Source organism: Coffea eugenioides, chromosome 7 (genome assembly GCF_003713205.1).
Source record: "Coffea eugenioides isolate CCC68of chromosome 7, Ceug_1.0, whole genome shotgun sequence".
Taxonomy (NCBI): domain Eukaryota; kingdom Viridiplantae; phylum Streptophyta; class Magnoliopsida; order Gentianales; family Rubiaceae; genus Coffea; species Coffea eugenioides.
The window spans coordinates 904324-960635 of record NC_040041.1 but is presented as its reverse complement, the minus strand read 5'-3'; the positions used below and the strand labels follow the sequence as shown (position 1 = coordinate 960635).

Genomic DNA, 56312 nt, shown 5'->3' with positions numbered 1-56312 from the left:
TTCTTTTTTTATGTGAAATAAAATATTGTTATAAAATTTGTTTGTGATATAATAAATTTTTTTTAAATAAACCACTGTCCAAATAAACTCGCTAAAAGCATGTTTTTTTTCCTCCTCATTTGAAGAATGTAAGCTTGACCGTGTAATTTTGTTTGGACAAGAAAGGAAGGGAAAAAGAAAAGAAGAGAACATAAAAGTTCAAAATGACATTCTTCTTACCTTTCGTCATGACACACTACGTTTCATAGTTAGTCGCCATTTTACTTGTTGGCTTCGTTGTTGACGAAAATTTGTAATGTGGAGAAACTTTAAAACCTCTAATTTATTTTTATTATCCTATTTTACCCCTCACCAAACAAAAACCCTCCAAAGAGAGGGGGGAAAAACAGTAGTGTGATCCTAAATCCTTATCTGGCTTTTATATTTTCTTATAATCAGTTACGGAAATTTTCTGACAAGCTTGGTAGTGGATTAATCATGACGAAATACCAATATTAATTGAGATAGAGTATTATTTGAGATATTATTTGGAATAATTATTGTAGTACTTTTTGTGATGTGATATATATGAGATAAAAAGGTGAATTGGGAATATAAAAAGGTAGGTTGAGAAATGTATTTATGATACAAGCGAAATATTATTTGAGATATTTTTGCTATCCAAACACTCCCATTAATGTTCGTAGCGTCGAAACGTCCTTTCGACGTGTATTTCAATCTTACATGTTTACTCGTTTTTCTTCTTCCTTGGCAGTACTTCTAAACTAGTTTTCTAGCTTATTATCTTTGAGCCCTTTACTACAAAATCTCTTCCAAATTTTGATTACTTTCAGAAAGAAATGATCAGATCAGATTGAAGCGGACCTAATCATTCTTCTCTAAACTTCTTCTAACACAATCAGCAGTGCTTTGGTTGTACACATAGTACGTGAAACATACATAGAGTGTTTTTTTTTTGGGGGTCAACCAATAATATAGGTTCACTAAGAAAAAAGCAAACTCCTCGAGTCAAAATAGAATTGTTGTTTAAACTCTCTTTTAAACTCCATTTGAATTCTTAATCAGTCTTGTGAAAGCAATCGCATATATTCAACGCAACGTGCAACTTCAAGCTTTGAACTTTCTTCAGTCAACAAGAAAAACAGTGGGAAAACAAAGAATAAAAAGAAAATGGATATGTCAATACTTCCTTACCAAACTTAAGGAGCAAGATTTGTCAACGATGGATTATGGTCTTATCTCCCACCGTTGCTCCTTGTAGCTTTCAGAGTGTATACCACATCCACATGTATGCAGCATTGACTCTGCGCCCTATATGTGCCGAGAGTTTTCAGGAACGTCATCTCCTAAACCTAAAGCCTTGACGCTTTGGAAAAAAATAAGGAATGCGAAGTTGCTATAGATATTGCTGGAGTTTGAAGTCTTGACTACTGAAATAAGTCAACCAACCATTTGATCCAGAACTTGGGATTTTATCTTATATCTCAGCGTCGCCGGCCTTCATAAATACACATCATGCATCTATCAAGAACAAGTGCTGATTGAGTTCAAAGATGAACGGCCTTGGGCCTTTTTTTTTTGTTTTTGGGGTGGGGGGAGGCGGCGGCGAGAGAGAGAGACAGGAGCTGATGCACTAGGGTCCTAAATAAGGAGGGTCGGCCGGGGGCCTACACCATTGAAGAGGGGGATGAGGAAGCAAATGGTCCTATGACTAGTTGATAGTGTCTCCTCTCCCCTGGGTAAGTCTGGGGAAGGAATGGGACTTAATGTGCTTGTCATGTTGGTTGTCACCCTGGTTTTAGGCCTCTATGGTCCTTACCTATGCCCTTTCAAGGTATGGGGTGGGGGCACTTAAACAAGGCTTTCACATGCCCTAATCACCCTTCTCCTACTACAAACCACGTGGTCCCCCTTCAATCATTTTTTTCTTATCATTTTGAGGGGCTAAGAATCCAATATTCCCCCAAAATTATAGCCCTTAATCCCCTATATAAAAAAGAAAATATTAATAATCTTTCCCAATATAAGTCAGTCCAGTGAAGGAGAGTTGGATTTCACGGTTTATATCCCCTTTCCTATATTAATCTTTCCTAGAAACAGTAGACAACATTAGTTTGTAATAACCATGTCAGTCTAGAGTCGAGATAAGAATATGTGTTCATACGAAAAACAGACACAGGACCCTTCATCCAAAGGTAATGAACTTATTTCCTAATTAATCAACTATGAGAAATCTTTTGCCTATTATTATTAGCACAAAGATGTTCTTAAATGTACCCAACCTTGAAAATTACTATAAACAAAGTACCTATATATATATATACAGAATGTTTTTTTTGGGTTGTGGGGAAGAAAAATGTGGCAAATCAGAGTATGGGAACTTCTACATATACTTGTTAAGCACTGTGAGCCGGTGGGTGGTCCAGAAGCATTATATTGTTGGTTGAATTAATTTTGTCAAGAGTGGAAAATTTGATTGAAGTTTTGTTCTCTCTGATCGAAACACGATTTGAACAAGTTGCGTAGGAGGTTGGCTGCACGATTACCACTTCGCCCTCTGAGAGAAGATCATACGACGCCCAAAACCAGGAAGCATGTGTTTTTCTCGTTCTACAATACAACTTAATGCACTTGAAATTTGGGTACAAGAGATTAGCAATTGTGATATCTGGAATATTCAGAACTAGGGCTGCAAACGACTCGAGTCGAGTCGAGTTTTGGACTTATCGAACCGAGCTCGACTTAATAACAGGTGGGTTCGAGTTCAAACTCGAGCTTGATGAGCCAAGAAAATTGAGTTAGAACTCGACTCGACCAAGGAAAAGTAAGGCTCGAGCTCGACTCGACAAGACTCGTGAGCTGTAGCTTGATTTCTGGCTCACGAGCAGCTTGAATTGTCAGCTCGTAACGTAGCTCGACTGTTTGACTCGTGAGTAGCTCATTAGCTCGAGTTTCTGAAAATTAATCTAATAAAAATAACAAATAATTATTTTTTTTGATAAATAATAAAATATTAGGGATATATATATGTAATTTTACTATTAAAATAAAAAAAAATATATATATATATATACTCGAACTCACGAGCTAACGAGCTTAATATTTTGAATTCAAACTCGAGTTCGAGTTCAATTTCGCTAGCTCGAACTCGACTTGAATTCGATATTGATTGAACTCGAGTCGTTCGCGAGCGGCTCAATTCGTTTGCAGCGCTATTCAGAACTCAAAAGAGTTGGTCATTTTCTTGACAAAATCGAACGATTGCGTGGCAAACTGATCTGTAACATTTGTATAAAATTGAGGCCCGTAAAGATATCTCAGTATGGGCACCTGTGACAATTTCGTGTCAGGTGTAAAAAGATATAGACGGATGCCTCATTTTCAACCGCCTTCAAACCTTGTCTTCTACTCATGCATGTCATTTTATCAGCAGAAATTTCCACGACCGGGTGAAATTATATTGTTCGACCCGTCATTTCTTGCCCCAGAGTGAATCTTAACTTAATAGTTCAATCAATCAATCAATGGGGTCTCGCCGATTGAGAGACCAAATTTTCATCATGTTTGAGTAGGACCATAGCAACAACCTTAGATGCAAGTATTAGATTAAGCTTATTTTGTTCTTTCAATTCGCTTCAAGAAGTGAAAACTTGTATGCCATGTCTCATGGGAGATGGGGTTTGGGCAAACCATCCAAATTCTTTTCCAGTTGAGACGATAACAGAAATCATTTCGACAGCCCATGAGTGGTTTATGTGCTTCCCAGTCCTTAACCGTTTAAAACAAAATGTTGGGGGAACATAATGGAATAGGAAACAATTAACTGCCCAATGTGAAATTGTTTTACATGTATACATACTAATAAGTATTTAATAATAATTCACTCATTAAAAAAAAAAAGCATAAATTTTTCAAAGAATATGACATCTCCACCGTGCACCAGGGCCCAGGCTAGAGATAAATTTGGGCTCTCAAAGATTTATCTGCGAAAACATACGAGATCGCAGATTATACTTTCGGAACGGAATCAAATCTCGGAAGCAAAATATTAATCTCAGTTTAAACTCATCATGTCTCTTGTTTTTTTCCCTCCCAATGCTCTTTCTGCCTCCGACTACCAAATTTAGGTTCGAACTCTAAGCCCACGTTCTCGCTCGGATATATTGAGCCAACCCTCCCTAGTAATTAAACCAATCGTGTCTTAAATGAATTCATGACAAAAAGTCAAAATTTGGTACAATGGGACCCTTTTCCCAAACGAGTAAACCAATTTGCAGAGTCAAAATTGCTGGAAAAAAATCAAATGTACATATTAATGTATATCACCACCTCGTTAATTAAAAAATTTGTCTAAAAGTCCTCATATTAATTCATTTTAACATCCCGACTTTTGCACCGTCGGGATGTAGCAACGTTATCTTGAACTGCTCTGGGGTTACGACACCATGATGTGCTTGCTATTCATTTTATTCATGTGGCTCGTAATTTGACCGGTCAGCGGTTCCGTCTCAAAAATGAAAAGGTCTATGGTACGACTGGTGGCGGGGTTGGTGTGGAATGTGACTTTTTCGTCAAGCAACTTAGGGGAGTATCGAAATCCCAGTATGCATCTAAGTGTCAGACTAAAAAAAAAAAAAGAGAAGAAATCAGACAATTGCTGAAACCACGATGGGCTGTCCCTCAACTTTTTCTTCCCTGAAGAATTCTTTCGTGCATACCCCAAAAAAGACATGAAAAAGGCCTCTAAATCTGGGAGCGCCAAATCACCGCAGGTCACCCATGACCTACCATGATGCCAATATAATATATCTTTTTCTTTTTTTCGTTGTTCGAAATTTGTGGAATTATAGAGATCCCAGGTCACTTTTGATCACTTTTTTTTTTTTTACCTAAACGAGGCTGTCTTATGACTTCAATCGAACTCCGCAATGATTTTAAGTATAATTTTTTTTTCACCCAAGTCTTAAATGTGATGATGGTATAACCAGTGACCACCATCATCGCTTTAGCCTTTGAGTCGTAAATCAGTTGGCCAATACAAACGGCGCACTTAGGTTATGGGTGAGGGATTCTAGGAACAATTTCGTCGGTCGAAAGTTTCCGGTTGGTGCGGTTTTCTCGTTTCTGTTTTTTCACCCCACATTACATTCTTTTGTTACAGCCAATCAATCTACCGTGCCCTTCTGGAAACCTCGGTCAAGTTATTAGGAATTGTTGAAGTTACTACTACTTTTATACAACTCAAAACCAGGTGGCACATTTTCCACCCTTGTTCGCAAATGTGAATTTGTATCTCTTTTCTCCACACGCAATGGCACGGAGAGTGTTTCTTTTCTCGCTGGCTGCCCCCCCGGCATAGTTTAGTGGATAACGTGTGGGTTGGAGGAGGGCAGAGGTTGACTCCTAAATGAAGTGGTAACTCAGCTTTTCGTATTAGCTTCAATTTTCTCCCCTCCTCTCGATATTTGTTCAGGTGGAGTTCTTCGTTAATAATAGACCATTCATATTCATCACAAATTTTAACAACCAAATCGTGGTGATTAAATCAGGGAGTAATTCTTTTTTTTTATAAATAAAATTTTTTTTTGCATCTATTGATATACGGGTGTAGACTGGAGACTGTACAAGGAGAGTGAGTGGCCGACATGGAAGTAAGAGATGGGCCATTGCGGTCGGGGAACATGTGGACCATGTCTTGGTTAAAGGTCCAATTTTGGGTGGGCTTTGTTTCCTCATGTCATTATGTCCTGAGATTTGTGTCGGTCTGGCTTTAAGTTTCTCGGCAAATCACAAGCCTTTTCTCTACATGTATCCGTCTAAAATCTAATACTACACCATTTTATCAAATTTTCATACGAACTTTTTTAGTTTCCAACCAATTGAAATCATCTGAGTTTGGCGGAAATGGCATAATGTTTACCTCATAGAAAGCGCATCTCTCTCTCTTGCCCCCTGGTAGTAATTAAGAAGGAAAACGTCAAGAAAAGTAAATGAGTAAAACGTTAAAAAATATTTTTTTTTTTCAAAAAAAAAAATCCGAAATAGATATGCCTGCTGGAGATTGTTGTACACTCACTTCCACTGATTTTGCTACGCATCTCTGACGCGGCGCAGTTGAAGTCTTGAAAGAGGATGTAATAGTAGCCGGAAAAGCGCGTGGATTTAGCACACATTGCGTGTTCGTACTCAAAAAAAATTTCACAAATGAGCAAAATCGGTGGAGAAACTAATGACAAGAAAGAAAAAAAAAAACCCAGAAGATTTTTGAAAAGAAAGGGGGAGAAAAATGTTGGTCTATGCTGACCTTGGCAGCCAAAACTTCTATATATATGCATAGAGAATATGCCAGAGAGCAACATACCTGCCCATTGCCCAAAACCCACTCCATCGACGACTACTACTTTTCTCCTCCTTCCACATTTCCACTGAATCCCAATTCTCTTCTCTTTCGTCTCTCCTTTTTGCTGGCTACAGAATTTCCTGCTAGCTTTCGGCTGCTTCTTCTCTTTTTGCCTTTTGGCTCACACGATTTTTCGAGGCTAACTTTTCCAAACAAAACCAGAAATACAGAGTAATTAAAATGAAGCTGCTATCTAGGAAAGCCACGTGCAATTCCCACGGCCAAGATTCATCGTACTTCCTGGGATGGCAGGAGTATGAGAAGAACCCATACGATGAGGTTCGCAATCCGACAGGCATTATTCAGATGGGTCTTGCGGAGAGTCAGGTTTGTCAACAAAATATCTTTTTCCTCTTTTTCAACTCTTTTACTCCACATATGCATGTGATGGTTTTTTTTTGGGGGGTAAATTTCGACTGTCATTCTTCTTTTATCTCATACCGTCACTATTACTTTTGGCAGCTCTCATTTGATCTGCTGGAGTCATGGCTGGCTGAAAATCCAGATGCCAGTGGCTTCACGAGAAACGGGGAGTCCATTTTCAGAGAACTAGCTCTTTTCCAAGATTATCACGGCCTTCCCGCTTTCAAGAAGGTTCGTTGAAAACGATAATTTATGAAGTACCGTCACAAATTTATTTAAGTACTATGCTCAGCTGGCTCTATCTCTTATGGATGTTCAATGCAGGCGTTGGCCGAATTCATGGAAGAAATTAGAGGAAACAAAGTCACATTTGATCCCAGAAACCTAGTCCTAACTGCAGGAGCAACTTCGGCTAACGAGACCCTCGCGTTCTGCATAGCTGAACCAGGCGAAGCATTCCTCCTTCCAACTCCATACTATCCAGGGTACGCACGCATACATGCAGCGCCATGCTACCCCGTACTTTTTTTTTCTTTTTTTTGTACACGGTATATAAACACTCTTATATGATATCACGTTGCCGGACCGGGTCTAATGATGAAACCGCATGAATAATGCAGATTTGATAGAGATCTCAAGTGGAGAACCGGAGTTGAAATCGTTCCAATTCAATGCACGGGCTCAAACGGCTTTCGAATTACCGAATCTGCCCTTGAGGATGCTTATCAACTTGCTCGCAAGCAGAACCTCAGAGTCAAGGGCGTCCTGGTCACTAACCCTTCCAATCCACTGGGAACGGCTCTGAGCCGTCGGGAATTAAATCTTCTAGTTAGCTTCATTTCTGCCAAGAACATTCATCTCATTAGCGACGAAATTTATTCTGGCACAGTTTTTAGCTCGCCGAGCTTCGTTAGTGTCATGGAGGTTTTACTAGAAAGAAATCTCGCCAACACTCAAGTTTGGAACAGAGTTCATTTAGTATATAGTCTTTCCAAAGATCTGGGACTTCCCGGTTTTAGAGTTGGAGCGATTTACTCCAACGACAACACAGTCGTAGCTGCAGCCACAAAAATGTCGAGCTTCGGATTAGTTTCTTCCCAGACTCAGTATTTGCTATCCGCCATGCTCGCCGACAAGAAATTCACAAAGCATTACATTTTTGAGAATCAAGTACGCCTTCAGAAGCGGCACGCAATGCTCGTTAGAGGACTGAAGAATGCTGGAATCAGCTGCCTTGATAGCAATGCCGGATTATTCTGCTGGGTGGATATGAGGCATCTTTTGACCTCCAAAAGTTTTGACGCGGAGATGGAGCTTTGGAAGAAGATAGTATATCAAGTCGGGCTTAACATCTCCCCGGGATCCTCATGCCACTGTGCCGAACCCGGCTGGTTTCGTGTGTGCTTCGCCAACATGTTGGAAGAAACGCTAGACCTGGCAATGCAAAGGATAAAGGATTTTGTGGTATCAACGGCCACCAAATCTTCCAACACCGGTCGGAGTCATCATCTTTCCAGCAAGTATTCAGCCCGAAAGTCTCTCAGCAAATGGGTTTTTCGGTTATCGTTTCATCATGACAGTGAAAATGAACGATAGTCCTAGTGTGAACGTATCGAATGGTTGACTTTTTTTTTTTTTTTTACTATTATTCTTTTTTTTCCTCAATATTTAGATGTTGAGTTTCAAATTTTGTACTATTATTTCATGCAAAGAGAGTGCACTCGGTCCATGTGGATTAGAAGTGGTTGATTTCTGCTCTATTATTTTGTAAAATCTCATTTGTGAGGACTTCCACGATATCTTCTTGAATTGTTCAAACCATCATTAATACAATAATGTACGTGTCACATGATGATCAGATTCGGGATTACATATTTAATTGTATGTTCTTTGACGCCCTTTTTCTGCATGAGTTTTTCCTTTTTAGAAATAAGTATGCATGGCATTATCAAACTCAATATTGCAACGTCCTAAAAATTAAAACCCAAATGAATACTATTAACTATTAAGTTAACATGCTACTGTAGTACTGTGTCAACTACTTAGAATGCATGTAATGCCTACACTTGATTACATTGGAATTTGGGAATGCTTCATGGTAGCGGCGGGATTACCGGCAAGATCCTGGTAGAATGATGCCGACATTAGACTTGCATTGGCCGGTTTCTTAAACAGGGATTTGGGGCAGGGACGGTCATACTGATGACCGTCCCTGCACGGTTCATGGTCCAGATTGGACCATGAAAAAATGTGCGGCTCAGATAACAAGTGGTAACTCGATTTCCGCGTCAAGTGTGGGGCCCATCACTATCTGTTGTGAAAATACAACCTGTGAAAAAAAAGTTACACGGTGAACAAAAGAAATTACGCGCTGTTGATGAAGAGAAAATTTGTCATGGACGGTTGCACCTGCAACCGTCCCTGCCCCGAGTCCCTTAAACAGATATATAACTGACATTTCCCCCCCCCGGATTTTTTTTTGAGAAATGGAATACTGTATAAGACGACGTTTTAGCCGTATGAGCAGCTTTCTTGATACGGGTCAGAAATGGAATGAGTCACAACAATGAATTCGTTCTCCACCTAGTGTTTTGGGGTAGGGTAGCGACACCAGTCTTTTTTCTGGAATGAGATGGGAGCTTCGAAAACCCTGAGGCCTTGTTTGGACAGCAATTTTCCAAAGAAAATTTGTTACATTTTCCGTGAACATATTTTTCAATCATCTTTTTACCTAACATATATCAAATCGGTACAATAATTTTTCTACAAAAAATCTAGAAAAATGCAATCCAGACACAACCTAAGTTTTCTAACGCTTTTAATCTTGGACACAAATAAGAAAAAGGACTAAACACAAAGGAAAAGAAAAAAGTTTAAAAAGAAAATGATCATCCATATACCGTCACTAACTACATAATTGGTAGAGTTTCCTGCAAGAAATTTTCATGTTTAAATCTTTTGAAAATTTGAATGTATTATTATCATTAAGAGAGAAGAAAATTTTGAACACCTCTAAATTTTAGAGTTTCAATTGTAGCACTAGACTAAGAGTCCATTTAGATTGGAGTTTTTGGAAGTTTTTGTTTAAAAAAAAATGCTATAATGATATGACGTATGTGAAATAAAAAAAATAATTTAAACATATGTTATTTCAAAAAAATTTTCTTGAAAAGCTTGCAATCTAATGAGGACCTAAAGCACATCATGTACCCCATTTGTCCTTTAAACGATAGACTTTGGCAATTGAAAAATGAAATTATCAAATTTTCATATACTTGGCTAGGTATACGGATCATTTTTCTCCTTCCAACTGCAATAATAACGAACGGTAGTATTTGAAAATTTTACTGTTATTTATTGATATGCTAGAAAATTCTCTAAAAATTTCTAAGCCAAAAGACTATGGTGCTATTTCAATAACGCCATTGTCTTTCTAAAACAACAAAGTGACATTTTCCTCATCCTATCGTTTGTTGTTGCATTTGTCAGAAGATGGATCGGAGTAGCACTAACATATCAACTAGAGTAGTCATCCTAGGCTTTGATCATCGTACCTGCATGTGAAGCCTTGATTTCTATTATTGTTTTCCCGGAATGTTGCATGCGAAATTGGTCCATGTGAGGGTATTGGTGGCCAAGGAAAAGAGTTAAACATGACTGAGTAAAAATAAACACACTAGAATTTTGGTCCGTTTCCATGTTCTTCTTGACTACTAACATGTGGCCTACAATCTGCTAGGTTTTGCTGTAGAATTCGGAGAGCTGAGATGCTCCTTAAGATTCTGGGGCTGTACTATTATATTGACTTTAGGTTGCAGAATTGCTATTTTCGAGTATGACTAATCCCGCTCTGCATTCTTTCCCGTAGCGATGATTCCGGCTGCTCCTATCAACGTCGAGAATTTTCAGTTCCAAAGTATAAACAAACCTCGTTGTATGATTATTTTGTGGTCATTTTGCGCTTTGAGGTGGAACACAAAAGAATTTTTTCTGATTATGTATTTACTTACTTAAAATGAGGGAGACATGTATAGTAAAAATAGTTTACTAAAACCAATACTAAGTCACACATGGAATTGTATACCCAAGTTCCAACTCTAATTTCATAATAAAAAAATGTGTTACATCTCAAAACTGATTGACAATGAGCCCAAAATCTTATTAATGTAGCTACAATTTCTTGAGAAATAGATGTAGCAAATTTTTTGTCTCTCAACACCATTTTTGCCTCACCATGAGAACAAAACATCAGCTTGCTCAGCCTCTAACCCTTCATACATAAAAAACTTCTGAGGGACTAAGTATTCAATATTGTATTACTTGGAGTAATTCCGACAAATAAAATTGTAAGTAACTTGTGCATACTTCAACACGAATTATCCAAAACACTCATCAAGTAGTGAGATTGCATAAGCTTTCGGAAAACCTAGCAAGATAGCATTATTAGAATTGGCAGCTAAACCATTCACAAGTTATGCTGTCCAAGGCAATAAACTTTCTAAATAGTTTACAAACGAGCTATAAAATAGACTGTAAGCAAAGGTCGGAATTGAGACGCCTTTCTAATTTTAAGAGAATGAATATCACAAATTCCAAATTGGACTCACGAGCTTAGTCCCTTCGGACCGCAAGCAATGCATTTGTTCTTTAAAAATCAGAAATTTTTGTTAAAAGTACAATGATTTGCAGGGGAAGCATGCTTTCTTGAACATGGTATTTACATAAAGATCCGACAGTGACCCTTAAAAACTTCCTGCGTATTGTAAAACTTTCTTTCTAATCGTAAGTAACAACAGGGAAAAGCTAAAACTTGGAAAAACTTTTCAAGACAGAACCTTGAACATCTTTCACCTTCAAAGTCAATAAGCACGCAGTTGAATAGATTTGTTTGTATGTCGACATGGAAGACAATAGCAGACAGGAGTATTTTTGACTGAGGCTATTGTTTCCTGCAACCTAGACACTCGGCAACGTATCGCTACTGTTAATATTCCGAATGACAAGCTATCGACTAAACCCTACCCCAAAGTCGAGCTGGCGACAAGAAATTTGTTGTTACACATACGTATCGTGATGGTTAAAATTCTCAACCTTTACAGCAGTTACCTCTTATTGTTCAAATTAACATACTTGCATGTCATAATATTCAAGAATTCGATGGAAAAACCAAAGAAAAGAATCTTCCAAAATTCAACTGCGTACAACCTTGACCATGGGAGCAACGTTGGTTTATGAGTTGAAGGCAAGACAAGACCATTTATGTAAATGTGGGATGGAGTGTCATGTGGGTTTCACATGAAATCATCGATCAAAGCACATGGAGAGTAACAGAGAACATCTGCAGTATTCTTTTTTTTTTTTTTTGAGAGAAAGCGTGTGAGTTAAAGAGTTGAAGGTAGGGTTTATCCGCGTGCTCTCAGCTATGGAGCCAGGTGAGCCTGTGTGAGGTGGTGCCATGGCTATTCCTTCATTCGTCGCTTGTGTCCTTAGCGATATCAATAACTCGCTATTAGTATTACTCACCAACATTGACGCGAACATGAATGGCCAATTGAACGTGACCCCTTGTCTCAGGAGTACGAAACCGTGCCCCACAGCCCATACCATGGATTTTTCAATAACACGGACCCTCGTCCATCTCGAACAGATTGTTCCAGTCTCAGTTTTTGTCTCGAATCTCAATGATTGAATGGACTGATGGACCTAAATTACTATTACTTAATTGATTTTATCGGCAAAATTGTAATAAAAAAGGGGCATCACCTGCTAAATAGGGTCTTCCCTTCAAATCTCCTCTTGCATTTTCTATTACAGTGGTACTTCTATATGCATTGAGCACAAGGATATTTTGGTAAACCATGCATGGACTCTCATTGATATTAAATGATATGGTACTTTTACCTCGGCAAATTAAGATGCATTCGGAAATGTAACAGCACTTGCGTAACAAAATATCAATGGATTGATCAAGCATATATTACTCTTGCAAGTAGCTTGTGTACTCAAAAGTTTTGCGGATTTTTTACATTTGCTCTTGCATGGCCTGTAAAAGTTGAGACTAAAGAATCTTGACTTATTACTTACGCAATAACTATTAGCAAAAAGAGAAATGATCTGTATCACTTAAAATTTGTCCACTAAATAAGGGGAAAATAATCTCCCATGCGGACTGACGTGGAAAGATGATGCGGAATTTTCTCAATTTAAGCCATCCAACTCACTTAATTGATCTAACATCTTACTGTTTCTTTCTAAACCCTGGCTATTGCCCAGCCACCACCTCCAAGAAACAGGAAACTTTAAAAAAAAAGAAAAAGGGTGGTGCATCTTATATAAAGACATGAAAAGGCATCATTGACTAATGACGGCAAACATCTGAGCGCATGGATATCAGCAATGCTGTAGCATTCTTCACTCTTTCGATGGAGAAATTAAAGATTCTAGTTTATGCATGTTTTAACAAGAATATATATCCTTCTACCAAGTCCCGACCTATGTTTTCAGAACCGGACCGGGTATCGACTCGGCCGAGGTCAGGGGTCAGGAGTCAATGGGGTCGATAGGGGGTCGAACCGGATGACGTCATAAATAAAAATTATTTAAAAATTAAAATATTATATATAAAATATCTAATAATATGTTAATATTAATAAAGGTATATTCATATATATTTGATGTTTTAAATATATTTAACAAGAAAATACAAAGAAATTAGAACAATCAAGTAGCAATTTATGTTATTTAATAAATATTAACAAGTTTAGAATTAAAATTATGAATTTAATTGAAAAATAACATCAAATTTTAGGACAATATTTATAAAGTATGAAATATTTGAGGTATATTAATAAGTTTTAACAATTTAGGGGGCCAAAACATAATATTGAAAAGATTGAGTTTTTTTTAAAAAAAATGCCCATTGAACCGGAAAAATCGATTTTTTTCCGGTCAAATCCGATTTTTGACCAGCTTTGACCGGGCTTTAAATTTCCCCTTTTTTACCATGACTCGGACCGGACACTTGGCCGGTTCCCGGTTCGACCGGCCGGTCCGGTCCGAGTTTCAAAACATAGGTCCCGACGGATCAGTTCCCCTAAGAAACAGAGAAGAAGGAAATTTAAAAAGAAAAAAAGGGACACAGGAGGTAACATAATGCGTGACGAGGGAGTTAATTTCCACATTGTGAAGGCAACAAAGTCGTCCGCATCCTGTGCTTAGGAGTCAAATTGAAGGTCGGAAGCTTTCCCGTCCAGATCGGCTAAAATCAGTGACGGGGGATTTCCCTTGTCCAGGACGAAAATTTCAATGTCATGTTGTCAACCATAAATTGGGCTTTGGACGAGTGTTTATTGTCAATGAAGACGTACACATTACTCCTATATGATTGGGGTCCATTATAGTTCTCTATAGATGTAGCCTACTATTTCACATGTAGATGATCAAAATCTGGAAACACCCATGCATGTTTCTTTAAACATACAATAGAATAAAATCAGCTAGAAAGGTTACCATCAACTCTCAAGACGATTAGGAACCAAATATGAGTTGCAGTCTTTTTTTTTTTCTTTTAAGTTTAAATTTAGAGTTAATCTTATATACACTATCGTTATATACACTATTATAGTTGGATGCATGACTAATATATAAAATTTATATTTTAAATTTAAATTAAGATTAATTATTATATATCAAACGGACGGTGATAAATGTATACACTGTCGGTACATAAAATATTAATCTTAAATTTAATAGAAGCAGCTTTTGAGGAAAATGACTGACTATTGAACAGATAAATCACCAACGATAGTATGTTAAATTCCTAAAGCCCAAGTGACACTGAATGAGTCCATCAGGCAGATTTTCGGGCCTATGTCGTTTCTCAAATTTGGGCCAAGACTCCAAGTGTATTTCCACTGTTAGTAACTCAGTTTATTCATCATTGGCCCCGCTAAAATGGCCCAATCCAATGAGGATTCCAAGGAGATAGGGTAATGCACCAGTGAAATTAAAGAATAGGAAATGAGTAAAATGAGAAGTTAATCTATTGGATTAACTTTTTATACACTGACAATGTAATAATATATTACGCTATCAGTTTTAGATGTATGTTATATGTGTATGATTTGAATTTTAAATTTAAATTTATAATATGTGGTATAATCTAAATCTGTTAGTGTAAAAAAGAATTATTAAAGTAAGTAATGATCACTTATCTTTTGGGTTACTAATTAAATGAGAATAAAATGCGGATTGAGAAAGTTTTCTTTTTTTTTTTTCTTTTCCAAGGTAATAATGATGATAGATGAGAGTATAGTTGCCAGGTTCTCTCTAGCCTCGTATAAACTAGAAATGTCAAAAGAGGTGATTCAGACACATTCGGATAAGTTTGGACGGGACATAATGGATAGTTGGTACAATTGAGTTAACTCATTTATACCCATTCAATAAATGGGTCAAAATGATTCAACCCATTTATATGGTATATCCAATTACTCATTTATGATTCAGTTGAAATTCTAATTTTTTTTTTAAAAAAAATTTCGCACGTTGTTTGATAAGAAATAATGATATTTTATTATTATTCAATTAATTCAAATTTATATGCTTAACACCCACTAAAAATTGAGTTTAAATATAAATTATTTTTAAATTGATATAAATGGATGAGTCAAATAAATCCACTATCCACTAATTAAATGGATTTAATTGAGTACTCATCTAGACCCATTCAAAACTTATTGCATATCCAAATTTACTTATTAGTGAACGGATTTGAATGAATCAACATAATTTGATTATAACTGACACCTCTGGTATAATATAAACTCAGAGGTCTGGATATTCTCAAGGCAATGGATGGATGCACTTTTGGCATCACTTTTTTAGACTTATTAGTTGATGATGATCTTTTAATTGATAAATTACTCATACTGTCAATCATCTCACTGTAAAGGAGTAGTATTATTTGTCGGGAAAGACTATCAAAAGACTCTTTGGGAAAGAGTAGGGCCAAGTTTACGGAAGAAGACAGAATCTGGGGGAGATGAACACTTCGATGAGAGGAAGCGGGAGTCTAGCAAATTGAGCGCCAAACATCCAACTAAGACCCGACTACGGCTGCAGATCAAATGTAACGTTTCAAGAAGTCAAAAGGATGGCATTAATTTAACATTTACTTTAACAAAAGGGTGTTGAATTTATTGCCATTGCAGCACTATATTTACATGTTGTTTACCAGTAAATGAAGTAGACGATTAATCAAGAGATTCACACGAAGTTTTCAACGCGGAAAAATAGAAAAGTTGTCATTGGTAGGGCTGTAGGCCACCAACATAAAATTTCCACTCACTGTCTTTTCCAGGGAAACCACACATTATTGACTCCTTTCTGGAGGACCTTTCTCATTTTGCGTCTGAATGTCACAAACTCTTCCTTGTGATCTTCCAACCCTCCACCACCCCCCCCCCCCCCCAAGGCGCCGCCCCAAGAAAAAAAAATCCCAAAAATCACTTAAAAACTACTCCAGCATCTCCTGTTCAACTAATTGATATTATAAGCACATAAGAACATAAGATCTTTTTGTGTTAGCTAGCTGCATGCAAGAACTCGCAGTTGCAAAAATTAGGATAGATTTCAAGGATGCCCTAAATTATGCGCTATACCATGTTGAGGAACAGGAAAACCTACCTGTAATGTGTCAAACAATACAAATACTACTGCTAACTAAGAGAATTTTATGTATGTGTGCAAATTTCAAAAAGTTACCTGTGTGTTCGCGATACTACTAGATGTTCTAAATTATGGCACGTGAAACAATATAGTATCTGGTACAGGCACTTAGCAGATAAATTCAGCAAGACAAGACAGCTCTATGTACTGACCAAAACAAAAGAAAATAAAGGCTGTGGAAATTTGGGTATAGTTGTCTCTCTTTGAAGCTGAACCTTCTGGGGAAAGTTCCAATTTCCACCATAATCTTCGAGCTATCAGCGCTTGTTGGCTAATGGTGGTGGTGTTCGATAATTGCATCGCATTCAGCTAAAACAAATGCCTTTTCTATTTTGGCAACACGAAGTTTTCGAATTAAAATCTAAATTCGGGGATCCCATTTCCACAAGCTGCAAGGGTGAAAAAGATCAATTTGGATACGGCATGAAAGACACAGTCAAAATCCCTGTCCTCCATTAGTGAGATTTGAGGCTGTTGCGCTCTATGATAGGGGGTTTGTGGCGGGTCCTGAAATGACGATGGTAGTAGGAACAAATTCGTCATACGTAAAGTCCAACTGTTGTCATCTGTTTTCCCTAAGGGATACACGATAAATCTGATGTTTAAGCAAACAATTGTAGTTGTTCATATGGCAAATTAAATCAATGCGAGTTTGGGTAAAATCATAGAAATGTGCAGAGCTCTTTTAAGAAAAGAAAATTCATTTGAACTTAATTTCATTTTGGGAGTGTCCACATTTGATTTGGTCGCATAGGGTCAAATAAATGAAACTATGAAAAGGAAGATGAAAAAACCACAAAACCAACCACAACTGGTAATAGTAGTATTAGTAATTAGTTGAAACTTCTCCATTTTCTCCAACAAGTTTCAAACCTTGTGCCACTTACAAAATGGTCATCATAATCAAGATTTGTCAAAAATATATTCACTTGGGGAGACTTTGCTTGATATTAAAGGTGTTGAAAACTCTGGCATCTACGAAAGTGCCATAGCTGTCCTTCCTATGAACTTCTCGATCGCAAGCATAAATTATCAAGTCATGAGACCCACAAGCAAAATGGTAATTACTTTTGTTTGCAGGATAACATAGATTAATGATCTAAGGCGCAGAAAAATAAGTTCTGCACTCAGTAATTCTAAACATAAACAAAGCTTAGGTAACAGATATCAAAATACTTGTGATCAACTGATCTCATCATGAAATATTCTGCACTTGGATGTATAACATGTGGTAAGTGTTAACAGCATGTATGCGACCGCAATTTTTCCACCGTGTCATTTGTTCTAGAACCAACTCCAACGCCCAAAAACCATGCCGCCGTTTCTGTGATCTCATCATCGTCGGAAACAGTGAAATCTTGGGTTTTCCTTTTCTCAACATATATGCTTGGATGAAATGCCCAGCTTTGCCATGGAAAGCAGGCTGCACACTGCTAAGTCGCCAAGTTGTTGTCCATCTGGTGGCGTCTGAACTCCATCCCCTTGTCGTCTTGTGGTCGTAGCCAGCAATGTATTTATATATTATTAAATGCTTAATATCGACAACGTAAAATTGAGCCGATAAAATGATGTCCCTCCGCCAATTTTTATATACTACTATCCTTAAGCTCGATTGATTATAGTTTTCATGTTGATGAGATGATAGGTGAAGTGTGATGCAGGGTCAGCAGTATTGTGCTTTTCCGGGTCTCCGTAGAGAAATTAGCCAGGCAAATGTCAAATGAACGATCAGGATCAAGCTGGTACGTACTATGTGTTAAATAAGAAAGAGAGAGAGAGAGATGGTGACAGTTAGCGTGTACGTTTGTGCGTGTCCGAGAGTGTGTTGTTTGGAGGTTTTATAGATGGAGACAGTCAAGATGAATGTCTGAATTATATGCATGATGATAGAGAGAGATTCTGGACTAAGAAAGACAATAAGAAAACTTCCCAAGTCTCCTCCTCTGGCATTCAAATTCCTCTATTATTTTATGCAGAAAGCAGTTTCATCTTTTCCCCATTCCTCCTTTTTTGAATTCAGGGGCTCATTCCATCCTATGTCTCTCCTTCTCCAGCTATTATATTCACCCCCCTTTCTCTAGCCTACCCAGCACTATATAATTACTTAAAAACGTACAGCTGCAACCATCACCAATAGTGGGAAGCTTTGCAACAAAAGATCGTCAGAGCACATAATAATTTCTCTAGCGTAAAACTGAATATGGGTAGAGCTCCTTGCTGTGACAAAGCCAACGTCAAGAGAGGACCGTGGTCGCCAGAAGAAGATGCAAAACTCAAAGCCTACATCGAACAGTACGGCACTGGCGGCAACTGGATTGCCTTGCCACAGAAAATAGGTAATTGTGCTAATACTTTTTGAGTTTTGACTAATTCGTGCTCTCACTTTCCTTTTTCTTTTTAACAGAATAAAATGATTAAGAAAGAAAAAAGTAAATTGATAACACGGGCCTAATTCTAAACTGATAATGTTTTTGAGCTGAGCTAAAAAATGAGTTGGTGGCATGTTATAGGTCTAAGGAGATGTGGGAAGAGTTGTCGGCTCAGATGGTTGAATTATCTGCGGCCAAATATCAAGCATGGTGGATTTTCAGAGGAAGAGGATAGCATCATTTGCAGCCTCTATATGAATATCGGAAGCAGGTAATTTAACTTAACCAACAACCATTAAAAATATAGGGCTCGTCGTGATCTCCATATACTTTTCCTTCGCAATGTTTTTCTCATAAACTCAGAGATTGAAAGTGTCAAATTTATTGCGATCTTCAAGGTGGTCTATTATCGCGGCACAGTTGCCTGGAAGGACAGACAATGATATCAAGAACTACTGGAATACAAAGCTGAAGAAAAAGTTGCTCGGCAAGCAACGTAAGGATCAAAGGACTCGGGCAGCCAGCTCTCTCAAGCAAGAAATGAATAGGAAAAAAGAGAATTTCATGACTACAGAAGCCATACATGTGCTACACTCTCATCAGCTGCAGCAACCACTGGCCTTTCCTGCAGTTATTCCACAGCAACAAGCACATGATGTGGAGGACCAGGCGGTCATCATAGCAGGAAAGTTGTCTGCCGATGATCAACAAGCAAATGGGAACAGCTTTAACAATCACAACAGTTTATACTCTTGTGACATTTCCTTTGGTGAAGGACAGGCATGTGAAAATCCCCTCAGCATGGCTTCATGCTCACAACAGTGTTCGCCAAGCAGCTATTATCCCATTCACGGGGTAATTGCAAACAGCAACATTCCATGCTATAGCAGCTTCCCTTTTCATGAGCTTAATGGGATGGAATACATTAATAATTTCCATCAGTCGGATACTTTACAAAGTTTTTCGGGAACGGATACGGTTAATAGAAGCACAATCACCGGCACTTCACCTGAAAGTACAAGCTGGGGAGATACAAACTCTCTTGTTTATTCTCCTATCGTATCCTGCTACGAAATCTGCCAACAACCTATCCAGCAAAGCTGCACACTTGAAAAATCCAGCTACTTCAGGATGCAACAAGAAACTGTACTTCAATAATAACAAAAAAATATATTTATCTTGGCCACAGTCAAAGAGGAGGGGCTAGTGTTCCAGCATAATTCCCCTCTGAACTTGGATTCGTTAATTTTGTATTGCTTTATAACTTTGATATTGACTCAGCACGTAGAGAGACTCTTCATTGCTGCTAGAAATATGCACTTGTTTATTCTCTTCCATTTTTACCATTTATGTTCGGAATTAGACTTCCAGTTGATGGATAGATGCTGAATTAATACACTCCTCTCATACCTTTACCATTTACGTTTGGAATTACATTTGTTTGTTCTCTACATTATTAGGGCGGGTGAAAGTATATGCATCTTTCACAGAACACCTCAGAATCATCCATGAAAAGGCAGCACTGATTGTTGAAGTTAGAAAGGTGCTTACAGTTTTTTGGCTACAAGTCAATGGCTTTAGCATGTAGGGTATCCAGAACTGGCGGCAAGCTCTTAGTGCTTTCTTGATTACTGTTTTTAAATAAGAAGAGCTGTTGCAGCACTTAGCACAACACCATATGATGTTAGTGGAATTAATAAAATTAAATTGCATGGAAATGACGAATCAGGGCTGATTTGTCGGCTGTAATGGTATCACATCAAGGAAGCCTATCCATATCGAGTATTTGTTCCATATTTTCCCCTTTTGGATTTTTGCCATTTGGCATAATGGTTTTTATCGATACTAATAGCCACTTTTGAGTTTTATACGTTAATTTCAAACAAATTGTATCTTCCTATTTTGGACTACGGCTAGTGTATAGATTTCACACAGTCGAAAAGAAACTTTTTTATTTTGTGCAACAAATTCAATACTCCATTCTATCCATGCCAAGATAAGATAAACTATATATCCCCAACTCAAACATTATCCCATGGTTAGTCTTACTGGTGTGCATATGATTGTTAATTGAGTAACACATGACATAATCAGTGGTATCGAATACATATATACATATATACATATACATATATATATATATAAAGAGAGAGTAAATAATTAAGATACGTTTATCAATCCTTATATGCACTTTTTTTAATTTTGTTTAAACAGAAGAAAGGTGAAATTTAAGAAACTCAATGAACATAAGGGAATTAAAAAACTCAGAACCTCTACGTTCTGAGATTTCAATATTAACCACTAGACATTCTCGTACATACTTGAATCACTCTATACATGTACAATTAGCATAAACCTTGAGACCCTGGACCATTATACAGTACATATCTTGAAAATGAAATCATGAGCTCCAAAGACCATTTACTCAACTCCTTCGACTAAAAGTTCTTGTATGTAAGGCTTTGTCCTTGTGTCTCAAGTTTCGAGGGATATGTTCACAAATTTCGTTAGATTTAATGTAAAGTTGGAGGCAAATTAATGCCGTATAATACAACGATATAGGATGTACATAAAAGAGCCCAAAAAATAGATGATAATTGTCTCAATTTTAGTGACGAGTATTGGTGATATAAACTACATTAATTTTTCTTTTCTGCTTTCTTTTGTGCTCATCTAGTTATTTATATATTTCCCGATGAAGAATTATTAGTTGGGGAGCCAAAATGCACCTTTTCTATGCTTAATTCAGTTTGATCTGGTAAAAAGAATTCTAGAAACATGTTGTTTCAGAAAAGTGCAGGCTTGGCTATGGAATACCAGACAACCAGTAACCTCATCGGAAATTAATTAGGGTAACGAAGTAACTCAACCACTAATAATAAAGGAAAATTTTGGTTTCACGATATTTAAGAACAAGATATTTGACATTAATAGATCAAGAAAAATAAACTAGAAAGAGATGAAACAGGGGTTGTGGGACACAGTGAGGAACATACACATCGAGTGGCATCAATATGAGTAGAATATGAAGTCAAAAAAGCAGATAAAGGGGCTGTGGCACAAAGCTTAAAAAAGGTTGACCATTTCATCATGAATTGGCTATTAATTCTAGCATGATAGTCTTCTAAGTTTTGAGTTACTAATATTCTAATCCAATGCAAAGAAATAACTCAAAACAATGAAAATGGATCCATCTCTATCTTAAGAAGAAGTGTACTTGTTCTTGCTATTCAAAATGTGTTGTGTACTTTGATCATTGACGCTGATAGATACCGGAAACGAATCATTTTTGTACAGGACTCCAACGTCGGCACGACTCAAAATGTCAAAACTGGCACTGTTATTATTATTATTATTATTACTATTTATTTTAAGCATAGCACTTTCGTCAGTTTTCCCTGATCATGAAAAACCATACTCAGCAATTTTTTTTCCCTTCTTTTTGAGAAAGGGTCAGTAGTTTGTCGATCGATTTCAATGATATCTAGCTAAGCTGTGTTCTATAATTAATCACGTGATGGTGGCACTGAGGCAGCCATGGAATTAAGGCCGACCAAAATCACTCCCAATACATGTAAATAGAAACAGATAAAATTTAACCAAAATTGACGTCAAATCATTGCCAAAATCTTTGTCGACCAAATGAGCAGCTAGTTAAGGTCGGCTGCTCATAAGTCATGTGGGTCTTTGGCTAATAATAATAACAATAATAATAAAGGGTTTTGGTTGCCAGTCAAGCTGAGAAAAAACTAGCTAATTAATTAATCTTTTTTTTTTTTTGGACAAAGATGGTGGTTGGGAACGTGGCACATCCTGCCTGGTGCTGATGCTTGTGACATGCTCACTTGTTTTTTTGGACAAAGATGGTGGTTCTTTCCTCTTGCAATCACTCGCTTACGTTTTTCATTTTTTCTTTCAGTCGGTGTGCTTCTCCAGTTGACTGCAGTGGATAAATTACTTCCTGAATCATGAGAAAAAGCTGCCTGAAATCCGTTGGCAATCAAGCAGGAACATTTGCATTAAAGGTTCACCAGTTTCCTACTCTTTGACGGCCTTTAAAGTGCTTCTCTTGACAACACAAATGAAAGCAAATTGGCCCTGCGATAATAAATAGATACAGGGAAAATAAAATTCGTCTCCTGAAAAATGTAAAACCAATTTCTTGTTTGGAGTTCTGAACTCTGTCCCCATCAACGTAATTATTCCCAGCCTTTGCAGGCATTGCCGCACACATTCAACCAACCCTTTTGGGTTCAAGGGAGCTTTGATTTATAGAAATCTAGAAGGGCTGTTACCAAATACGGTAAGAAGCACATTTATACAACTAGCCACCTTAAGAGTTCCATACTCTTCGTTTATATATATATATATAATTAATGCAACAATATCTCAAATAACCCTCTGCTTTCTTACAAAAATCATGAGTCCATGGAATAACGGATAATTAGTATGTTGATGTTCACCTAATAATAATAATAATAATAAAGTGTATAAAAATAGAGACAGAGTTTTTTTTTTTTTTTTGTAATTCAAGTACAAAAGCGGAAGGGAAAAGGGGAAAAATGGATGTTTGAGTATCGAATCAGGACATTATGATTATGTAGTTAATGCTCCTCTCAACTGAGTTGGATCTTCGGAATTGGTTTCTAATCCTACATTAGTGCAACTGGGCTGGCACAAAATATAGGATATAGAACCCCGGGTGGCTCACTTCTACCGACCAGTGACTACTGAGAATGTCGAAGATGGTGTACTGTTCATGTCATTTGGTTTCGGAAAAACATGTAAAATTTGAAGATGCAAAGGAAAGACTGATGAGATTGAAGTGGAGGAGATTAGAAGACGAGAGCACTAAAATTCCCGCGTATGGAGCACAATATTAAAGAATGAAGGGAAATGGAACTATTAACATGAAATGACTAACGAGTGTCTTTAAAATAGTTTTATGTATTATTTTTTTTCTAATTCGGGAAAGTATCTAAATGTAGAAGAAAAATAAATATGAATGTGTGTATTTAGATAGCAAATTAAGTGTTGTAATGAGTAGGCTGATTGAAAAAAAACCCAAACTGAAAAAATAAGCATCAAATTTATCCCCGTGATTGAGGCATTAAGATGGTGACAACCACTCCAAACATCACTTTCTCCCATATCTTTACTCCTTTATACCAAATCAAAAAGTATAATATGCTATTGGATAAAAGATCCTTTTTTATAAATATATATATATATTTATTTGGACCAAATTCGAAGAGTCATACCCAGGTCTTTATATTACATGACCTCCTCACACGAGTTTTCCTGACGGAACTAAGACAGGAAAACAGGGAGAGGAGAATTTATATATATATATATATATATATATATATATAAATGTGTATTGGGATCTTTTTTGTCCCCCACAAACCAAATTCCTACCAAATTTAAAATAAATCTCCACAAATAACGTAATATAACTTTCCTGGAGGATGGCAAAGCAGGTTGTAATTTGGTCACTGTCAAATCAACAGTACAGTCATAGCAAGTTGGATTGGTTATTAGTACTAAACTACCCACTAATTATTGTTTAATTCTCTCAAGCTACTAGTCATTTGGCTTTCGTAGCGAGTAATTAAATGACAAACTTATTGGAATTTGTTTCCGGTTATTTGTAAAGAAAGTATGAACAACTTGGGATTATTTTCCTAATGGTTTTGTAGGTTTTTCAAATTACTACTCAAATTTGGTTACTAGTAACCAACCAAGTGACAACTAATCTAGTAAATTTTCAATGTTACCAGTAACTTTCCTCAGCTTTACTAATAATTTAGGCTATTAGTAGTCTTCCAAATCACAACTGGTAACTAAGCTTTGACTGCTAATAACCCTTTTTTTTAAACTTTTAATTGAGTACGATTTCAGCATGGCCCTTTCGGCATATTTTCTAACGCCTCCTTTTTTTTGTTTCAATGCGACGATGCCTGCTAATCCTGCTTTTTTTTTTTTTTGACAAGAGGCCTCGAGTAATCCTCTCCATTAACTTTACCGGGTCCGGGGCCTCTACAGATGCAGGGCCAACCAGCCCCCGCGTTGAATGGCCCAAGATCGCACAGGAACGAATTTTGAAATCAGTGACCCAGATCAAGACGGGCCCCTCCAGCCTGATCATGGGCCAATCACCTGGACCAGCCCCTCACCCAAGTTTGCCTCTCGAGGATTTGTAGCCTTCGCCGCAATTGACAAACAAAAATACACGGAAGCCAGCATGAGGGGCCGAAAAGCAAAGAATTTAACAATCCTTCTTGGTAACCAGTATTGTATTTTGTTAAAAGCTGATGACTAAAATGCAGTATTTTCACAGTAACTTCCTTCAGCATTATCCAACATAAAGGAACACTATCTGGATTCTATATTACACACTGAAATTCGTCTTTAAACAAAGATATGTGAAAGCTAGTTCATAAGTTTTCACAATCAAAAATGTAGACTAAGATTATCTTTACCATGAACAGTATCCTTGAGCAAAAATCACTAACCAAGGGTTACTTAAGCTCAACGATCCAATCCATTTTATCCTCCGAGATTCCCATCTGCAAACTTGTTAGAGCAGAATACAATTGTTGCGCAACACGACCAACACCATCTGCTCCGTAGGTCACCCTGCACAGTAAAGTATGGAGGTGCCTTAGGGAACACAAATATTTTGAAGTCCACTTGGGAGTAAAGTAGTGGAATAATGAAAGGACGGGAAAAATAACATCTCCTGCTCACAAAAATTATCGACAAATGGGGCGATATGTAGCACGTGCTAAATGACTAAAAACAGGATAATAGACAATGGGAATGCTACTGGTAGAAAAGAAGTGAGTGATAGCGGACAAAATGAGTAACCTCCTAAAATGCCCCTTTCCAATCATACCCTCATTTTGTCATCCTACCAGACCACTCCTATTTTAGTTCTCAGCACCATCTCCCTACTATGTCTCTCAAATCGCATACTTAAAGATATGAACACATGCATAATCATAAATAAATACTTGAGAAAATCGTCATGAAGTAACATCTTTGAAGTGAAAAACAAAGGTAAAACAATTTCTCATGGATTTATGCATTGTGGCAAGCTTAGTGGTGATGATGCTTTGCCCGTACAGAGCATATTAAAAACTGTTCAAGTGAAGATAATTGGGTTTGCAACAGGGTTTGCTTAATCCTTGATTGTGAGGGTTTGGTGCAAGGCTTGTATTGTTGGTGATGAGAAAAATGTAACTACTGTTTTTTTCCAGCTATTCATGGCACAATACAGGTGCATTATCATGAAAGAGGAACAAGAATTTGGGAGGATCACACAATCAAGAAGTGGAAAATAAGGTAGGAAGAGAGTCTAGGGTGTTGTTTTAGCTTTTCAAAGTAGAGGCTGATAGTGGTTAGAAAGAGGAAGGCAGATAACTCGCCATGAATGCAGCAATGGTTTTGCAATTGAATTTTCTGCCTTTGCCTTTCTCTGAAGATGTGGATGTTGACCATAGCAGAACGTATAATTAGTACGGTAACGCACAGACGAAGGTACATGTGAACCACAAAAACTATTAAGTAACACCGATAGTTACCTTTTACCCTGATAAGTTATGCTTCCAACAGGAGACACGACAACCGCTGTTCCTGTGCAGAATACTTCATCTGCATCAAGCAATTCATCCACACTGACTGACCGTTCCTCAACCTACATATATTAGCAAATAAGCTTTCAATAGCTTACAGCAGCTGTATTGAAAATCCACGAGTCTATCAGCAGCAAATAACTCCAGCTCAGCAAGGGACATCAATGGGAAATTATGGAAAGAAATAAACAGGAACTAGTGTTGTTTTCGATAAAAAAGAAACCGCAACAAAATGTTTTGTCATACTCGTTTCTATCAAGCTATAGTTTTAACGCTTGGGAAATGTTCTAATGTTTTTATTAGCTGTAGATCAAGCTGGAATATGAGTATAATGTCAAATCACTGACTAATCAGACTCATGAATCGGCTTGATCTGCAAATTGCAGAAAAAAGCTAGCATAATAGTCTCCACAGTGCCAGAGGTTACCTGGAAGCCTTGGCTAAGAGCAACATCAAGTATGCTCTTTCGTGTAATGCCAGGTAGGATAGTTCCTTTTATTGCAGGAGTTGTAATGACATTTCCCTATAGGAAGAGAATTTGAATAGCATCAATATGTATCACTAAAAAAGGTTCCTTGGTAAAAGGTTCAAATATTATCCTGGTCATGTAATTAAATAATTGTTACGTGTTTTTTGGAAATGTACAAAACCGGTTCTATTTGTCCCATCATGAATCAAGAAAGGCCACAAGGTAATATGCATCTGACCATGAACAGTGTACCTTCACAAGAAAAACATTGCAAGAGGAGACCTCTTCTAGATATCTCTTATGAACGCTGTCAAGGTAGAGAACATCAGAATAGCCTTTGGCTTTTGCAGCACTCTGGGCCTTTAGGACCTACAAATTGCAAGCCAGAAGATCTTAAAGGTTTTAGCAATTTCTAGGCTAATCAAACACACAACATCGTGATCCACTCTTTTAGTGAAAAGGAAGAATGTGGTTCTACAGGTAATACAGCTTGCTGCTATCAAAATTACACCTTATTGACAGAATGAATAACAAAAATACCAGAACCAGGAGAGTAGCTTACCGCAGCATAATTCCCGATAGTCTTGACACCTCCAGTACCGCCTGGAGTTGCACGATGCATGTCAGTCTCAACTATCAAGTTTATTGGTGCCAAACCTTCCTGGGAATAAATTAAACGTAAAACCATAGGGAGGTTAACAAATCCACCAATAAAAAAAGTTAACACAGACCTCAACTAGGATATTTGCAAACACAAGTAAATAGAAATAGACTGTTATAATTTGATTACCTGAAAAGCAAATTTAAATCATTCTTGAGACAAAAGACTACCATGGTAGATCAGTTAACTGGCGTAATATAGTCAAGTTGACTAACATAATATGAAAAGCTGGCTTTTGTTTCCAATCTGTCCTATTAGTTCGCCATCCAACCCACTATCCATTTAGAAACCATATTCTTGTAACTTTTTGATTACCCTACATTCATGTTACTTGTATCTACCTATTATTATTGCCTTTTTAGAAGTGAATATTATGTAGTTCTCAAAAGATATCATCAGCTTTCCAATTACAACTAATTCTGCATTGAGATGTTTAAGAAAAAATCCATCTTGACATTCACATTCTTCTTTGTTACACTATACTATAGTCATGTTTTGTCTCAGTTACTTAAAAGTGAGTCCCACAAATATTGCATTTTTTTGCCTATATTATAGGTATAGTGATCAACAAATTGTTCGATATCATTCAAGAGCTTCTGGTTACTTCTCCCTGCCAGTCTCAGCAGAAACTTCCAGGGATGTCAGCTTGAAAGCAATATAAAGTGCCAAAAATCACCATAGCAAATGCATAATAGCCAACGGACAAAAACTAATACCTTAAAATAGTTGCCTACAGGTGATACATATATTAGAAATGTATACTCTGGAGCTGGTGCCAGACCAAGAACAGCGCCACTCCCCATCAGCAATGGTCTGATGTACAAGGAACCTTTACCTGGTGGAGGAATCTGGAAAGAGGCGGAGCAACAAGCAAAGAATTAACATGAGAGACACAAGAGCTAGCCATGGAGAAAGGTTACATGCCACATTACCCATCTTTTATTAGCCAAAACAGTGACTTTTACAGCTTCCACAAACTGTTCAACAGTTGGTGAAGGCATGCACATACGTTCTGCACCCATCCGCAACCGCAAAGCATTCTCCTCAGGACGGAAAAGTAAAATTTTGCCATCATGTTTTCTATAAGCCTTTAGACCTTCAAATAAACCCTACAAACAAATTACAATAAAACATCCTCTATACGCTTCAAAGCATGTGAACAAAACAACCAGATCTTGAACAAAGAACAAAGTCTATAAACTGTCTAAAAATTTAAAAGGAAAATGAAAAACACGCTAGGCACTGTTTACGCTACAGAAAAACTATGGAATTAAACAAAAAACAGTAGTAGACATTATAAAGTTATATTAAACTCGTTCATGCAACAACGATAAAGCTCTTAAAGGATTACCTGTCCGTAGTTTAAGATACCAGCTGATGGGCTCAACTCAATGTTCCCAAAACGCTGCAATTCGCCTTTTGTAAAGTTTTCACCTTGAGAACATTTCATGACATACATATAATCAGTAGACATGAAGCCAAAGCCGAGGTTGTCCCAGTCGATGTCAGCTAATTCAGTGGTCACATTGCTGTAATTGAAAAAATTCAACTTCACTAAAATTGATTTTTCAGCACTCAAAATGAAAGTGTATGAATGAAGGTTCACTTGTAAGATGTTATCACAGACTAAACCTCAACAAAAGCAAGGAAAAATCTCCTGATCATCATTCACGCATCACATATTTTATTTTTAATTTCAATCATCCAAACACTCTCTCACTAGCTTATCAACTCGTACTTCTGGATCGCAGTGATGGTGTGCTCAAAATCAGATTTAACATCCATTCCATCTCAATAATCAAAAGCCAAACATTCTGATGAAGGAGTAGGATTCTAATGTTATCGGTCCGCAAAACTTCACATCTGCTTCTCGATGGGCTTTAATTGTAGAAATATTGAATCTTTAAAAGTAAGGAATGACATGCAGTAAGAAACAAATTGTGTCTTGCCAAAGTTTCTAGGTCCAACTTAACAGCACATCTTGAAGATTAAGCAGCACAACTAATTCTGACCAAAAAAAAAGGAACAGCGTACCTTGTGGGAGAGGCCACGCGCGAAGTAGTACCATTATTGTTACTGGTAGTACGCAATGCAAAATGTGATTGCTTTTGCAGCTGCATTTCATAATAAATATACTATCAATTAGTCAAAACTCCCATGCAAAAACAAGCAAAAAAAAACTAGCATAGCATAAATAAAGGGGGCAAACCCAAGAAAGGGCAAAAAATCTGCATCGATTAATTACAGGGGGTTCATTTTGATTAGAAAGACAATGCTCTGATGATGATACCTTGAGAGGTAGGGAGAAAAGGTGTGTTTTTTCAGTGAAGAAAGGAGGGAGAAGCTTAAGAGCGCTTCTTGATGGCCCCAATAGTTGATTTGGGGGAATTGGGTGAAGCCCTGCAAAAACTGCGCAGTTTTCCATTTCCTTCCCACTCCCTCGCTCTCTTTCCTTCGATTCTCTCTCTCTCTCTGGTTTTCTTGGGTCGTCCTTGACCAAAATGCTGCTCGGGAGATGGAGGCTTATAGTACCAATTTGTCTACAGGGCAGTAATAAATAAGTACTTTGGTATAGTTATCAGTATGGTCGTGTCGTGGGTTCGAATCAGTATAGTAATAAAAGACGTAATTTGGTTGTCACGTATGAGATCTTTTGTCAGTTTTATTTAGGGTATTTGGTTTCCGTTTCAGGTTCATTAGCTTCTTTTTCCTTCCTTTGGCCTGCGTCGTTGCCGCCGGCGGCCGTGTTATATTTTATTTAATCAAAGTCATCCAGTCGTCTTAACTCTTAACACATTGTACACAAGAAAAACTCTTAACACGTTAATTGGGGACTGTTTGGCTTTGCCTACTGCATGGGTGGTGGAATCCCTATCATGGAACTTCCGTCTACTTAACAATCACCTCTTTTATTCTTGACACGTTTTTTACTCGATTTTTTTTATTTTTTATTTCATATAATCACATTATAAAAATTATTACAGTAATTATTTTACATAATAATTCAAATAATCTCCTATCCGAACACTCCCTGTTTACATACCAAAACACTCCTACTATCAAAACCATATTAGGTGCGTTTATATTGCCTTCTCATATTCGATGAAGAAAACAACATTTATTTTAAGTTCAGAAATAAGAAATACTATAGCACTACTTCTTGAGTTGATTAATAAAGCAGCTGTGATAATATAGAAAAATAATTTTCTAGACTTCAAATAGGTTTTACACTAATCTCGCATCATCTCCTACTTAAACTTGTCAATCGAGCCTAATGAATCGGCTTTTCATGTGCTCGAGTTCGGCTTATTTAATTTGTAACATTTTCGAGTTTCGGGTTATGAGTTTCGAGTTAATAAATATGAAACTCATACTCGACTCATAATATTTGGATTGTGAATCTTATTCGGATTTAGTCCAAACTCACTTATTACTCCTTAATTTTCTTAATATAATTACTATAACTATTAAGTTGTAAAACTAATTTAGCATTTACAAAATTACAACATTAAAATTAAACATGAACAAGTAATAGTTTTTAAAAAGCATATAAACCAAAAAAATTTCAACAATATTTATATCTAATTCATTTAAAATACATGAAAATAGTAACAAAACATGCGATCATAAGCCAATATATTTTCAAAGATTGGAATTTCTTTATAGCCTTGTGATTTGAATCCAAACATGCGTGATGATTTGTTTTTCTAGACCCAAAAGAAATTGACCAATATTATTCCAACACAAAAATTTACTCAACTGATAAGAAAAGTTAGAGATTCAGTTATACATTACTAATATTGGCTCTCAAAAAAGCTAGTAGAAAAGTCTTCAGATGTATTTTTGTGTTTTGTAATTTATATGTATTTAGTATTTAGTAATAATATATTTGAATATATAATTATATATAATATATATAAATATTATATATATAAGTAATTAAAGAGCCGGACTTATATCGGATTTGAGTTTAATGAGGCTCAAACTCGACTCATATTTAATTCAAGCCTAATTTTTAAATTCAAACTCGGACCGACTCACTAAAAAATCGAGGTCATTGGGCTTTTTCTCAGGCCGCATAAATCGAGCTCGAACTGGTTCGATTCCATTGATAGTCCTACTCCTACTCTCTTGAAAGAAAGACAAAATGGACTAGTTAAAAAAGTAATGGCAGTTTTTTTCCTTCCTACAAGATTAGTTAAAGAATAGTAGGTGTTTGGTTATCTTTTTGAACTCCCAAGAGCAAAAAGGCATTTAAAAATCATGTAACAAGAAAATGACGTCATTTTATGTGGAAATTTTTTTTGCCCTGACAAACTAGGGGAAAGATCAAGTCCACTCTTTTTGTAAGTCAAACATCAATCGGCCAAACAGCCGCCCACTGCTCTCCCACTTCTGAGTGATCTAAATTACTGGGAAAAAAATTTACTAAACTTTCTTTTTTGGCCGGTGAACTTGATCGTTTTGTTGTTATTATTACTTAGTTGTATCTCAACTTTATATCTTTTTCCGCTAGTATCTTTATATCTTCTTCATTATGCTTTCTCAGTGCGATGGTCCCACGAAGGCTCAATTTTATAGTGTCAGCATGCTCATGCATACAACGTATTTACTTACACACGCATATGAAGAAAAAGATTGACGAGTTCAACTAACAATCACAGCTCTATATGATTCAGGGCATTCTAACCTGCATTGATTTGTTTCCTCCACAGAGCTGAGTCTTGCACTAAATCACAGCCACGGGGTTGCCTGATGATTAAGGAGTCCGCTCTAGCTCCCAAGGATGACCTATAACTAACTACATATAAATACTTTGTATACCGTGGGAACAGAATATGTGCTCCCCACTAACTCCTTAATGAATGGCAGCAGGCTGTGAACGGCAAAATAAATTTACAAAAGAGTTGGCAGCAAATCCATAAAAAGAGGGCGAGGAAAATATAAACTATACTATTGTGCAATGAGGTATCCGATTCTCAGATATCAAATATTGTAAAAACTAAACACCACGAAATACCAAGGACCCCAGAGTTCCAAGACGGTTAAATCCACATCTAAGCACCACATACTTCTCACTTGCATGTCTACATTACCAGCACAAGCACACACTGGTACAAAGTTATGAGCTAAAAACCAGCACAACTATACTAAAAACCTTCCTTTCAGCCAAGGAATGCTATCAAACACCTATTAACATCACCTACCTAACAAAAGCACGCATGATTAAAAGCTCACATAAAGTAGCATTTACAAGATTAGTCAGCTTAGAAGACTAATAGCAGGCCACGTTAAAAGAGCCCCCAGTATCTAGTCGCTTATCCTGACCATTTTGGTGCAGACCTGAAAGTAAAATCTACGCTGTCAAGAATAATGTCTGCATAGGAAAAAGGGAGAAGGTTGTGGAAAAAGAGGGGAGACATACTTCCATGGATAGCTATCTCCAAGAACCAAAGCTATATAAATGCAGCAAGAAGAATTTGCTTGTTTTTCTACCTCGCCACTCTAGCTTCGGTCTCAAGGTTTATATTGTCATTGCTCTTTAGCCCATTATTGTTATCAAGTATATCGTCACTTTCTTGGGGCACAAACTCCTGCAGATACAAACATTCAAGATTGCCAATGAGTTGAACAAGAAAAAGAATGATAAAAAAAAAACGAGCATTGAACACTGACAAGTTAGTCTATCTGATTCTAGAAGAAACAACAAACATACCAGGTTCACAGCAACTGAGAGTTAGTAGGTATAGTACATTATCACACGTAATTCCAAAAACAGTTGAGGTTGGAAGTTGAACTAGATATATCTACCAAGTTGATTCTTATAAAGCTAAAAAGGGGGGAAAATCAAGAATGCAACAAGAAAAATTAAAAAATATCCACACTACATGATGGTAAGGCATATAAATAGCGAGATATGAAGACCAATCACAATCTATTCTGCGCACTCATTCAATAAATGTCCAACTAAAATATTTCCCATCTTTAGAAGCTCAAAGCTAATAGCTGAAAGTCATATTTATACAAATTGCAATGCAATTCAAGTGGCATCAAATGAGCTCGGAATCCGTGGTCAAGCATTAAGCTTAAGATGAACAATAGATTTCACAGTTCTCCAGTTAGCAGCAGTAGTTACCTGTACTGCAACATAATAAGACATCTAACATGAGCAAAACCAACTACATTTGCATCTAGTAAAAGTAATTCATCAAGACTATTTAAAATTGTTGAGCTCCGCTTAAGTAACAAAGGCCACAAGATTGGACAATCATTGTTTTGAAATGGTAAAAAAAATAGAATATTTATGCCACGAGTATGTTCAACAAAAAAATATAAAAGCCATCTACTACCCATATATTGACGGGATGAATCAACTTGTAACTACAGAAGTGAGACCAAAACAAAAAATTGTGGAATTGCCAACACCAATTTAAATCAGGAACGCAATCATGATTATAGCTACCAGCTATATGTGGCAGTCTATAATTTCAAAATTTTTTTAAAGATCAACAAGAATTCACCTAAAGAACCACAAACAATGATGACAAGACAAGGTGTTCTATTACCTGACTATCCCCACTAGCTCTTCCAACATCTACTGAGGTTACTTCCCGAATCGTTATGATTTTATCTATATATACAGTGGTCTCCTCAGCACCAACAGGAGTTTGGTTAATTGGTTTTGCAGCATTCACAGCCTCTGCAGCATTTGCTTCTTTTGATAATGCACTATATGTAAACCACCCAGTCAAAATGCAACAGAAACAAATAATGTCAACACACAGGCATAATCAAACTACTTTTTGGGGGTTGGTAAGTACCTTGGAGAAAAACTGTCCAAAGCAACATCTTTCTCTTGCCTTCTCTTTTTGCTACTTGGAGTTTGCTCAAGCAGTGTATCAGCACAGCGCTTAAGCCAAGACAAAGGAGCAGAGAGAGCAGACGGTCCAGTATCTGATCGACCTGAATTGTGCGCAGTACCATTTGAATCTATTTTATTCTTTGCCGGCACCTTTCGTGGAGTGATACGATCTGGAATGACTTTTAAGTCCTCCAATTTCTTCAATTCCTCAATCTGAGCAAGAATCTCTCCCCTATCTGCATGCAGTAGTTCTCTCTGTTTTTCCAATTTCTCTCTCTGCAACTTAAGTTCTTCTATAGAACGATTTAGCTCAGCCCATTCCTCATCTCGTTTTTCACGGTCCAATTGGATCTCCTTTTTTTCAGCATCCAGTCTTTTCATTTCTGAGTTAACAAATTCCATTTCCTTCTGCACAGTTTCTCTAAGAGAAGCAATCTCCTGAAGTTCTTTCTTCTTTTCTTCATCAAAAACTTCCATTCTTTCCTTGAGATAACTTTCTATCTCTTCACGCCTCTTTTCAACACGGTTCACAAGTTCATTTTTCTGCACTTCAATGTCTCGCAAAATCTCTGTACGTTCTTTTTGAATTTTGTTGAACCACTCAGACCTTTCACACTCTAACTCGCTCATGAAGGTTTGACGATCACAAGAAAGAGACTCAAGATCACGTTTATACTGATCACGTATTGCATCCTTCTCCAATTTGAGGTTGTTGCGCTCATCCTTAAGAAACTTGTAAATGGCTAACCTCTCTTCAGCAACACGTTCTTCTTCTTTTCTGAGCTCACCTCTTTTCTCATCAATTAATTCCCATTCAGTCTCAAACTTTGCTTTCTCTGCTTTCAGCTGATCTGCTTCAGCCTCAAGCTCCAGCTTCTGTGCTGTGATCATGTCAATCTCGTCCTTCAATCTTTTTTCTAGAACCAGTAAATCATTTGTTTCACTTGTCATTGCCTCCATTTTCTCTTCAGCATAACATATTTGTTTCTTTTTCTCCTCCAAAGAATCCAAAGACTTTTGGAGGTCAAGCTTTATTTGGTTGATCTCTTCTTTATCTTTCTCCAGCAGGGACTTAGTCAACTCCACCTCTCCCTCAGCAGCAACAAGGTTTTTTTCTTTTTCTTCAAGTGAATGAAGCCTTTCTTCCAAATCTTTCTCCTTTTCCACAATTGCTTTTGCTTGAATCTCTAAATCATGCTCTTTATCCTTCACAAGCTCCTCCTTTTGCGTCATATCGATTTCCCTCAACTCCCAAGTCCGCCTCTTGGATTCAATTTCTTCTTCCACCAATTTGCGTGTCATTTCCATCTCTGCCTCAAAAGCAGACTTTTGTACATTCCATGCAGCTTCACGATCATCTACTGCTTGTTGAACCCCATCCTACATAATGCATCCAGAAGCAAGTTTAAGCGGAATTTTACCCAATGAACAAACATCTTGCTAAGTTTCTGTTCTTATAATAACTTACAAACTCTTTGTTAGCTAATTTCCCTTGTAGAATAAGCAGCTCTTCCTCTTTCTTTGTAAGTTCACACTCCTTGCTGATAACAGCCTGTAGGGACATAAAATTGGAAAAAAAGAATATTGACAAAACCATTTAGAAGCACGGAATTAATCAGGAAACTTTGACAACAAACCTCCTCTCTTGCTGACAAGGACGTTTGTAAAAGATCCAAATCTTGTTTTTTCTCAAAAAGAACTTTGCGCTCGTTCTCTACATCCAACTTTGAAGCTTCCAATTGCTTCTCAAGCCTGGTTAATTCTTGAGATCTGTTAAAAACGTACTCCTCCCTTTGGTTAAGTAAAGATTGCCCATCAAGCAATCTGTCTTGAGACTGCTGCAAAACTTTTTGCCTTTCACGTAAAGATTGCCTCTCAGAGTGGATTTCATTCTCTTTGTTGTCACACCTAGAATGTAAGAAAAAGACGAACTCATGATTTAATCACCCTCAATACATTCAAATTCCAGAAGCTGAAATGTAAGTTAGAATTACAGTTAGCTTAACAATATTTCACAATAGGGTACTTCAATATATGCTGACTTCCGAGCAATAATTAAACTAAGACCAGAACAGAGACTAGAGATAATGAAATACATGGCACACATGCATGAAAAGAATTGCTACAATTAACTCAACTGCTCAGATTATTTCACAGTAAAATGCCAGGCACGGAGCATCTAGTAATAAATTAGCATGACAGAACAGACATACATAAGGACCTGGAAAATATCCCCACCAACCGCAAAAAAAAGGGGAACAAAGAAAGAATAAAAGCAATGTCTTTCCTTTTAGATACAAGAGACCAATATGATTCAGAAGACTTACTCAGATTTGAATGACAAGATCCGCCTTCTAAGGTCATCTTCACGTTCTTCAACTTCACGTAGCTTTCTTTCAGCAGCTCGGTGATATCGACTAGCTTCTGCTTCCAATGATTCTGCTGCACAGAGTTTTGCCTGAACCTCAGTTAATTTCTTCTGAGCATCCTCTGTCACACTTCGTGCTTCAGCCAATTTACTCTCAGCTGCAACTTTTGCCTCAGCAGACTCTGCTCTCATCTCATGCAGTGCTTTCTCAATCTACAACAACAGAAAGTCAAGAACAAACAAGCAAAATACAGTGACACATGGAAAAAGAAGGAACTTTGAACATTCATACATTTGCAACACATTCTTTCTCAACACCAAGAGCTTTCTTAAGAGCATCTTCTCGCTTCTTTGCTTCAGCCAAATCAGATGCACGTGCAGCCTGTTCACGCTTATAGTTCAACTCAGCAGCATCAGCAGCAGCTTTCAATTGATCATACTTTGAAACCCACTCTTTTCTTTCCAAGAGGATAAGACCCATATGATGTTCAATATCGTATTTCTGAAAATCAAACCACAGATTCTGTCAAATTGATGAGTAACAGTACTTCAAGACCCTAGACAAAATCCTTGCTTTTTCCCCCATAGATCCCCCACTTTTCTCCGCCTTTGGGAGGGAATACCAGGAGAAAAGAAAAAAGAAATTTGATTTTGGTCATAAATGTTCAGGAAGACTTAGTTACAAAAAGTAATAACAACCATTTAACTTCATGTCCTACAGCATTTCCCTGTCTTCACATAATTCTGTGTAAAACAACCAAAGAGTACAAATTTGATTATCCATTAATAGAAAACAGTAAATTTCAAGAATCCCCAATTGGAGAATCAGCATATTTAATTAAAATCAATCAACTTCCTTCTAAGTTATCAACAACCAGAGAAGAATCGGCAAGTAAAATCACAGCATTCCCTAACAATAACTACAAAGTCAGAAATTCTTGATTATGGAAAGTGCAGAAAGGGTATAAGAAGGGGAAAAAATGCAAAAATAAGTAAACTGATTTAAAAAGGGGGAAAAAACCTCAGCTTCAAGGCGGGCAATATTGGCGATAAGAGCAGCCTTGTCCCTCCGTTTGATAGACTCTTCATCGAAACCAGCCTCTTTAAGTCGCTTCCATATGGCTTCATCAGTCAACGGCGTCCTGAAAACTCTACCACCAGAATCCGGCACAGTAAATGGCGTCATCAGAGTAGTCACCTGAGTCTTTGGTGTCAGTGCTAATCTCTCTGACAGAGGACTCGCCATCCTCTCTGAACAATAATAAATTTTTTTAAAAAAAAAAAAAGAAAAAAGGAATGGATAAGAAAAGATAAAACCCCTAGCTTGTTTTTTTCCCTAAATTTATTTCTGCTGAAGTCTTCAACAACTTAAATGCAGATCAAAGTTGGGTTCTCGAGCAAGAACTGGGTGGTGAAGACCCACGAAAACTGCCCTCTACTTGCTTTTTTCCCCCCTTTGTTTTATGCCTTTTTCTTAGCGGCGAGTGGTGGTGGACAACTGGGGCCTCGGTTGCTCTGAGTTGGAAACTGGAATGGAATTAAAATATGATTTGATTTGAATCGGCAGCAAAGGAAGAAAGAGGGCTTCGTTTCCAGGTAAAGGTAGTACAACTGCTAAAATAGAGAATAACCCAGCAAGTAATTAGAGGAAATGATGAGGTTTAGTGAGGGTTTCTTCTCATTATTATAAGTGTTCTTTTAAGTTTTCATTACCGAAAATCACACATCTGGAGTCTGGACCCTGAAATTCAAAACTTTAAAATGGGTGTTAATATGCAAACCTCTCCGGCTTAAATTAATTGCTCGAGTCTTACGGTGGAAGCTGAAGAAAGAAAAGGAAAGTCCTACGGAAGGTCAGCAGCTGTCGAGGACTAACTATGACTAGCAGAATAAATTGTGCGCTACTCCTAAGTACCTATCAAAGCTTTTGCGTTAATTACAAATAATCTCCTTAAGCTATAGCCTGACTCTCGTTTTATTCACTGACCATTTTTGATACTTCACCCACCAAACTATCATTTTGAAAGGCATTATTAAAATAATAATAATAAAACTTATATAATGTGCTGTAAAATTGATGAATTTCAATTTTCAAATCACAACTTAAAGAATTAAGGCTTACAAAATGCAGAAATGTTTGGATTGTAAATTATTACACCTTACTTACACAAACTAACTTGCTTGCATCATCAACACATTTTCCAATCACTTTTTTATCTCACATACACCATATCAAAAAAGTACAACAGTATTTTTTTTTATAAAATTATCTCAAATAATTTACTGTCCAAGCACGATTAAAATCGTTTTTTAAAACCTTTTAATCCCTTTCCCCACCCCCAAATTGCCAGACAGATTCCTTCCATTAGCCATTCCCTGACCATTGGACAGAAGACAAGGATTGAGCTCCCTTTTAATCTCACTATGTAGAGTCTACATCCATATCCCAAAAAGTGGAACAAGTACAATTCCTTTGTTTTTTTTCCCTTCAATCCAAATGGGGCCTCTTCTTTGTTTTTTTTATATAAAAATTTTAATACTCTATGATTATTTTTTTTATTCATTACTCATCAAAGAAGTACAAGGCTATGGAGTGAAGAAAATAGAAAGAAGATAAGAGAAACAGAAGGAAGAAAAAAGAGTAAACACGAAAAATCAAAAGCAAGTTTATTGAGGGACAATTTTGTCTCATAGAGAGTAAAACCACACAATTCAAAGGTTGGGATTAAAGTGAAAATTAGGTTATACCTTAAGAAGATTTATTCTGATTGACCTAAAACTTTTCTTCTTTTTTTTTTGGGTTTTCCTGAGCACTCCTTTTTTTAACCATGGCTAAGCCATACACGTGGTGAGACTGAGACCACCCCTTGTCAATTTCGCTTTTGTGAAGGGGTAAGAAAATTCAACCAAAAAACAAACAGAGTGGAGATTGGTTTTTGTTTGATAGAAAAAGGGATAATTTCAGAAACCTCCCCTGAGGTTTCTGACATTTACACTCACCTCCCCTGTGGTTTGAACAATTACACTAACCTCCCCTGAGGTTACTAATCCTTTACAAATTCAGTCCAAATGATTAAAATATTGTTTTAGAGAGTGAAATTAGAATTTTGTACCTGATTTGCCCTTTGTGCTACATGTCCAATGAATGACAAAGTATTACAAATTAATTAATAATTAATAAATTTTAAGGAGCGTAGTTTATAGGCAAATACGTATTACTTATTTAAAGTACCAGCTCTTTACGGGTATTTTACTTTCAAACATTTACTTTATTACAAATATTTATTCTCAAATACAGATTTGTATTTACTCTCAAATATTTAATTTTTGTTAAATAAAAAACCTACCGGTTTTTCTTTCGTAGAAATATTAATATAACACTTTTTCAATTTTAGTTATAAATATTTATGTATTTAGCATAAATTAAATGATTCAGGATAAAATACTCATAAAGAGCTAATACTTTACTCATGTAATGGATGAAAATCATAAAAAATTAATACTTTATGGGCCATTTCTTTTTTTAAAAAAATATTTAATTTATATTAAATAGATAACCTACTGATTTTCTTTTTGCGAGAATATTACTGTAACACTTTTTAATTTTTAATCACAAACGTTAATATATTTATCATAAATTAAATATTTGAAAATAAAATATCTGTACTGATTTAAGTTAAGGAGTGTAGTTTATTGATTTAAGTAAGGAGTGTAGTTTATAGGCAAATACACATAACCTATTTAAAGTACCCGCCCTTTACAGATATTTTATTTTCAAATATTTAATTTATGATAAATATATTAACGTTTGTGATTAAAAATTAAAAAGTGTTACAGTAATATTCTCGCAAAAAGAAAATCAGTAGGTTATCTATTTAATATAAATTAAATATTTTTTAAAAAAAGAAATGGCCCATAAAGTATTAATTTTTTATTATTTTCATCAATTACATGAGTAAAGTATTAGCTCTTTATGAGTATTTTATCCTGAATCATTTAATTTATGTTAAATACATAAATATTTATAACTAAAATTGAAAAAGTGTTATATTAATATTTCTACGGAAGAAAAACTGGTAGGTTTTTTATTTAACAAAAATTAAATATTTGAGAGTAAATAGAAATCTGTATTTGAGAATAAATATTTGTAATAAAGTAAATGTTTGAAAGTAAAATACATGTAAAGAGCCGGTACTTTAAATAAGTAATACGTATTTGCCTATAAATTACGCTCCTTAAAGTTTATTAATTATTAATTAATTTGTAATACTTTGTCATTCATTGGACACGTAGCACAAAGGGCAAATCAGATACAAAATTCTAATTTCACTTTCTAAAATAATATTTTAATCATTTGGACTGGATTTGTAAAGGATTAGTAACCTCAGGGGAGGTTAGTGTAATTGTTCAAACCACAGGGGAGGTGAGTGTAAATGTCAGAAACCTCAGGGGAGATTTCTGAAATTATCCCATAGAAAAACCATCGCTCATCATGAACGAAAGCATGACACTGAAATTATCCCATAAGTCACTTACAAATTTTCATGAATCGCCTATAAACACAATCCTTACATACATTGGTAGTTTGATACTCCTTAATCATATGTTTGTAACTTCATGGCTAATGCAGTAGTCCTGACTAAACGCATTAGTAAAGGACATAAAAACGCAAAATCAAAGCGCAACTCTACTATTGTACTAAATTCTCTAACTAGTACTTTTCATCGGAGTTAATTCATGTTTCAACCGGTAGACGGTGGCATTTGTCTGATAACAGTAGGAGCAACGAGAGCTTTAGAATTGGAGACTGCGAGATGAGCAAAACCAGAGACCTTAATCGTTACGCCGTGAATGTTGCCCTTTTGTTATCGTAGTACTCCTGCAACCACTTCTTGATCAGCTTCACTTCAGATTCCCGTTGGTCCACTAACCAATCGGGATCCTCATCGGTTGCTGCGCGTAAATCTAAGTGATGAGCACCTGAGACACCGACAAAACGGTTCATCAGTCGATTGAAGCATTTACACTGGCTTGTTGTAATTGCTAAACCACAGCAACATAATCAAAATTATGCTCTTTCATGCATGAGGGAAATAGAAGCTGACTTTGCTGGGATTTGAATGAATGGAGTAATATGGCAGGTATAACCCTGGTAAGATTAAAGGAGCACTGACCCTAAGTTTTGGAGGTCTGTGTAAAGTTTTAATATACAAAAGTATAATCTTTAGGTTCTTGGGTGGAGCACATAACCTGATATCCTTGGTTATATAACACCTATTAGTTTTAATAAACTCAATTACTTCAAGATATTGAATATTCATCGCCGAATACAAATACCCGAATTAACACTAGTGGTCAAAGACAAGCCCATATATGGCATGTACATATCGGTACAAGGAAGAAAATATAAATTAACAGGCTTGCTGACAAGTGGAGAATGAATGCAATGGCCACCAGCAGAAGAGCTATTTAACCGGTAAGGCATGGACTACTGGTAATGGACATGACGAAGCAATGAAAGCTTTTTACTCTATATCACTAGCTTTGGCATGAATCACCTGATATTTAATCCTAGAAACTCTAAATTGTAAATTAAGGTTTATAGTAGTGTTATTTCTACGAATATTGCACTTTCTAACATAGATTTAAGAAAATATCTTCTTTTTTTTTATTGCTCATTTCATAATTGACAAGTGGAATTTTTCAAACTTGAATTCGGTTTCTGTAAATCAATTTCACAGAATTCAAACAAACAGATCTTAGACTGCAGTGATGCAGGGTATGATGTGGATGAGAAGACAGAATTCAAGATCAGTTTAGCATGTGATCTCATTGATGAGAGTGAAAACTTGTGGCATAAAATTAGTTCAATGTTGCTACTATGAGACCAGAAAGATAGAAAAACTTACCTTTTTCTGTAACAAGTGCAACAATAGTTTCTGAAACATCCTCCAGAACACTGCAGCACATACATTTTAGTCAAACGTTGGTGAATGAATGCTCCATGATTTTATAGATTCATAGTAAACTAAGAGGTCACCTGCCGCCACTCCATGGATCTAATAGGCCGTTTGAGAAAATGATGTTACTACCAAATTTTTTCAGAACATTTTTGAAATCCTGAGCAACAAGAAAGAAGCAAATTTATTAGACCAGAAAAGCTAAAATTTGGCATCATGCTCGCCTCCAAGGACAGGTACAAAGAACAAGATTCCATTTATGATTTAGAAGGTTGCAAAGCTGAATAATCAGTAGATAAGTAGGATGTAAGAATATGTTTAGCCTCTGGTTGCTGCAGTATATGGTCAACAGATATCAGCTAAATTTAAATTATGCATATTTTGGGTAACAGGCACTGTTTAGGTGCTAGACAAGATTGATGCAACTTTTAGCTCAGATATGATTTAAATTAAAGATATGCCCTAGAATCTTTTTAATACATGCTGCAAGATTTCATGCTCCATGATAAAAATGGCAGTCATAATTCAGAAGGAAGTCACCCATCAGAGAATGATGGGCCCAGTAACAGTGCCAAATTGAACATATTCTCCAGAAACAACAAAATCGGAACCAATATGCAGGGAACATTTAAGTAAGACATAAAATAGCTAATATAGATATAATCCATGATGGACATCAAGACACTTGGTATCGTTTTCTCTATCTCCAAAACCCACAGCTTCCGTGATGAGAAAGATGTTCTTTTCTATATTTTGTTTGAGCTTATAATAGAACTCGGATTCTATGTAGAAACTATTACAACTTGCATACATTTCACTCTCCACCAGCAACCACACTCTTAGCTTCCTTCCCCCCTTCCTCTACTTCTTTTTTGCTTGCCAAGTTACAAGACAGCCGTGTTAAAGCCTCACTATTTTCAACCACATTTACATCTTTCTACAAATCAATAAATGGTTTCCAAGCTGCATGAAGATTCAAAAGTCAACAAATTTAGCTCAAGAAAATCATTTGTAATGAATAGCCTTCTAACAGATCACTGAAAAGTTGAAGATGCTCTTCTCAAGGAAGTTAAAGAAAGACAGGACAAAAAGAGAAGCAAGTAGGTCATCCAGCAACTTAGTTAAAGCATTATTCATGTACATGTCCACCAAATTCAGTAGAAATCCATGTAGGCCTTGGCTTGACATTATAATCCTTCAGACATCGTTCCTCATCATCAGCATAATTATACTCAAATTCTGGAAACATGCTCGTGTTTTTGCTACTAGCAAATGGCATAACCATTTCAGTACAAGCCTGAAAATGTAGAAAGAAACCAAGAATATCAACATAGTGGTATCCCTTGGAGCATGCATATATTTATTTCGCCAGTTAAAATGCAAGAAATCTTTTTTGTGAAAATTGACACCTGCCAATCCCACCCGATCATGCCATGGGGGTCGTCATCCAGGTTAAAGCAATCAACGGTTCCAGTGTAATTATAGTAGACATTAACTCCTTCATATACACGCTGCAGGGTGCTTGTCCCATCAGGACAACTGTCAATCCTTCTGCATAGCTGAAAAAGAAGAAAAACAGTTGCATAACAAGGCCCTGTGACTAATAAGGGCTAGACAAGTTATCATTTAAGAGATATCTACAACCAGAGGCATCAATCCAAATTCAAGCCAGACAAGATAACATAAGGAAAAACATCAAACCACATTGCCAACAGTTTATAGGACATAGCTCATTTAAATGCTAGGGAAAGGATATACATCCAGAGAAGAACACCTTGTCTTTTTCTCATCTTCAGGTGGTAACCACCTCAGTTACTAAAAGACGATATTATAATCAGGGTAGTTTTCAAGAAACTTTAGCTAGAAAAGTTTCTAGGAAATTAGGACTAAGAAATATCGTCCATAAGAGACAAGCAAACTTGATAATTTTGACACTTGTAGCTCCTGCCAAGCTATAAAAAACATCCAACCCAATCAAAAGATTCAGTCCCAAAAAGAACCTCTTTTATTGGATTCCCAGGCAAAGGCATCAAGAAGTCAGCAGGATATGGATAGTCAGCCATTGCCAAATAACTATAAGCAGAGTCGAGCCAATCAGAAAGATCTTCACTGCTATCCAGCTTCCTGACCAATTATTTCAATTGGATCAGGAGACTTGAGAAGAATGTTATCAAGAATGTTATCTATTTGATGACAAAATTACAGTGACATGCCCTTACCGACAGAAATGAAAAGCCTTTGTCAGCTGGTTAAGTCCATCGTTTTCTTCTCCCTTTGATGCAATTATATCCCAAGACTCTTTGATTGTGTTGAAGCAGCTAATACTCTCGCGCTATGGATGTAAATACACAATCGACATCAGGTTTAAAGTGCAGTACAAAATCACACATCATAATACAAACCAGGTACACGAGCAACTTAAAACATACTCTAAAATCATTAGAGACTATGTCATAGTAAGTTTCAGGAGGCACAATATCTTCAAACTGAAGAACTGGTGCTGAGGAAGCCAATGCCCCAATAGCAATATGAGGATACTTTAGCCGCATCCATGCTGCTAGCACTGCATCATGTGCCATTATATTCAGTGCTGATAAATATATCATCAAAACATAGAGATACGAGATGCAAACTGATACCGTCACTCACTTCCTCCATACGATCCACCAAATAAGACTACAGGGCAAGCTTGAGCAGAAAGATTCCGTTTAAGCTCAGTGATGAAAACAGCATAATCAGCAAGCGCTTGCTCAGCTGTTAAATATGACAATGTACTCGCGTTCTTGTATGCAATCTCCCGACTTCCATATGGCATTGACTCCCCGTAGTACCGGTGCTGCCAATCAAAATTCTCAATCTAATTAGACAAATGCACGGGACAAGGACAAAAACCTAACCAACCCCCCCCCCTTCCCAACCTAATACATTTACATCACTCAAACTAAAGTGGCCTCTTTAACATTTACGTCCCACCAAGGAAAAGAAGACAAAGATCAAATTGAGGGTCCAACAAATATGTCTGTTCCTACAACATATATCAGAATCAACCTTTTAATCTCAACTTTATATAATTATATTTGTAGAAGATTTATGTAAAGCAGACAGCTTTTACCAGTACATTCAACCATTATTGCACCCAAATGACACGAGTCTTGTACAGAATTAGAAGGCAATGTTCAACTTTGATTTATGGTATAAAGCATTTACCTTTTTCATTTTTTGTTTAAATTGATCAAAGTACCCTTCTAATCTGTATTATGAGAAAAATGGTCTTTGTTGAATCCTACAAAGTAGTTCGTAGAAGTATAATCAATCTAACCTCTGGAAAAATGATCATGGCGCCGAAGCGGGGGGCAATTTCCCAAACAAAGCCAGTGTTGGCAGCGAACCATTCAATATTGCCTTCATTGCCGCAGTAGAAGAGGATGGGGCCGAGACGGGAAGGCCCCAGCCAGTGCTGAGTATTGATCAAGTATTTCTGGCGGAAAGATGGGAGGTCGGCGAAGCTGAAGTGGTCAAGCCGCTGCTCAAAGTATCGGGTCTCGTATTTTTGGTCCGTCGGTTGGTGGAGGTGGGAGAATTTACCGAGAAAGCGAGGGGCATGTTTGGAAGATCGAGGGGGATAAGAGTTAGCTGAGGAGGAGAGGGACAGAAGGATTAGGAAAGAGAGCACGAGAGGGAATGGTGGAGTGGCCATTATCTTAGTTGACAACCTCCTTCAGGCCATAGGCAGGGGAAGTGGGTGGTGGTACGAGTGATAAAGAGCTGTGTAGGTACTGCTGTTAGATTTTCTGTGTACAGTTTCCGTCTCCGGCGACTTTGGAAACACAAGTCAACAAACTAGTAGTACACTTCGTAATGTATTGTTTAACAGAGGTCGAACCGTAGAAGAAGAAGTCTCGGAGGTCATTTGATACTTATAACAACTCATGTTGTCTGAGACATGCGTAACAACTTACGTGATTTCATTAATCAAATTCTACTTTGAAATCCATTTAATTATTTATCTCTGAGAATATTACTAAACCCAGTCTTTTTCTAGTGATTTCATTAATCAAATTCTACTTTGAAATCCATTTAATTATTTATCTCTGAGAATATTACTAAAAAGCCGGCAACTCTTGTGGTTCCTGAGGACCTTAATAAACTACCCAAATCCCCCTCCCAATTTCGATGTGGGACAAACCTAAGCACTCAAAGCCTCACGCACTAAAGAGCAACGCACACCCCAAGCGGACAGTTTGTCTTTTTCTAGTCAACAGATTGACTTTTGCAATTTAGTAAAGTAACTCCAATTTACTAAACCCAGTCAGTGCATCATTAATCTATAAACTCTAAATTTATAATCAGAATTATTCTCAATCCTCTCAGCATTAGATATTTTTTGTTACTCTATACACTTTTTTTTTAATTTGAATATTTGTCATTGACTTGAAATTTCAGAAAATCATTCTCAAATAACTGGTGATTTACTTGAAATGGAATTCTAAAAAATTACTACACCTATTATGAAAAAAAAAATTTATTTGTAGATGTCAAATTTGTTACCATTATCAAATTTTTAAGGTGAGATCCGATAAGAGAACTACCCAAGGGGTTGAGAATCAGACCCGCATTGGCGCGGAGTGGAGTGGATTATACAGTTGCAAGAGCGGAGTTTGAAGCTTGTTTACTGTTTCTGATTTCACACACCTAAAAAAACTCGATAACAAAAAAAATATGAATGGGAAATTACTAGTAAAATTTATTTTTAAAAATAATTATAAGACAATTGCGCCTCTAATATCGGCATCAATGTATCAGTGACTAATAGGACATACTCAACCCCAATATAAATAAAATTATAAGCCTGATTTAATAGCGAAGTTGTCAATCATCATAAATCCCCATAATTTTTTTAGTGTATTTTCCTGATACTATACTGATATTCACCACAGCAAAAACTTAAATAATTGCACGTAATAAACACCATGATTTTATTCACATACATCTTCCACATAGTTGGCTTTAGTTGGAATGCTCTTCTAGCTTGATTGTTTTCCTTTCTCAAGGGAAAAAAGTATATATAGACAAGAGCGAGTAGATAATAGTAGCTCAGGACCTGAGAAAAGATGTTAAGAAACAATTGCAATCAGAACAGCACTTATCAAAGCAAAGCACAAGGGATGGAAAAATATTGAACTTCAATCTGATTGCACTGTGGTAGTAGATAAGACCAAGGACGAGAGTACAAATGATCAGAAGATTGGTGCATTCCTAGAAGATATTAGGGAACTTAAACAAAGTTTCTGTAAATGCTACTTCTCTGTTATTAAAAGGAAAGATAACTATTTTAGTTACAATTTGACAAAGTTTGCCCTGAACTTGCTTAGTGAAATCATGTAAAAGGAATCCTTCCCCATTTGTTTAGCTAGATTATCCAAGGAAGATATAGGAGGAGTTACTCCAGTTATTTAACAATTTTATAGCTGTAATATATTCCATTATAATTTGGCGAAAAATAAGCCCTATTTGATAAACAAATTCAACATAAAATTGAACATCTGAATTAATTAAACGACATTGAATTTTCTAGACAAAACTTACTCCAAAAAATAAGCGATATATATTTATCATTGAATGTGATATACACTCAAATATATCTAATTTAGTCCCTATTTGATAACCCAATTAAACACTTAAATTTAATAGATTCAGATCTTAATACATTCAGACCGTTTGATAAGAAAAAAATTGAACATTTGAATTAATTAAGTTGCACTAATCTTTTTAAGCAAAGCTTGTTCCCAAAATTAAGTGATAAACAATTCATTTATCACTAAATGTGACATGCACTCAAATAAATTAGATTTAATACTTAACAATTTAATAATTTAATAGATTCAGATTTTAGATTTTAATTTTTAGACCTTAATTTTATCAAATGCACGTTAAGTCAATTCGAGAATTTAAAGATTTAAATTTCACATTGAATGTTGAGTTTAAATTCTCCTTCATTCTTTCCCTTCTTAAATCTAATAGAAGACTCCAAACCTCACAAGAGAGAGGAAAGATTAAAAGGTAAGGTTTGAAAGTCGTCGAAGCAGGGATCTCATCATGATCATCCAGCCAATATCCCTATCAGCTAAATTGAGTTTTGGAGACGGTGTAAGAGTGTGCTGATAAAACTTACTAGTACCGCCTAATTGGGCATGGATTTCAACTGGGATTTTTTATTGGGCTTGACTTCCATGGACGCTCTTTAAGAAAAGGTTGTCTACAGCTATTGTAGCCGTCCACGGCCTTATCCTCCATAGTGCGTGAGACCAGTGATTCTGATAAAGTCGAAGATGAGATGGCTAGATGAACAATTTGGACAATTATTTGCAGCTTGAAGATTTGACCTCAGGGCGCCTTCCCCAGTGGACAGTGAGGCCCAGTCCCAAATTTTCTGTTCCTACCCCAAAGCATCATACAATTCAACGGTTATTGGGCTTTTGTTTTCCTGAGCCTTTTAAACTAATGGACCCATAGGAGATCCTTGCCAAAGCGTTCTTCTTCACCGTGGTTGATGGGATTTTTGCTGAATAACATAACAAAAACATGCACCAGAATAAATAAAACTTACTTAGAAATAAAATAAAAGCTAAATGCTAAATCTCTTACAATATTTTGAGTTGTTTTGAAAACTTCTAACCAGGCAAGCTATTATTTTGATTATTTTTTCACACAGACGCCGACGCAGTCGCATCTGTAGTGCATGAACAATTAAGACATTCCTTACATGTTCTAAAAAGAAAATATAAATGGAAAGGAAAATCAAAAAAAACGAATTGCTTAGTTCTGAGGATGTAAGCTTAGAATGAATTGCTTGGTTTTTTTTTTTTTTAAAAAAAAAACGAAAGGCTTGTTTTTGTCAGGCTTGATGGTCATTCTACGTACGCCAACACCCCAACTTATGACATTTTTGAAAGTTTTTGAACTTTTTTCCTTTCAATAAGCAAGTTCAATAACATATTATTGATTATCAAACTTTAAAAAAAAAAAAAAAACTTTTTCCCTTTTTTTTAATAATGGAATTTGACTCCATAATAACCACATAAGCTTTTTTCATGGTTAAGAAACTGACGTTCTTCTTCGAGAAGTTAGGTAATCTTGATCAAGTTGAACAGAGGAGAGTATCCTTCAAAAATTGTTCCTCCAAGCATAAAACCAGTTAAAGGAAATATTCACGAGCATATTTAATTAAATTGTCCGACAAATTTAGCCCACAGTAATTAGTAGAATATTATGCTTAGTGGATAGCCTCTGCGGGTCAAAATGCTTTTGATTGTTACCAGTAGTACTTAAACTATGGAGGTAGTATTTGTAAAATCATTTGGTGGTATGTTTGAAGGTCTAAGCCATTAATGATTGCCTGATTGAACTTTAACACATCATTCAACCAATAAGCCGATTCCATTTCGTGTAAAAGATAGTGGAGAGAGAACCCTTTGGAAGGCAAAATTGTCAATTTTCTTGTTACTTTGGGCGTCCAACTGGGGGACCCATATGCCATAACTTTGTGCCACACAAATAAAAGAACCGGCAAAAGCCTTCAACTGTTTCTGCCCCTTACCCCCAACCACCAAGTCAAATTTGGCCATGATCCCCTGTCAAGTTGGTTTTCCGTAGGACCCCCTTCTTAGTCCTTGCTACTTGCTTCATGGCTACATGCCTTTTCTTCTATACCTCTCTCTCCATCTAAATGCGAGGAAAAAAATGAGGAAAATCAGGTACTAGTTTTACCAATGGAGACTTGAGAGGAAGGGGGGGTGGGGGGGGACTTTTTGTTTTGCTGCTTGGGTGGGGACACTGGGGAGGTGGTGTTGGTTGGGGTTTGTCCCAGTCCGAGTCTTTGCTCTCAACTCTCTCTCAAAGCTTTCCCTGCATTTTAACTTTTAAACGCAAGCAATGATGCTTCCCTTCTGAAGGCTTAATCGACTCCACCAAAAAGTCTAGCGGGTGGGGGCGCCCTAAGGCCTTGCTTTAGTAAAAGTCGGTGCATTTGATAATGCTCTCTTTCCCGTTTCATTAAAATTCAAAGCTGCTAGTAGCCTAGTACTCATGTGCAGTTCAATTCTATCATGCTTTCTCTGACTAGGAAGACGGGTCCTTTTGTCCAAATCCAGTGACAAATCGTACCCTTGTCTCTTTTGGGCTGTTATTTTTTCTTTTTTCTTTTTTTTTTTTCGATACAAGAGTATACTGAAATCATCCATACTAATTCCCTGCAGCTGAGCAGAGCACGCCTCTTAGGGTGCCCAGCGCGTTAATTCAGAGAGAGTCGAACCGTGATCGATAATGTAAAGATAGATGACACGACCAGATGAGCTGCACCCTGAGGGGCGGCTGTTACCTTTTTGTTAAATACACCACCATTTTATGGAATTTTGCGGATGAAATGTGGAATTTGGAAATTTCCAATAGGTTGTGCAGAATCAATAATAAAATCATACTAACTTTTGGGTATTGCTCATCAATCATCATCATTGAATAATAAAGACTATGTATACATCTTCTTATGTGTCTCTACATCTATAGCGTTTCTTTTCTTCTTTCTGATGTGTATTACACACCAGCAATCAGATGAGAAGTTGTAGAAAATTACTACTAACTAAAATAAAGCTATCACTTAGTCTGTATTAGCAAGTCTTGGCTTTCACTAGACTTTTTGTTGGAGGCTGCTGGAAGTATGTACCATGCATCACATATCGATCCATTCCCATGTCTACTTGACAGAGAGCACATTTTTCTAGTCACAGGCTGATCAATTCCTAGCTCTGACCTGTGAATCGAAAATTTTGAAGTCTGACTTGGAAACTGAAGTGCTAATTGTCAAGCGAGGAACAAACCTCTTTTTCTTTTTCTTCTTTATATATATATATATATATATATACACACACACACAGGCAAGGGCTAAATTCAAAACTTCTAGTAGAGTCCGACGACATTGTTTGTTTGGATTGCCCTTCATTTCCCCAAATATATTTGCTTACATCATCATTACAATTTCCAATACACATTTTTACCTTTCCAATTACCTTTTCATCTCACATACATCGAAATCACAAAAAATGCTACAGTAAAAATATCTCAAATAACTTACAATCCAAACAAAAATTATTAGTTTTGGCATCGATGCCTAAAAGAAAGAGATGAAGTGATAGGGATTAAAATTCAAATCCACTTTATTGGTCAGTAGAAAAAGGAAAGGATGAATACATAGACGTCATGATGGACGTAAGTGAGTCAACGGGGCTGGCTGTAAATCTCGGACGTGATGGACAAAAATTAGTTTGGATGATTTATTTGAGATAATTACTATAATATTTTGTCTGACGTGATGTATGTAAAATAGAAAAGATAATTAAAAAGATAAAATGGTAATTGAAATTTATAAAATAAATTATTTTATCTAAAATAAGTTAATCCAAACAAACACCGTGTTGTAAATTTAAAACTCTTTTTACGTACTATTTCTGGCGAGGAGAGTTGCCAACAAGGTAAAAAGTGGGATCCACAGGTAAACGCAAATTATTTGAACTTCTTCTGACTTGTTGTAATCAACGTTGGTCGGCTGGCCGTAAAGACAGGAACTAATAAAGGACATCACGAAACCTTATCCCCTCGAAAAAATTAAAAAAAAAATTACAAGGAATTCTTTTGCCTCCTCTCTCCTCCATCACGGCCAATTTCTACGCTCTACAGTCATCCATCCCCCACTGAATCCAATGCCCATAATACCAAATCATTGGTGGCTCCCACTTTTGTCTACCTCCCCCTACAGGCTGCTCTATCCATTTACCGTCTCTCCCATCCCATTTAACCCAGTTGCATTAGGACAAATGATGCAGTTGGTCTACAGTCACGTGAGATTTTCTTCTCGTGAAATTCAGGCAATCCAAAAGTTTCGTTAGTTCGTGTGTCTGTCTTTGATTATTAATATTATGGATTAGATTTCAGGATTGGATTAGATTTTCGAGTAATCAAATTAATGCATCATCGCTGGATTAAATGATAAGATAAAGATATTATAAGTAGTAAATATTGGATTCAAAACCTTTTGTTTATAAAAACAAACAAATAAATAATATAATGCATCCCCAATCACACCTCCAATAAAGTTGAACTCAGAGCTGGTTCCATCTTTAACGCACTTAAAATTATGCCAGCCCATGATTTTTCTGTATCGAAGTCAACTTTGTCGAGTTATTCTGCACTCTCACTGTTCTACCATTGAGACTACTATTATTTGATGCACGAAGAAAATATTGCAAGTAGAAAGAAGAAGAAGGGAATAAAAAAAAGACCCTATTCTGCACCCATAAAAGAGTACATCAGGTCCAAGACCGAAAAAGGAAAAAAAAAAATCAACAAAAATAACGATGCGAATCGAGAATATACGAATTTGGGTGGAAAGGGGCGGGAAGGGAATAGAAATTGATACACTTACAAGCATCACTGAGGAAGGTGGACAAAACGAAGCAGAGAAGCCCTCATCATTGTATTCAAATTATCTTTTGCGATGACAACACTTGTATTCCTCTGTTACACGTGCGGGGTGCCCCATGATGTCAAGCCAACTTTATGATTGAACTGTAATAATTGCCGTTATGTTGTGTGCGCTGCATATTCTCCATTCTATTTATTATTGTTTCTTTAGAATCAATACGGATGAAGCCATGTTGTAATAAAATAGTATGGATTTTTTTTTTTTTTTTTTTTTTTAGCCTAACCGATGATGCTCAATAGGTATTAATTAACACACCCCTGTATTCCACCAACTCGTCGTCATGTATACACACCTACTATATACATGTATATGAAAAATGAGATATAAAATTATTAACCAAGGCATTTATCACACAGTTTATCAATTTGTACCAAACTCATGTAGCTAGTACTTAATTGTTTTCTCAATCTTTATTTTTTTGTTAAAATAATGGTACACAATGTATTATATGTATGCACGCGCGCACATACATCCCAAATAGATGTCTTTTACACTCGTTGATGAAACTTTTAGAAAACTTTAAAACTAAATACAAGTTAATAAATCAAATCCCTTGATCTGCATTAAAAAAGAGCCTCGTTAGCCAATTACTCTGAAGGTAGTTGGTCGCCTTACGCTGCACGTATATGTTCAAAGGGGTTTGTTCGTCCTTTATCCAACTCGTCAATTTGTGACGTGGGTACCCACTAGCTGCGTGCAAAGATGGCGAACAAAATTGTCATGCAAAAACCACAACTACTTTACAGTTTTGAGTTATGATTCAGTAAAATAATCATGACGTTTGATCCAATTTTCAAACTTAATGGTAGTGTGTAATGTATATTTGCATAATCCTGGGGGCACTATAACTGAGTGCATATGAGACACCTTTCTGACAGAAGATAACTGGTCGGATAGTAGACACCTATGAGCTATGTTAGCAGTAATATATCATAAAGATTTCGTAGCATAGGGCTTACTCCATCTCTCTCTTACTATATTGCTGATATCTTACATGGTACGTAAATGTATATGATTTGGTTGTTGAATTATCTGTGTATACTTCGAGTCGACGTTCTAGTTAATCCTAATCACCGCATCACGCCGATCATTCCATTATTCGGACACTCTGGTCTTGTTAAGCACGCCGGGATTAGCGTAGGGTCCCAAACACTACCCCTTACATCAACTTTCTAGTTAAGCAAAGATCCGGATTCTTTCTTGTTGATGAATCATATTCTGGCACCCTTAATTATAACTCTTTGAAATCCTCTCCTGCCTTCTACCTACTTTGCTTTCCACCTCCCTAACCCCTCCCTCTTTTTTCTCTTTCCTACACATCAAACAACAAAATGTGAAACCATTCATGGGATGCTGCCCATCTCCATCGCCGGAAATGCTGCCCATCTCCTGGTAGTTGACGGCCATGATTTGTTCAAAAAAATTTGTGCGGCTCAGATCACATCTTGTAACTTGATTTTCACGCCGTGTGTGGGACTCACAAAAATTTGTTCTAAAGTTACGTCGTGTGCAAAGAAAGTTATATCGTGTGTAATCAAAGTTACGCACAGTGAAAAATGCACACAACCGGCACAAACGGTTGCACCTTTGTGCCCCTTGTCCCTCCATCGCCATCTCTGCCTCATTCTGATATCTTTTCATTCTTGTTTCTGATAATAATAATAATAATAATGTATCACTGGTATTTCTTTTAAGCCAAAGTTAATTTTGTAGCACTGTTATATTATGTGTTTCTAATTTTGTTCACTTTGATTTGAAGTCGAAAAAGTTGACTAAAAAAGAAAGAGAAAAAAAAAACATGTTTGGATGCTCTTAGGTAGCATTTTAAAGTTGATCGAAAAATGATGTTTGCGTTAATTGTTGAAACAATTTTTTAGTTCGTGGCCTACAATGTCAGGTGTAAGTATGGCAAACAATAATAATAAGTTAGCACAGTAACAGTAGTACCACGAAAGGCAGAGGCAGCAAAATTTGATATTTGGAGGTCTGGAGTGGGGGACAGTCAGTATGGTCTACCACAAAATGGATAAATTGTAGTACTCCGTAACAATTCGTGGACATCCAATCAAATACCTAAGACTGCAAATTAGCCTTTTACTGAAGATTTGCCTGACATCCCCCAGACAGCCATTTTTTAAATGCTTAGGGAGTGAATAAAAAACCCACGATGATAATAATGTAATGTTAGATACTGCTACTGTGAATATATCACCTCTTTGCCTTGCCTGTCGCACAATTGTTGCTCAATTATTGATCCTCGCAAGTCATTATTATTATTGTTTAAGCATGAATGCATCAAAGTTGGAATCATTAGAAAGAGAAAAGTAGCGGCAAGTGATGGTAGTGGTAATAGTGAACTTTGGCATGTCAAGGGGTGGCAAGCGGCGGACGAATCATCCTCTTGATGTGTTTCTAACTTCCGTGCTATTTCTCCGTTTTCCCACTCTAAGTTGGCCTTTCATTCATACAACCCTAAATTGTTTTCTAGGGGGCTCTTTTCCTCTTTTTTTTTTTTCTGCTGCGATTTATGATAATTTTGTGAATAATAAACTAATTACTAACTATCAGAATTGAATTAATGCATGTGTTCCTTTTAAATGCTTTGAGCTGAGCTAAAATATCCGAATTCAAGGACAAAAAAGTTAGCAGCATTTTGTTTGGAATAATTACTGTAGCACTTTTTGTAATGCAATGTATTTGAGATAAAAAAGTGCTTGAAAATATAAAAAGATGAATTAAAAAATGTATTTATGATAAAAGCAAAATATTTTTTTTTTAAAAAAAAATGTGCTATCCAAACAAGGCCATTACTATCCGTATCTGCAGTCCACTCCACGTAGAAGTAGAGACATCTGCGTAGAGCTATTCTAAACCAAGAAGAAATGGATCCATCCATAATAATAATAATTATTATTGAGTCTAAAGTGTGTTGGCGGAATTTTGTACAGTAGTACGCTGAA

At 36.6% G+C, this 56312-nt stretch overlaps 5 protein-coding genes across 5 annotated transcripts; 2 read left to right on the top strand and 3 right to left on the bottom strand.

Annotated features, from left to right (window-relative positions):
• The first annotated feature begins 6406 nt into the window (after positions 1 to 6406).
• On the top strand, positions 6407 to 8612 carry LOC113778567 (1-aminocyclopropane-1-carboxylate synthase 3). Its single transcript, XM_027324006.1, has 4 exons — positions 6407 to 6727; positions 6863 to 6994; positions 7088 to 7248; positions 7384 to 8612. The coding sequence occupies exons 1-4, from the start codon at positions 6581 to 6583 to the stop codon at positions 8357 to 8359; spliced, it is 1416 nt and encodes a 471-aa protein (XP_027179807.1). The 5' UTR covers positions 6407 to 6580; the 3' UTR covers positions 8360 to 8612.
• Positions 8613 to 18692: 10080 nt separating this feature from the next.
• LOC113777913 (transcription factor RAX3-like) lies at positions 18693 to 20019 on the top strand. Its single transcript, XM_027323145.1, has 3 exons — positions 18693 to 18828; positions 19003 to 19132; positions 19260 to 20019. Exons 1-3 carry the CDS (start codon positions 18693 to 18695, stop codon positions 20017 to 20019), a joined length of 1026 nt encoding a protein of 341 aa, XP_027178946.1.
• A 5109-nt stretch (positions 20020 to 25128) lies between these two features.
• LOC113778074 (branched-chain amino acid aminotransferase 2, chloroplastic) lies at positions 25129 to 30205 on the bottom strand. The gene is made up of 10 exons (XM_027323335.1): positions 29919 to 30205; positions 29663 to 29742; positions 28980 to 29157; positions 28561 to 28737; positions 28345 to 28476; positions 27530 to 27628; positions 27220 to 27336; positions 26926 to 27021; positions 26448 to 26560; positions 25129 to 25500 (listed from the first exon to the last, which is right to left on the bottom strand). The coding sequence occupies exons 1-10, from the start codon at positions 30051 to 30053 to the stop codon at positions 25383 to 25385; spliced, it is 1245 nt and encodes a 414-aa protein (XP_027179136.1). The 5' UTR covers positions 30054 to 30205; the 3' UTR covers positions 25129 to 25382.
• Positions 30206 to 32556: 2351 nt separating this feature from the next.
• Positions 32557 to 38530, bottom strand: LOC113777867 (protein CROWDED NUCLEI 4). Its single transcript, XM_027323085.1, has 9 exons — positions 37880 to 38530; positions 37151 to 37360; positions 36818 to 37071; positions 36128 to 36398; positions 35959 to 36042; positions 34450 to 35870; positions 34195 to 34357; positions 33054 to 33222; positions 32557 to 32971 (listed from the first exon to the last, which is right to left on the bottom strand). Exons 1-8 carry the CDS (start codon positions 38102 to 38104, stop codon positions 33121 to 33123), a joined length of 2730 nt encoding a protein of 909 aa, XP_027178886.1. The 5' UTR covers positions 38105 to 38530; the 3' UTR covers positions 32557 to 32971; positions 33054 to 33120.
• Positions 38531 to 41426: 2896 nt separating this feature from the next.
• Positions 41427 to 46685, bottom strand: LOC113777868 (lysosomal Pro-X carboxypeptidase-like). The gene is made up of 10 exons (XM_027323086.1): positions 46138 to 46685; positions 45468 to 45654; positions 45248 to 45381; positions 45038 to 45150; positions 44819 to 44942; positions 44228 to 44377; positions 43960 to 44115; positions 42899 to 42978; positions 42768 to 42817; positions 41427 to 41838 (listed from the first exon to the last, which is right to left on the bottom strand). The coding sequence occupies exons 1-10, from the start codon at positions 46513 to 46515 to the stop codon at positions 41699 to 41701; spliced, it is 1512 nt and encodes a 503-aa protein (XP_027178887.1). The 5' UTR covers positions 46516 to 46685; the 3' UTR covers positions 41427 to 41698.
• Positions 46686 to 56312: the final 9627 nt, after the last annotated feature.

Excerpts from the sequence above, each read along its gene's own strand:
- LOC113778567 (XM_027324006.1), top strand. The coding sequence starts at position 6,581 with ATGAAGCTGCTATCTAGGAAAGCCACGTGCAATTCCCACGGCCAAGAT. Across the intron at positions 6,728-6,862 it reads TGGGTCTTGCGGAGAGTCAG|CTCTCATTTGATCTGCTGGA; the intron begins GTTTGTCAACAA and ends TACTTTTGGCAG. Across the intron at positions 7,249-7,383 it reads CCAACTCCATACTATCCAGG|ATTTGATAGAGATCTCAAGT; the intron begins GTACGCACGCAT and ends TGAATAATGCAG.
- LOC113777913 (XM_027323145.1), top strand. The coding sequence starts at position 18,693 with ATGGGTAGAGCTCCTTGCTGTGACAAAGCCAACGTCAAGAGAGGACCG. Across the intron at positions 18,829-19,002 it reads TGCCTTGCCACAGAAAATAG|GTCTAAGGAGATGTGGGAAG; the intron begins GTAATTGTGCTA and ends GGCATGTTATAG. Across the intron at positions 19,133-19,259 it reads TATATGAATATCGGAAGCAG|GTGGTCTATTATCGCGGCAC; the intron begins GTAATTTAACTT and ends GCGATCTTCAAG.
- LOC113778074 (XM_027323335.1), bottom strand. The coding sequence starts at position 30,053 with ATGGAAAACTGCGCAGTTTTTGCAGGGCTTCACCCAATTCCCCCAAAT. Across the intron at positions 29,743-29,918 it reads TTTTCTCCCTACCTCTCAAG|CTGCAAAAGCAATCACATTT; the intron begins GTATCATCATCA and ends TATGAAATGCAG. Across the intron at positions 26,561-26,925 it reads CTCTTAGCCAAGGCTTCCAG|GTTGAGGAACGGTCAGTCAG; the intron begins GTAACCTCTGGC and ends TAATATATGTAG.
- LOC113777867 (XM_027323085.1), bottom strand. The coding sequence starts at position 38,104 with ATGGCGAGTCCTCTGTCAGAGAGATTAGCACTGACACCAAAGACTCAG. Across the intron at positions 36,399-36,817 it reads ATCTTGTCATTCAAATCTGA|GTGTGACAACAAAGAGAATG; the intron begins GTAAGTCTTCTG and ends CTTACATTCTAG. Across the intron at positions 35,871-35,958 it reads AATTAGCTAACAAAGAGTTT|GATGGGGTTCAACAAGCAGT; the intron begins GTAAGTTATTAT and ends TGCATTATGTAG.
- LOC113777868 (XM_027323086.1), bottom strand. The coding sequence starts at position 46,515 with ATGGCCACTCCACCATTCCCTCTCGTGCTCTCTTTCCTAATCCTTCTG. Across the intron at positions 44,116-44,227 it reads TGATCGGGTGGGATTGGCAG|GCTTGTACTGAAATGGTTAT; the intron begins GTGTCAATTTTC and ends CTACATTTTCAG. Across the intron at positions 42,818-42,898 it reads GATCCATGGAGTGGCGGCAG|TGTTCTGGAGGATGTTTCAG; the intron begins GTGACCTCTTAG and ends TATGTGCTGCAG.